This window comes from Doryrhamphus excisus, linkage group LG20, assembly GCF_037039965.1.
Source record: "Doryrhamphus excisus strain RoL-2023G ecotype Guam linkage group LG20, RoL_Dexc_Guam_v1.1, whole genome shotgun sequence".
Taxonomy (NCBI): Eukaryota; Metazoa; Chordata; class Actinopteri; order Syngnathiformes; family Syngnathidae; genus Doryrhamphus; species Doryrhamphus excisus.
This window is the reverse complement of record NC_136376.1, coordinates 1,443,427-1,504,374: the sequence shown is the minus strand read 5'-3', so window position 1 is coordinate 1,504,374 and position 60,948 is coordinate 1,443,427. Positions and strand designations below refer to the sequence as shown.

Here is a 60,948-nt window from a genome sequence, read left to right as displayed (position 1 = left end):
CTGCTTTTAATGTGTTTTTCTTACCGTTACTACTTCATTCAAACTTATTTTATGACTAAAACATAATTACTTCTGTATGTTATAGTGCCCCCTATGGCCCTGGCATGCTCTTTACAACACTAAAAATATCTTGGGACGTTGATAATCAGTTATATTTACTCATCATTTGTACTTTTTTAGGTGTTTTTTTATTATTATTATATGTACCCTTACATTCATTTAGAATGTTTTCTTTGGAGTATTGTACTGCACTATTATACTCCACTGAGGGCGTATTTTTACTATGAACTTTTTCTTACATTACACTTTTTTGGTATTTTTTTCAATTTATTTTCAACAATATTTCAACTTTCTTCTTTGTTTTCCCCCATAATTTTATGACTTTATTTTCCTAATATTTGTGCTTTATTATCATTATTTAACTTTTTACCAACCTAATTTTCCAAAGAATTGTAACATTATTTTATAGTTTGTGACTATAGACGCTTTCCAATTATTTTTCAACTTTATGCTGTTTTTTTTTCTTAATATTATTACTTTAATTTCTTAAAATTTAGTGTAGATTCTCATTAAAAAAATACTCTTTTTTTCCATTTTTGCGGTTTATTTCGTACTTTACAATGTGCTCACGGCCAATAATTGGCTCTAATTGGCCCCCGGGCCACACTTTTGACACCCTGATGTAGTGCATATAGTCATTAAAAAGGGGGATTTTTTTAAAATATGAAATTAAAAAATAAAGATATGAAAATCAGTAAAAATATGAAGGATCAGTGTGAAGTTAATTCGAATTATTTTTAAAATTAAAATAAATAATTTAATGAAAATGAAGTCGTACAAACTGTGACATTGCGTCATGAATAAATAAAGCAGCGTATGAATTTAGCAATAAGTCATTCCTGATAAATTAAAAATATTTCTTAATCGCCGTGCTTGCCTCCGCGGGTGAGATGGGGGCTGATTTCACTTCCGGGTCAACCGGGTGTCCCCAGCAGACTACGTGGGAACGAACCGCATTGTCCAACTCCAATGTCGAAGCCTCGTACCCAAACGCGACGCCAAGTTGCGTGTGCGGCAGCGTGGAGAGCGGGAGCTCCGCCTCCACTCGCACCTTTTATGCAAATGTTGCATTCGCGTAGCGTGTGCGGCTCCTGTGCGGCTCCTGTGCGGCATGTGTGACAAAACACATCCCCCAGCAACCCCAAACCCGCGTCGTGGACTTGCCGTGATAAGACGTCGAGTCCGTGGAATGAAACGTTCAGGGACGCGAGGCGAAACGTCATCGTGGTTGTGTTCAGTCTACACGCTGTGAAGTTTGAAGCGGCGAGACAGCGAGAGGACCCTGAACGCACCTTGCATCCAGCCACAGCAGCGATGGGGGGTCAGAACAGCAGGAACAGTAAGTCCAATAAATGTCAGTTAAATTCAGGGCTATTATGGCTATTATTATTGTTGCTATGATGGTTATTATTACTGTAAGACTTGATGTTTCTAGAAGTGGCGTGCTAGTAATTGTAGCAGTTAGCTAACATCCTCCAGGGCGAGTTTTGGCATCAAACATGAAAAAAAGCTATGCAAATAAACCATTCCTGAAATGCAAGTTCTTCTATTTCTTCTGAAAGATAATCAAATGTTGGCAGCTTCACTTAAGTATTTTATCAAGGCTTTTTGTCTTATTGTGAAAATAGTTTCCATGCAAACTTTGTTGTCATTTTGTCTTGTTTTTAACGTCTGAAGCTTTTCCATGTGATGCTTCACAGCCAAAGATGTTTATTTATTTATTCTTCTATCTTTAATATCTTTTCTTAAATGGCAAAATCCACTCACTTTTCTCTGTGATCATGTGGACACGCCAACATGTTCGTTGATACTATTCTTTGATGTAGAACTTGTTCTTCAAGCCATTTGTCCCCATAGAAGATCATGTAAAGTCAATTAATCTGTTCCAGGGTCAAGCTGGAGCCTTTTTTGCATGTATTTAACATATCTTAACTGTCATGTTATAATATAATTCTTAGATAAGATGAGCTACATTTAGATCGCAGTTGGTTTTCAGTTCTATGGTTATCATCACCCTTTTGCACCTTTCTTTAGTGGCATAACAAAGTAACTAGGAAATCAGTTTTACTTTCAAAGCGTTGCTTGCCTTTGTTTGGCTCATCAGAGGTACCAGGGTATTTATTTCAAGGTCTTAGTCAACAATCAGGAAACGCTGCTCACGTTTTAAAGCAGTGGATTGTTGGATCTGACCTCGAAAGCGGTTGTTTTTCCCGTATCAGCGTCTCAGTTTCACACGCTCCGCCGTGAATCAGAGCTGCTGAGCATTCCGGTCCACCAGACAAGACAGGCAGATGGATTCCATCCCTGCCAAATTTCACCTCGAGGGCGTCTTGTTGGTGTTGAGTGGCGATATTGGCGCTATGTTGGAAAATTCTCCACCGCTGAAGGAGACCCGCTCATCCTCGTGGAACTTGAGAAGCACAAAAATCAGTGAATCCCGTATCGTCTTGATCCTATTTAGCGGTATATCTCTTCAAGGGGCAATACTGTAGAAAGTAATATGCTTTAGAGTAGTCAGTGTACAGCTGTATGGCAGCATGGATTCATCATCCACTGAACGTGAACGACCACACAGACCTTATTGTCCAAATTTTTCTTATCTGGCACGGCCTTAATCCTCTTGGCCGTGGAATTGACGATTATCCATCCATCCATTTTCTATGCCGCTTATCCTCACTAAGGTCACGGGGGTATGCTGGAGCCTACCCCAGCTGACTTTGGGGGAGAGGCAAGCTACACCCTGGACTGGTCGCAGGGCAGGTTTCCTTATCATGTTGGAAAAATGGCACAAAGGCAGTGGATCATGCTCATGCTCTGCTCATGAACCGCAACTCCCCCATTAGAGACAGCACTCATGCAGACGTGGCCATCAACATGCCTGCCTGTAGGCCCGTTTACAAAACAGAGCGGATCGTGTTCTGTTGCACAAGGTCACAGTACATGTTGGAATTCATGCTTCTTGTCAATCAACCGTAGCTTCCCCAGTGCCAGCAGCACTCATGCAGACACTGCCATTTAGTACGTGCTTGACTGTAGGTTCTGTTTAAAAAAAAAAGGGGGTGGGGGGTCATGTTCTGTTGCACAAAGTCACAGTCCATGTTGGAGTTCATGTTTCTCGTCAATGAACCGTAGCTTCCCCAGTGCCAGCAGCACTCATGCAGACACTGCCATTTAGTACATGCCTGACTGTAGGCTCTGTTTAAAAAAAGGGGGGGGGTCATGTTCTGTTGCACAAGGTCACAGTACATGTTGGAATTCATGCTTCTCATCAATCAACCGTAGCTCCTCCAGTGGCAGCAGCAGTCATGCAGACACTGCCGTTTACATGCTTGAGTGTAGGCTCTGTTTTAAAAAGTTGTGGTGGGGGGGGTCATGTTCAGAGTCCATGTTGGAATTCATGTGTCTTGTCAATGAACCGCAGCTCTCCCAGGTCCGGCAGCACTTGTGCAGCCGCAGATAGCTTTTGTCTTCTTTGTTGAAATGTTGAGTTTGTGAAAATTCAGGCAATGGTTTCAGGAATCTTGTTTTAACTTGACGTGTTTTGTTAGTCAAACACAACAATTACGTTCAACAACAACCACGAGAAGCAAGACAGTCCTGTTTTGTTCTTCCGAGAAGACGTGACGTTACACGACACATCCAGCGTGGAGGAAGTGTTTATTGTTGCGAGTAGAACAATCCAGATTTGTTCTACAGCCAACAAGGGGCTCTCTCTTTGTCTTGGCTGATGGAGATGAAATGTGGACTGTCCAAATGTTGATCTGCTGCTGACACTCCATTCTCTTCCAATAGCAGCAGCCGTGATGTGTCTGAGGTGGCAGCCAATTAGATGTTGCCAATCCCGGCTGTCTCCCTGATTGATAATTCATACCCAGGCCCCAAGCCTCTTGACCTGTCAAGGTTGGAGGGGAAAAAGGTTAGCGAGGATAATAATAGTGTGGGTGTGAAAAACACAAGGAAGTTTGACGTCAAGCAATGAGGAAATATCACAGTAATTAAAACCTGAAGAACACAATTTGGCATCTTAAAGGACTTTTTTTGGAATGTTTCCCATCATCCACGATCCTTATGTAATACATGAACACACATGTCTTTCTCTTTGCTGTGCGTTATAAAGATATAGCTAAAAAGAGGCAGCTAATTAATGCACAGCTATTCCACAGTGAAGAATTGATTCCACATCGTAGCATAGAAAGGAACGCTACACCTCGCGTTAACTTTTTCAAACTCAAAAACACAGCAGCAGTGGCGGCATCTCCAACGTGTAGCGTTAGCTTCCGGTGGTGGCCCGAGGCATTGTGAGCTAGTCGCTAGCAGGCTAGTCGCTAGCTGGCCAGTAGCTAGCCGCTGTGGTGGGGCAAGGTGTGCCGGTAACTATGCCAGCAACGTAGTTCTTGGGCGTAACAACTTTAATAACAGCAATAATAAGCTCTAGCCTGGTTAATACGCAAGTCACATGATTTAAACGAAGCGTTGTTGGCACTTTTTCGAAAGGCAGAATGGGTGCGTTCCATTACGTGCATTCTTTGCGGCCTTTTTTAGCTGCTTGTGGGCTATGAACTGCCCAAGTTAATCCTAGCCGGCATGCAAGTGTAAGGGGGCGCTAACCAATAGACGAAATAAACCTTGGACGCTAACCACTCCATCGTAAGACAAAATAAACCTCGGACGCTAACTACGCCATCGTTAGACGAAATAAATCTTGGACGCTAACCACTCCATCGTAAGACAAAATAAACCTTGGACGCTAACAACTCCATCGTAAGACGAAATAAACCTCATATGCTAACCACTACATCGTAAGACAAAATAAACCTTAGACGCTAACCACTCCATCGTAAGACGAAATAAACCTTGGACGCTAACAACTCCATCGTAAGACGAAATAAACCTCGGACGCTAACCAGTCCATCGTAAGACAAAACAAACCTTGGATGATAACCACTCTATCGTAAGACAAAATAAACCTTGGACGCTAACAACTCCATCGTAAGACGAAATAAACCTCAGACGCTAACCAGTCCATCGTAAGACAAAACAAACCTTGGATGCTAACCACTCTATCATAAGACAAAATAAACCTTGGACGCTAACCACTCCATCGTAAGACTAAATAAACCATGGACGCTAACCAGTCAATCGTAAGACGAAATAAACCTTGGACGCTAACCACTCCATTGTAAGACGAAATAAACCTCGGACGCTAACCACTCCATCGTAAGTCGAAATAAACCTTGGACGCTAACAACTCCATCGTAAGACGAAATAAACCTTGGACGCTAACCAGTCCATCGTAAGACAAAACAAACCTTGGATGCTAACCACTCTATCGTAAGGCAAAATAAACCTTGGACGCTAACCACTCCATCGTAAGACGAAATAAACCTCGGACGCTAACCAGTCCATCGTAAGACAAAACAAACCTTGGATGCTAACCACTCTATCATAAGACAAAATAAACCTTGGACGCTAACCACTCCATCGTAAGACTAAATAAACCATGGACGCTAACCAGTCAATCGTAAGACGAAATAAACCTTGGACGCTAACCACTCCATTGTAAGACGAAATAAACCTCGGACGCTAACCACTCCATCGTAAGGCGAAATAAACCTTGGACGCTAACCACTCCATCGTAAGGCGAAATAAACCTTGGACGCTAACAACTCCATCGTAAGACGAAATAAACCTCGGACGCTAACCAGTCCATCGTAAGACAAAACAAACCTTGGATGCTAACCACTCTATCGTAAGGCAAAATAAACCTTGGACGCTAACCACTCCATCGTAAGACTAAATAAACCATGGACGCTAACCAGTCAATCGTAAGACGAAATAAACCTTGGATGCTAACCACTCCATCGTAAGACAAAATAAACCTTGGACGCTAACAACTCCATTGTAAGACGAAATAAACCTCGTATGCTAACCACTACATCGTAAGACGAAATAAACCTTAGACGCTAACCACTCCATCGTAAGACTAAATAAACCATGGACGCTAACCAGTCAATCATAAGACAAAATAAACCTTGGACGCTAACCACTCCATCGTAAGACGAAATCAACCTCGGACGCTAACCAGTCCATCGTAAGACAAAACAAACCTTGGATGCTAACCACTCTATCGTAAGATGAAATAAACCTTGGACGCTAACCAGTCCATCGCAAGATGAAATAAACCTTAGACGCTAACCAGCCCATCGTAAGACGAAATAAACCTTGGATGCTAACCAGATGCTAACCAGTCCATCGTAAGATGAAACATGTCTTCCATAGCATTTTGACCACAACCCATAGGGGGCGCCACAAATGTCATTTCCAGTCATGGCGTGTCAGTCATTGGTGTAATAGCATAAGGTGTTTATAGGGGAATATCCTATTACATTAATGTGATTTCTGGGCCTTCTTATTAAAAATGGAACAATATTTGTGTGTCATAGGTACCATCCAGGGACTGGCTCCCTACCATACGCACCGCCACTACGATTCCACGGTGCGCGTCTACCCGTGCCCCGAGCCATATGTAGACGCCCCCAGCAGCGCACCTCTGGTCTTCCACCCGAGGACGAAGGGCGCGCAGATCATCATGGACCCCTCACAGAAGATCGCCAGGAGGACGGCCAGCTTCTGCGACGCCATCGTCTTCAGCAACAGACCCGTCGCGGTCAATGAGGTGGTGCGACTTGAGGTGAGCATTGAAGCATTGAGAGCTTCTACGGCAACAACCGCCGTTTCTTATTGCCGCTTTAACGTCCTCCAGATCATCGACAGCCAGCCCTCCTGGCAGGGCGCGCTACGCATCGGCTTCACAACCACCGACCCGTCCAAAATGACCCCAGAAATGCTGCCCAAGTATTCGTGTCCGGATTTGGCCGCAAAGCCCGGCTTCTGGGCGAAAGCCCTGCCAGAAGCGCTGCTCCACAAGGGGAACGTCATCTCCTTCTGGGTGAACAAGAAGGGCCGTGTGTTCTACCAGGCCTACAACAGCAACCCCAAGCGACTGTTCAGTCACGTCAACGCCTGGAGTCGCCTCTGGGTTCTCGTTGACGTCTACGGACAGACCAAAGGAGTCCAGCTTCTCGGTGAGTACTTTTCACCATCTGATGCTTCAGCTGTTCTACCTTCCCCACACCCACCCAAAATAGCTCAGTGGAAAAAGATGGTGGGAGATTAGCTAGGTTGTAAACGCAACACTTGTTAGTCACAAACAAGACTTTTTTATGATTTTTTTTGGAAAGTCTAAAGGGTCACCGGATGAAAGAAGTGCGATCGTTAACAGCATCTTCTCACTGGGTCACTTCTCGTAAAATTTGGAGAAGCATTGATGAAAAAACAGCTGCGGCCCATTTTCAAAACAATGCAGGAAAAAAGGACTTTATTCTTCCAGTACGGATTAATAAGAATTTCCGAGAAGGGCTCAGCCTCTTGTGTTGGAACACTGCCCAAACTTTTTTGTATGCTTAAATTCCACGTGCAAATCCAATCTATGGAGCTTCAAATCTTCTATGCTTCCATTTCAGCCGACAAAGCGTATACAAGATGATTGAAAAGTTACTCCATATTTTAGAATACTTTTTTTAAGGCAGGGGTTTCAAACGCGGCCTGTGGGTGTATGTAACTTTAGTCACTTTTTACAAAAAAAGTGCCGCAAGGCATGCTGGGAAGCAGGAAGCACTCCAAATTTTGACTCAATAATACTTGTTGTTTATCCTCCACTAGAGCTAGTAGTTGCCCAAAGCATGTGTTCAATGAAAAAAACATTGAAAATAATGGTAATGGTAATGGTAATGGTTTTATTTCATTTAAACATGCATCAGATTACAATTGAGTGCATCCCATAATCAGTTCCCAGTTCCACATGACCAAAAGGAGTAGGAAGAAGCAAAGCTTATTAAATCCTACCCCTCCTTCTGGTACTTTTACAATCAGTAACTGGTACATTTGTTCACTTCCTGCTTTCCTAATATCATTTAAGTGTTTTCTATATTGATTTATTATTTTTTTTTGTCACTTATTAAGTCCTACCCCTCCATCTGGTACTTTTACAATCAGTAACTGTTAAATTTGTTCACTTCCTGCTTTCCATAATGCAGTTTTTTGTTTTTTTTTTAATAATGTACCTCAGAAATCAGAAATGGTTTTATTGCCAGGTATGATCAAACACATACTAGGAATTTGTTTTGGTGAAGTAGGTGCAGGCACATCTATTAAAAAATGAAAATACAAAATATACAGAATACAGTATAAATATATATACACAGTCTGTTTTTTGTTTGTTATTCCGGAAGTGTAAAGTACCTCGTACCAAAGTAATAATAAATACAAAACAAACAATAATAAATACAAAATAATAATAATAAATACAAAACAAACAAAATTAGAACAAACCAAAAATATTTTGAACAAAATGCAGCTTTATTTTGAATTTGCTACTTTTCAATCACCTCTAGTGTGTATTTTCTTCTAATAGCCAATAAAAAGAGGCTGCTAATAAAAATGGAAGAGGCTCCCGTATGGCCGACTTCACAAAGCATTTAACCTCATTTGAGGCCCTCGCTATCTGGTGTTGTGATGTCTGCTCCCCAGCGCCAGAGTGCCACTATCTGGGGGTCCGCTGGCCTGGCGGTGCTGCCCGGCACGCAGCTCTTGGTCATCCCGAGGGGACCGATGATGTCAGGTCTGCTGGAGTGTTTTTTTTTTTTATTATTGTTGTTGTTGAGGACAATGGAGCCTGTGGAATGTCTCACTCCTGGGATGACAGTCTGAACGTGACATCATGTGTCACGTGGGGGGGGCTGATACTTTGTTTGTATTTCTGGCTTATCTTCCCTCTTTTCATGCTTGTTAGTAGCCATTGTGCTTCCAGCTACATGCTAGTATAATCTGCTTTGCAAAAATATGGCACAGCGGGCTTGCACATGTGCCGTTTTGCATTTGGCATCCTGATAGTGCGCCAGCTGCAAGAGCGAACCCGATTTCCACCTGCTGTTATCTCCCAATCAGTCCACGTCTGCAGCAGTTGTTTTAGGGAGAAACAAATGGAGCGTGGAGCTGTGAGTCGGATCCATGGAGGGGAGAGAATGACCTTGGTTTTACTTGGGAGATGAATGCGGCTGATAGGACTAGTGTTAGTTTTGGGGGGGGGCTTCTTGGACCAAAGCCATCGGGGAAAAAACACTTCTTTTATCTGCTGAGCTTGACCGTTCAAAGGCATAGTACAGTCTGATATGTTTAAGCTAAAATTGCATGCATGTTCATTTATTCATTCATTTTCTACCGCTTATCCTCACAAGGGTCGTGGGGGTGCTGGAGCCTATCCCAGCAGTCTTCGAGGCGAGAGGCGAGGTCCACCCTGGACTGGTGGCCAGCCAATCACAGGGCACATATAGACAAACAACCATTCACACTCACATTCATACCTATGGACAATTTGGAGTGGCCAAATTAGCCTAGCATGTTTTTGGAATGTGGGAGGAAACCGGAATACCTGGAGATAGAACATGCAAACTCCACACAGAGATAGTCGAGAGTGGATTGAACCCTGGTCTCCTAGTTGTGAGGTCTGCGCGCTAACCACTCGACCGCCGTGCAGCCTTGCATGCATGTTAAAAAGACAAATCATATTTCTAAATCTTGTAAGATTTCTGCTAAATTGTTAGATGTCCTCAAATCTCGCACAAGTTCTGCTAAAGACGTTTGTGATCCTGCGATGAGTTTTCTACATCGGGTGGCTGGGCTCTCCCTCGGAGATAAGGGGGGCGGCACTGTCATTCGGGAGAAACTGGAAGTAGAAGTGCTGCTCCGATGCATAGAAAGGAGCCGGATGAGGTGGCTGGGCATCTGGTAAGGATAGCTCCTGAAGGCCTCCCTGGAGGTGTGTTCAGGGCACGTCTGGTCGTTCTCATCCCATACCAATCTCATCGTTTGTGTTGAATTATTACATGGCTAAATTGCAGATGTTTGATTGGTCCTATTTTATTGTCCCAAGCAAACTCATTGCTATGCTAAGAGATAAAAATAGATTTCTGTCTTAGAAATTTGACAGTGAACGTGTTTTTATTCATTTATTTGTTGTTTGCACATAACGCTTACGTGCATCGGAGGTTGCGTTCAAGAGCAGCGCTGCTACCGGGCTAGCTGGCCTCAAATCAGTAAGCCGCCCTTAAAGCTGCAATGGATGTTGCGTAAGGGCAGATGCAAAATGAAACTATTAAAATGTAATTGCTCTTGGCAATTTAGGAAACATCTCTTACATCATCACACTTGTCAATAAGGGCCGGAGCACTTTGCACAGATTTTTTTTTTTTTTTTTTATCTGAGACACACGAGCTCTTACACAAGCATCTGACAAAGAGTGTCCTCAAGTGTGGTTTATGTTGTGTTTGTCTGCTGCACTTTGGCAGAAAGAATGCCTCAGCGCTGTATGTAGCGTGTGTTTGATTACATAAAAAATACTAAATAGTTTGACGGCATGGATGAAGGTCCAGCTGTGGAATTTGCTTTGTGTAAGCTAAATCTTCTACTCCTGCAACCGCTGCACACAAAATAGTGAAAATGAGTGAAAACGTGTACTCCTATTGTGTTGCATGTGCTATTATTTTTATGATAAACAATGTGGTGCTGTTATTAAACCCCAAAGTTTCACCCTATAAGTCGGATTGACATGAAATTTCAAAAAACAAAACAAACAGTTGATGGGACTTTTTGACTATTTGTCTTATGATGATAAAACTTTGCGAATATCTGCCTTTCCTGTAAGCTAGTACGTCTGCCAAAGCATGAGCACAAATAAAAAAAAATAACATCTTGAAAATATGTTGTTTGGAAATATCTTAAAAAAAAAAAAAAAAAAAAAGTCAAGTCAAAACCGTCATTTTAAACCATAAAATAGAACACGATGAAAGTGGAACATATGTATTTATAATGGAAAATAACAAAATTATTTCTAAATAAATAAAAAATAAATAAAATGCGGTATACTGAATCCGGCAATTCAAGTATAAATATTATATTATATATTATATATATATTATTATATTTATATAAAATATAAATGCAATAAAGTGGCTCAAGAAGGCCACCATATAAATAATTTTCCAGAATTTTCCCCAAACTTGCATTTCCGGATCTTGTGATTGTTGTTAGAAACTGAGGCGTGGTTAAGTGGTTTCTGTTGCAGTTCGCTGGAGAGTAAACGCTTCATACCGGCGCACCGGCGCCGCTATGTGCTAACTAGGCAGCTAACTCCGGTGCTATATATATACCCGGACTTTGGCACCACCGCCCACGCTCGGGATTTTGATACATGGAAGCCAGGTTCCAACTGTGAGGACGTATGAGGCGCTATCTTCGTGGTTTTGGAACTTGCATGACTCTTTTATGCCGTCTTACAGTACCTTGAAACCAGTAGCCGCTAGACGGTATGTATGGTCATCATAGCACAGCTAAAACAATACTCAGTCCTATGTACAGAACAAAAACTTAAGTTTATTCCAGAATTAGGTCACATCGCTACCTGCACTTTTCCCTAAAGTGGATCACATATGGGAATTTTCTCCATTCCCGCTGTCAAAAAAAGCATGTAACACGAAGTGTTTGTCTCCCAGTCCCAGAAGACCACACTGCTTTGTTCAAGCATGATGGATTCCTGCCAACTTATATAAGCCAAACAAGTCAAAGGTGTCTTTTGATGGATGCAAGAAACTCCACCAGGGGTTTTTGTTTACTAGAAAGGGATGAGTCACTTAATCATTGACACGATGCTAGCGCTCCGCTAGGCCTGGCGTCAGCTACAATTGTCTGCAACTCGTCTGTGTGGCCTTTGGAGAGGAGAAGAATTTGAAATGTCTTAGAGGGGAGGGCCCGTCGCTCTTCGGTGATGAAGACATCAGTCATTCCTCCATATAAGATTACATTAAGACCGGAGTGGAGACAATTGTGCTGTGTTCCTTTTTTTTTTTTTTTTTTACGCTAGTACAGTAACACTCTGAGGACTTTCCACCTCAGGAGACAGATCTAGAAGTTTGACAACTGCGGCAGAAAAGTTTTCAGCTGTAAATATTCTGGCTGTACAGGAAGAGACTATGGATGGATTCGATTATACAGCGGTACCTTGAACATGTTGCTACGTTTCTGTATCAGAAGTAAAAAAAAAAATCACACAAGGCGTCCATGCCAGCCTTTTGTTAAATCACGCGAGACTTCTCAAATCGAGACCGCTGCTAAATTTTGCGAGACTTTCTAAAATCTCCCAGGACTTTCTCTAAGTTGCGCAAGAGTTCAGATAAATCACAAGACTTCACTAAATCATACACAATGCCCTCTAAATCATGTAAGATTTCCTCACATCTTAAAAGACTTCTGCTAAATCCTGCAAGAGTTTTACTCAATAATGCAAAGCTTCTTCTAAATTATGTGGGACCTCTTCAAATCTTCCACTGAATCAAGACTTGGTCAAATCTGGTAAGATTTTTGCTAAATCCCGCCAAACTCTTCTAAATCTTCCCGGACAAATCTTGCAAAATTTGTACAAAATATTACAAGACTTTTGCAAAATCGCATGAGACTTGCACTAAATCACCTGCAACCCGCTAAATCATGCAAGTCTTCCTCAAATCCGGTGAGACTGTTGCTAAATCACGTGAGATTTTCACCAAATCTTGAAAAATCTTGGGAGTCTTTCAAGACTTCACTCAATCATACACAACTCCCTCTAAATCATGTAAGATTTCCTCACATCTTAAAAGACTTCTGCTAAATCCTGCAAGAGTTTTACTCAATAATGCAAAGCTTCTTCTAAATTATGTGGGACCTCTTCAAATCTTCCACTGAATCAAGACTTGGTCAAATCTGGTAAGATTTTTGCTAAATCCCGCCAAACTCTTCTAAATCTTCCCGGACAAATCTTGCAAAATTTGCACAAAATATTACAAGACTTTTGCAAAATCGCGTGAGACTTGCACTAAATCACCTGCAACCCGCTAAATCATGCAAGTCTTCCTCAAATCCGGTGAGACTGTTGCTAAATCACGTGAGATTTTCACCAAATCTTGAAAAATCTTGGGAGTCTTTCAAGACTTCACTAAATCATACACAACGCCCTCTAAATCATGTAAGATTTCCTCACATCTTAAAAGACTTCTGCTAAATCCTGCAAGTTTTACTCAATAATGCAAAGCTTCTTCTAAATTATGTGGGACCTCTTCAAATCTTCCACTGAATAAAGACTTGGTCAAATCTGGTAAGATTTTTTCTAAATCCCGCCAAACTCTTCTAAATCTTCCCGGACAAATCTTGCAAAATTTGCACAAAATATTACAAGACTTTTGCAAAATCGCATGAGACTTGCACTAAATCACCTGCAACCCGCTAAATCATGCAAGTCTTCCTCAAATCCGGTGAGACTGTTGCTAAATCACGTGAGATTTTCACCAAATCTTGAAAAATCTTGGGAGTCTTTCAAGACTTCACTAAATCATACACAACGCCCTCTAAATCATGTAAGATTTCCTCACATTTTAAAAGACTTCTGCTAAATCCTGCAAGAGTTTTACTCAATAATGCAAAGCTTCTTCTAAATTATGTGGGACCTCTTCAAATCTTCCACTGAATAAAGACTTGGTCAAATCTGGTAAGATTTTTTCTAAATCCCGCCAAACTCTTCTAAATCTTCCCGGACAAATCTTGCAAATTTGCTCAAAATATTACAAGACTTTTGCAAAATCGTGTGAGACTTGCACTAAATCACCTGCAACCCGCTAAATCATGCAAGTCTTCCTCAAATCCGGTGAGACTGTTGCTAAATCACATGAGATTTTCACCAAATCTTGAAAAATCTTGGGAGTCTTTCAAGACTTCACTCAATCATACACAACGCCCTCTAAATCATGTAAGATTTCCTCACATCTTAAAAGACTTCTGCTAAATCCTGCAAGAGTTTTACTCAATAATGCAAAGCTTCTTCTAAATTATGTGGGACCTCTTCAAATCTTCCACTGAATAAATACTTGGTCAAATCTGGTAAGATTTTTTCTAAATCCCGCCAAACTCTTCTAAATCTTCCCAGACAAATCTCGCAAAATTTGCACAAAATATTACAAGACTCGCTAAATCACGTGAGATTTTCACCAAATCTTGAAAAATCTTGGGAGTCTTTAATTACATCACGTTAGACTTGCATTCATTCACTTCTGCTAATCTTGTGAGACATTTGTTAAGACGTTTGTCAGACTTAAATAACACTTCCTCAAATCTTGCGAGATGTCCACTAACTCACATAAGACTTCCACAAAATCCCTTTAGACCTCTGTTCAATCACGCAAGGCTTCTTCAAATTGCGCAAGACTTTTGCTAAGTAGTGTAATTTTTGCAAGTCTTGTAAGCTTTTGCCAAATCACGTTTTCTCAGATCTCACAAGACTTTCTGCTAATCACGCAAGACTTCCACACGTCTTCTGCAAAATCACTCATACGCTACTCATGAAAAATGTCTTAGTCACCCAAGAGTTCTGCAAAATCAAGGAAGACTTCCTCAAATCAAGCGAGACTTCTCGAGATGAAAGCCGTGGCCCGAGATGCGGCATTGTGAATAATTCCCGCCTCCACCTCTACCAGATCCATCACGTCGCTATCTCAGTTTTATATCAGCTCTCTGGTATGCAACTGTCATCATCTCGGTAACGCTTGGCTAATCTATGAACCGGATCTTCAAGATAGGTGAGAGTGAGACATCAGCATAGAGATGCAGTCAACAGTACCCCCCCCCCTCCTCCCCTGTTGCTTATTTTTGGAGCATTACAAAGCGCACTTGCTTATTGTTTCACGTGTCAATAAGAGATTATGTAGCCATGTTTGATTTGGGGATAAGATAGCTTTAAATAGAGAGGGGTCACTTTGTTGCCTACAAGTGATACAAGATACACACAGCAGATACAAGCATGGGTCACCTTGGTGCTTGGCAGGGAAGAATAATGCCCCCGTTTTCAGTGCACTAGCGTTTACTATTCTAGTACCATGTCCATACCATACAAAATACTGATACCATAAGGTGTTGTGCAGATAGCAGATAGAGCCGTCATTGCACCTCAGATCCCTAAATCACATGAAGAGATGTAGTCGACTCACCTGAGGCTTACACTAAAGCACGTGGAATATCTGATAAATCTCACAACACTTTTTGCAAAATCACGTGCGACTTCCTCAGGTCATGTGAGACTTCTGCTAAATCATGTCAGACAATCTGAGATCATGTGAGACTTCTGATAAATCACGTGAGACTTCCTGAGATCATGTGAGACTTCCTGAGATCATGTGAGACTTCCTGATATCATGTGAGACATCTGCTAAATCATGTGACCTGAGATAATGTGAGACTTCAGCTAAATTACATGTCATGGGAGACTTCATGAGATCATGTGAGACTTCTGATGAATCACATGAGACTTCCTGAGATCATGTGAGACTTCTGCTAAATCACGTGAGACTTTCTGAGATCATGTGAGACTTCTGATAAATCATGTGAGACTTCCTAAGGTCATGTGAGACTTCCTAAGATCATGTGAGACTTCCTAAGATCATGTGAGACTTCTGATAAATCACGTGAGACTTCTTGAGATCATGTGAGACATCTGCTAAATCATGTAAGACTTCCTGAAATAATGTGAGACTTCTGCTAAATTACATGTCATGGGAGACTTCATGAGATCATGTGAGACTTCTGATGAATCACAAGAGACTTCCTGAGATCATGTGAGACTTCTGCTAAATCACGTGAGACTTTCTGATAAATCATGTGAGACTTCCTGAGATCATGTGAGACTTCCTGAGATCATGTGAGACTTCTGCTAAATCACGTGAGACTTTCTGATAAATCATGTGAGGCTTCCTAAGATCATGTGAGACTTCCTAAGATCATGTGAGACTTCTGATAAATCATGTGAGACTTCTTGAGATCATGTGAGACTTCTGCTAAATCATGTGAGACATCCTGAGATCATGTGAGACTTCCAATAAATCACATGAGACTTCCTGAGATCATGTGAGACTTCTGATGAATCACAAGAGACTTCCTGAGATCATGTGAGACTTCTGCTAAATCACGTGAGACTTTCTGATAAATCATGTGAGACTTCCTGAGATCATGTGAGACTTCCTGAGATCATGTGAGACTTCTGCTAAATCACGTGAGACTTTCTGATAAATCATGTGAGGCTTCCTAAGATCATGTGAGACTTCCTAAGATCATGTGAGACTTCTGATAAATCATGTGAGACTTCTTGAGATCATGTGAGACTTCTGCTAAATCATGTGAGACATCCTGAGATCATGTGAGACTTCCGATAAATCACATGAGACTTCCTGAGATCATGTGAGACTTCTGATAATCACGTGAGGCTTCCTGAGATCATGTGAGACTTCATGGGATTATGTGAGACTTCTGCTAAATCATGTGAGACTTTCTGAAATGTTGCGAGACTTCTCCTAAATCACGTGAGACTTCCTGAGATCATGTGAGACTTCTGCTAAATCACGTGAGACTTCCTGAGATCATGTGAGACTTCTGCTAAATCGTGTGAGACTTCCTGAGATCATGTGAGAGTTTTGCTAAATCACATGAGACTTCCTGAGATCATGGAAGACTTCTGCTATATTACGGCAGACTTCCTGGCCGGGCTTGTATATTAGTTTTTGCAGTTGCACAAGAATTGTTTTGACCGTGTTGTGAAATTGTAAAAAATGCTCCTACTACTTCGTGGCTCTTTGACATGTAAACTTAATGTAAATGAGTCTGATTTCAAGTCAACTCAGCCTCGTACATCCCATCCGTCCAAGAACAACAGAGTGGCGTATTAATGAAATGCAAAGCCATCTATCAGCGTGTTTCCAGCCAGAGGCAAGCAGATATCAGCGAGGTGGAAAGGCAAATATGTTGTCATCATTTAGCCGTTTTCTTCTAGAATTATTACTCCAAATCACAATGAAGCAGTGTTGTTCCTTTTTGTCCTGCAAACATTCTGTGCTGATCAAAGCAATAAATCACTTGAAAGATAAACTAAGAAGGATTCTTTTCAAGCGAATGAACATTTAAACCTGATTAGTGGAATTGGAGACCATTGGAGTCCACTTTAGAAAACCACTGGAGCTTGTAACCTCTCCTCAGGTCCACACGGAGATAGGGGATGCCTTTTTTAGGTAAAAAGCATCTGGCTTGACACGACTGGTGCAAGGCCGTGCTAAACCTGTTGTTTCTAGCTAGCTGCATGGAATAGCCAATGAAGCTAATATGTTTTTGGAATGGGGCAGGAAACCGGAGTATCTGGAAAAAACCCACATAAGCAGAGAATTGAACCCAGGTCTCCTGACTGTGTGGCCTATGTGCTCACCACTCCATCACCGTGCAAAGTTTCATATCCCTCTCTGTTATTGTACCATAAGCCTCCCTTTTTAGGCCGTCTCTGGACAGATGACTTCACTTGAGAATCATCTCTTCTCCATGTTGTCCCGGATCGGCCCCTGCTTAGTGCAAATCCCCAAAATGTGCAAGGGCGCCAATGTGCGTTTCATGCAGTTTTGACCACACCACCGCTTCTTGTCCAAAAGCTCCTAATTCCGCGCTGCCACGCCAAGGAACAAAGTAAATACACGTGCAGCCAAAACTTTAGCGCTTTCGCAATATTAGGTACACCTGCACTATTTATTGAATACTGGAGAAGCCAAAACATTAGGAACAGCTCTAAGTGGGATGGGGTGCAGCTCTACTACATTTATACCAAAAAACTGAGCTGAGCTTTCTATTGTCTAGTATTTTCAAGGTAAATTTTTTAATAATATACAAATAATTATTTTTATATAAAAGTAATTTACATTTTTTATTATAATATTATTTAATAATTATTAATCAAATTCTAAATAATAATTATTCATAACAACTAACAATTTCATACTTGGATGTTCCCATTAAACCTGTTTACAACCTGTTTACCTGTTTTTAATAATATACAAATAATTATTTTTATATAATAGTAATATTACATTATTTTATTATATTATTTAATAATTATTAATAATATTATAAATAATAACTATTCATAACAAATAATTTAATACTTGGATGTTCCCATTAAAACTGTTTACAACCTGTTTTTAATAATATACAAATAATTATTTTTATATAATAGTAATATTACATTTTTATTATAATATTATTTAATAATTATTAATCAAATTCTAAATAATAATTATTCATAACAACTAACAATTTAATACTTGGATGTTCCCATTAAACCTGTTTACAACCTGTTTACCTGTTTTTAATAATATACAAATAATTATTTTTATATAATAGTAATATTACATTATTTTATTATATTATTTAATAATTATTAATAATATTATAAATAATAACTATTCATAACAAATAATTTAATACTTGGATGTTCCCATTAAAACTGTTTACAACCTGTTTTTAATAATATACAAATAATTATTTTTATATAATAGTAATATTACATTATTTTATTATATTATTTAATAATTATTAATAATATTATAAATAATAATTATTCATAACAACTAACAAATTAATACTTGGATGTTCCCATTAAACCTGTTTACAACCTGTTAACCTGTTTTTAATAATGTGCAAATAATTATTTTTATATAATAGTAATATTACATTATTTTATTATAATATTATTTAATAATTATTAATAATATTATAAATAATAATTATTCATAACAACTAACAATTTAATACTTTTATGTTTCCATTAAAACTGTTTAATAATATACAAATAATGATTTTTATATAATAGGAATATTACATTATTTTATTATAACGTTATTTAATAATTATTAATAATATTATAAATAATAACTATTCATAACAAATAACAATTTACAAAAAGGAAGAATGGGTGATTTATTTACAATAAAATGGTCAAAAACAATCTCAGAACATTTAGTCTTTATTTTCAAGGTCATAAAATGCCCTTTGGCTGTTTTATGCAGAAAATGAGTAATTTTAGTAAATTAGATCATTTGTAGGCGAAAGCAGTTTAAGCCGTAATGGGGGTTCCTGGCGTTGTGTTGCAGTCGTTGTATTGGAACTCCATGAAGTCGTTCAGGTGAGCTTCATGTGTTTATTTTTAGAACGTGAGACTAACCTTCATGCCAGGTTAGACGTTTGTGTCGCCGTCAAGCAGGATGGCATTCGTGGCTTCTTTTCAATCCGGACGAGCATCTTTTGCCTTGACGGTAATGTTTGGGTAGCAACTGGCTCTTCCAGTTTGTGGTTGAGGGTGCCAAACCTAAGGTGACGCGTCACGGCAGGTACATTTCTAGAAGTAATTGCAGTGCAATCTTTAAAGGGTGGAGCAAGTCTTGGTTATTTTTAGGGTTATGTATTGTTGTCCGATTGGTTTATCGTTGCCAGCGTACGTGTTACATCCTTGTGTCTGCAGGAAATAGTCCCACGGTCAATCTAGCGGAGCACTTAACAAAGCGGCACAACATTTTTTACAGATTTTAGAACTCACATAAGGCACACTGTTGATTTTTGAGAAAATGAAAGGCATTAAAGTGCACCTCATAGTGTGGAAATGGTAATTTTTCATGGCCTGTTGCATTTTAGTGAAAGAAGTTAGGACACCCCCAACTTAATGAGAAGGTCAGTGTTGACGTATTTCACTACTTGACTTGACATTGCTTTTCTCAGGAGATTGAAAAGCTTTTTTTTTTTTTACTTTTTGCTCCTTTAAGGACCACTTCATCCTTTCCACTTCATCCCCGCACTTAATCACGTCTTTGTTTCCCGCTTCAGACTCGCCGGCCGCCGAGCAAAACGTTTATTGAACACGTCAATGTAGGATATAATCGCCATTGTGTTGGCTACGTGCTAATCTCAACACACCGCAGCACTTTTTAAAAGACTCAATTATGGAGTCTTTAAGCTGCGGGCTTTTATGAAACCGACAGTCGTTACGAGACTCGCAGGACTCGCAGGACTCGCAGGACCAAAGTGCTGGTCTCGCGTGCTTTCACTCCATTCCTCAGCACGAAGAAGGAATAACTAAAAACTATTAAACTGTTTCAGGTTCAGAAACACAATACCGAGTCTGAATCCCAGTCCCACCCTTTAGCGCTCCCCTTGGTCTCACCCGTTTTTCCCCACTGAGGGACGAATAAAGGAATATCTTAATCTTAATCTTCCTCTTAAAAAGAAACACGACGCCGCTTGATTCCCATTACGTCGTTAGCCTTCACCGCTTGCTGGTGATGTCGGCAGGTGAGACCATTCATTCATTTTTCTACCGCTTATCCTCACAAGAGTCACAGGGGGTGCTGGAGCCTATCCCAGCTGTCTTCAGACAAAAGGCGCCAATTAACCTAGCATGTTTTGGGAATGTGGGAGGAAACCGGATAAAAAAAAAAAAACCCACGCATGCACGGGGAGAACATGCACACAGAGATTGTCAGACGGTGGAATTGAACTCAGGTCTACCGAGCTGTGAGATCGCCGTGCAGCCTTGTGAGACAATTCAATCTTCATAATGAAATAAGGTAAATAAATAAGGTAAATAAATAAGGTGAAATAATGTCTGCATTATTTTGATGTTATATAGCCCATATCACTGCACGGTGGAAGAGTGGTTAGCGTGCAGACCTCACAGCTAGGAGACCAGGGTTCAATTCCACCCTCGGCCATCTCTGTGTGGAGTTTGCATGTTCTCCCCATGTTCTCTCCGGTTTCCTCCCCCATTCCAAAAACATGCTAGGTTAATTAGCGACTCCAAATTGTCCATAGGTATGAATGTGAGTGTGAATGGTTGTTTGTCTATATGTGCCCTGTGATTGGCTGGCCCGCCTTTTGCCTGAGGACAGCTGGGATAGGCTCCAGCACCCTCCACGACCCTCGTAAGGATAAATGAATGAATGAATAGCCCATATCAACAAATGTATTAACCTTAGTAATCATTATTTAAGGTTTAAGGTACAATAGTAATAGTAATATTGCAATAACTGGATGAAAACTATATATATTTCAAATATGATTTTGTCTAGGTGTAGAATATTATATGCACACTCCACGCAGGGATTCAATGTGGAGATCCGAACCCAGTTCTTCCAGATGTCCTGACTGTGTGGCCAACATGCTAACCACTTCACCACCGTGCGGCGTCCATATAATAAGTGCAGACAGATGCAAGGCTTGGTTTAGTTGGTGGTCTGTACTTATAATACAAAGTGCTAAGCGTGTACGCGTGTGTCCTAAACGCATCGTTAAGTTGTTGATGATGCAATGATAGGAGGTCAACAATTGATCAGGTCGTTCCCATATGTTAGCATCTTTTTTATGCAGCCTCCCGGGAGAAGATGTCAACGCAGGACAGACGACATAATGGCAAGAATAGAAGCTATCTGGAGCGATAAGCGTGCTAAGAATAAGAAGCTAGTGCACACTCTTTACAGAGGAAGTAATTGAGTTGAAGGAGTTTATCAGCAACTGGCCGGAGATGTGCTCTCTCTGGGTGATAAAAGGTGAGGTTTGCCCCCCCCCCACACCCCCTCCTTCGCTGTCCCAGGGGGGGGAAACCCAAAGCTGCCGCGTCTCTCATCTCCTGTCTAACTTTAGCTTCGGTTTGAGGAACGTGCTAAACGTGGCCTCGCCACGCGGAAAGACGCGCTTTGTCGCTTCGTTTGACCCGACATGTGATCACGGCTCACGCCAAGAGGTCCTAACACGCTAACAGCCAATAAAGTCACCGCCAGGGTTTGTTATGTAAACATCTCCAATGGTGGCAAAGCGCTTACACAACACTTTTCCACCGGGCAGGATTCATAGAAAGAAACATGGCCTCATTATTTATACTTTATACAGTCTAATATACAACATGGCCGCACTGTTATGTGTTATGATTATAGTCATCTATAGGCTACCATATTTTATTGGGCTTTTCTGATGCGTTTTATAGAGGTATGATTAGTGCTCTAACGGTACACGCGTCTGCCTTTCATGGGTTTGATTCCCGGTCAGGGTTGCATCAGGAAGGGCATCCGGCATAAAAAGTAAGACATTTGTGCAATTGACTTGTTGACAGGGAGAAAGTGGGGAAGTTTTTATTTTTGAGTACTTTATTATTATTATTTAATATATTTATTTATATATTATATATATTATTTTTCATTGGTTTATTTTTTTTCTTATTTCATTTTAGTTTTTTTTCTTTTCATCTTATTTTTTTATCTTTTTTTAATCTTTGTTTTATTCCGTTATTGATAATTATTGTATTTCTTTATGATGCATTTAATGTAATTACATTTAATTTTTAATTTTTTTATTGTTATTTTCTGTGTTTGTATCATGTTGATTTTATTATTACATTTTTGATGGGAAATATTTTATTTTTTAGTTTAGTTTTATTTTATTACGCATTTTATATTATATTATTTATTACATATTCTATTATATTATTTTACATATTATATATTATTTTTTATTATATTTATATTATATATTATTATTTATTTATTTATTATATAGGTTTAGCTTTGAATGTTATCATATTTACGAGGTTATTGCGCATTTTATTTGTTTACATGTAGTTTTATATTATGATTATTTTTAATTGAATTGAATTGAATTTAATTAGTTATTTTTCAGGTCTACCTAACGAGCTTATGAGTATTTATTTGAGTATTTATACGTAAGACGTGCTCCTGTGTTTCCACAGACAGCGAGGTGGTACCACAGGACTTGGGGACTCTCAGCATCAGACGCAAAACGACCCAGCAAAGGAAGCGCGGCGCCCCCCTCCCCCTCAGCATGTTTGGTTTGCACATGGACGAATGCTGCGAGGAACATGGCGGCCATCATCATCATCATCATCATCAACAACAACGTGATCATCTTCATCACTCCATTGACGACATCCACTGGCGCCAACACTCTCAAGGCGAGCGACGGCGCTCACGGCTCCCCGAGAACCTGGACACCGGCCTGCACGTGCACCCGGTCCACGGCGTGCACGTGCGCCTGCCGGACCCTCACACGGCCGTGCAAGTGCCGCACGCCGGCGAAGACAGGACCATGGTCTTCACTAGCCGGCCCCTGGAATGCTTGGAGAGCGTGCACGTGACGGTGCGCACCGGCGGCCGATGCTCTCTGTCCTACGGCGTGACGTCCTGCGACCCCGCCACGCTCAGGCCCAGCGACCTGCCGTCCAGCCTGGACTCTCTGGTGGACCGCAAGGAGTTCTGGGCGGTGGACAAAGTGGCGGTGCGGCTGCACAACAACGACGTCCTGAGCTTCGTTGTCAACGAGGACGGGGAAGTCATGATGAGCCACAATGGCGTCGGCGTGGGGATGCAGCTGTGCGTGGACAACTCCAAGCCGCTGTGGATGTTTTTTGGTCTCCATAGCAACGTCTCACAACTCAACATCTTAGGTGAGTTGGCCTCGCTGCAGAGTTCTTCGTGATCATGCATGATTGAACGTAATTGCACTGAGCTTGAAGATGCTGGGCGTCCACCCACTGAGCGTTCCCTTGGCATCCGTCCTCCATCCTTCCTCCTCCTCTCCTTCACTTGGAAATCTTCTCCAGACGTTTCCCACTCAAGCTGCGGGAGAACACAGGGGAGAGGGGAAGGAGGGAGGCGCGTCTCCACCCGCCCACTCGCTGCCCGGTTGCCATGGAGACGTGTAGCCAGCCAGCCGATTGACGGTCGTGTCGCGGCCGAGTTTGGTCAAGTGGAACAGACGGGACTGTGTTGCTTCCGTCTGAGCCGAAGGCGCCTCTGGCTCCCTCTGGTGGACAAAGGCAGCTGAAGGAATCGGTTTAGAATGAAACGCTAGGCATTGTGGGATATATATAAAATAATCATTTTTCATTTTAAACTCATATATTTCTTAGCTACCTTGTGTGAGTGTTAAGTTGCTGCGTGATGAGTTTTGTGTTTCTTGTAAGATGACAGTGAGTCAGTTTGTTAGACAGTGTTCCCTCCTTTATGCCGTTTATAGGTTCCCAAAATAGCCAGCAATAAGTGAAATCTGCAAAGTTTTGAGTGTTAAGTTGCTGCGTGATGAGTTTTGTGTTTCTTGTAAGATGACAGTGAGTCAGTTTGTTAGACAGTGTTCCCTCCTTTATGCCGTTGATAGGTTCCCAAAATAGCCAGCAATAAGTGAAATCTGCAAAGTTTTGAGTGTTAAGTTGCTGCGTGATGAGTTTTGTGTTTCTTGTAAGATGACAGTGAGTCAGTTTGTTAGACAGTGTTCCCTCCTTTATGCCGTTGATAGGTTCCCAAAATAGCCAGCAATAAGTGAAATCTGCAAAGTTTTGAGTGTTAAGTTGCTGTGTGATGAGTTTTGTGTTTCTTGTAAGATGACACAGTGAGTCAGTCTGTCAGACAGTGTTTCCTCCTTTATGCCGTTGATGGTTCCCAAAATAGCCTGCAATAAGTGAAATCTGCAAAGTTTTGAGTGTTAAGTTGCTGCGTGATGAGTTTTGTGTTTCTTGTAAGATGACAGTGAGTCAGTTTGTTAGACAGTGTTCCCTCCTTTATGCCGTTGATAGGTTCCCAAAATAGCCAGCAATAAGTGAAATCTGCAAAGTTTTGAGTGTTAAGTTGCTGCGTGATGAGTTTTGTGTTTCTTGTAAGATGACAGTGAGTCAGTTTGTTAGACAGTGTTCCCTCCTTTATGCCGTTGATAGGTTCCCAAAATAGCCAGCAATAAGTGAAATCTGCAAAGTTTTGAGTGTTAAGTTGCTGCGTGATGAGTTTTGTGTTTCTTGTAAGATGACACAGTGAGTCAGTCTGTCAGACAGTGTTCCCTCCTTTATGCCGTTGATGGTTCCCAAAATAGCCTGCAATAAGTGAAATCTGCAAAGTTTTGAGTGTTAAGTTGCTGCGTGATGAGTTTTGTGTTTCTTGTAAGATGACACAGTGAGTCAGTCTGTCAGACAGTGTTCCCTCCTTTATGCCGTTGATGGTTCCCAAAATAGCCAGCAATAAGTGAAATCTGCAAAGTTTTGAGTGTTAAGTTGCTGCGTGATGAGTTTTGTGTTTCTTGTAAGATGACAGTGAGTCAGTTTGTTAGACAGTGTTCCCTCCTTCATGCCGTTGATAGGTTCCCAAAATAGCCAGCAATAAGTGAAATCTGCAAAGTTTTGAGTGTTAAGTTGCTGTGTGATGACTTTTGTGTTTCTTATAAGATGACACAGTGAGTCAGTCTGTCAGACAGTGTTCCCTCCTTTATGCCGTTGATGGTTCCCAAAATAGCCTGCAATAAGTGAAATCGGCAAAGTAGCCAACTTAACTTTTCATAATTTCTATTCTTAACTTTCTATTTTTTCTATTCTTAACTTTTTCATTTTTTCACATTTCTTTCTTGTTTAAACGCAACCAAAGTTTAAATGTTATTAGAATTGTAATCAATAAGCGTATTTTACTCCTCTGACCGTGCCTCGGCTGTAGTGTTTTTGTATCCTTGTTAAAAGACATTTCTCCTGTTGTCATGTCACTTCCATGTCCATGTCTGTGACACATTGCCGTCCATTTTAGGCTCATCTCTAGACTCAGATGTCCAACATGGAGGCAACACTTTCCCGCCCAAACTCAATACGGTCCAAGAGACGCCCCTCGATTCCCACCCCAACCTTCCTTCGCCCACAGGTATACGCCAAAAACTCATACTTTGTCTTTTTTATGTTTTTTTTTACTTCAGCTTGTTTTTGATATTGTTTTTCATGATCACACATCATCCAAGTGTAAAAAGAAGTATGTCAAAGGACTAAACAAGTACCGTACACGATAAAAGAGTACTTCTTGATGTGTTGTTGTCGATGTTCAGGCTCATCTCTCCAAAGTTCGCCGCCGTTGTCGTCACGCAGCAGTGTGGCTTCCAGCAACGACTCCGAGTTCAACCTCACCACCGTCTACGACAACCTGCTCAATTCCCGCTCGTCCCAGCCTTCAGCGTCCACAGGTGCGCCCTTTTTTTAAAAATTATTTTTGATGTTTTTCAAATTCTTACCATACTCATTGAAAATTTTAAAATGTTAAAACTATTTTTACAACTATATTTCTCAAATATTATGAGCATAAAAACTCAATATTAGAGGAAAAAATGTCACTGTCATATTATGTATCATATATTATATGAAAAACAAGCAAAACTTTTATTAGCATCACATTTTAATATTTTTATATTTAAAAATTTTCAATACAGCAATTTTTACATGCATTTTAATATGTGGAAAAAACTATAATTTTAGAAGCAAAGTCAAAATATAAAAATAAATAATTTAGTAAATCATAATTTCCAAAACTGTTGGTTAAAAAAATATTAAACTAAATAATAACATTTTAATATTGTGAGAAACATTTATTAACATTTAAAAGTGTTGTATTATGTGAAAAATTAACATAATTTTAGAAGCAAAGTTGAACTATTAAAGGAAATTATTGTTAAAATAAAAAATATTAAAAAATGATTTTCTTGACAAAATAATAGTTTTAATATTACTAGAATTAAGTCCAAATATTATGGTAATAAAGTTGTAATATTATAAGAAAAAGAAAGCTCATGTGAAGAACGTTTTATTTCCTTTTTTTACTTTAAGTTTTAGTTTTATTAAATTTGCAGTACTGCATATTTTTATGCCATATAGTTTATTAAGACGGATCCTGACTGATTTTGTGTCTCCAACTTTTTCTGAACATTTCCTATTCTTCCCTTCTTGTCAGACACGGAGCTGATGTCTCCCGCCTACATCGTGGAGGCTCCGCCCTCGGTGCCGGCGTCGGAGGAGTGCGCCATTTGCTACGACAACATGGTGGACACGGTGCTGTACGCCTGTGGTCACATGTGTCTGTGCTACAAGTGCGCATTCAAACTGAAGAATGACAATTCGCCGTGTCCCATCTGCCGCAAGAAGATCAAGGACATTATCAAGGCCTACCGCGGTTCCTGAAGGAGCTTTTGGTCGCCATCTGCTGGACGAGCGAGCACAGTGGTACGGTACCTTAAACGGGTGAAGCTGCAAGACCGTGTCGGCCATTCTTGGATGTCTTTTAGCGAATCAAACATCAGGGATTGTTATTTTATGTCAAAGCAAAAAAGAAAGAAATGTAAATATGATGTTTATATCATCAAAGATGCTTGAGGGAGACAGTCACTTATTTTTTTAAGGCTTTTTAACTCGATTTTATCGGAGCGACCAGGAGAGGCCGCAATTATCATAAGGGGAGTTGATGCCGTGTCGACGCCCACAGGCTTGTTTGCGCTAGCAGGCTAAGTAGCGGAGCTCAAACTTAATGGTGCTGCCGCTACTTGCTTCAACACACTTAAGTGCATTAATACCACAGAGCATCACCGATGTTAAAAAAATTGTCCAATTTATGAATTTATCCTCAAAATTTTTTTCATTACTTTTTTTAAATTTAAGAGAAAAAAGTAAAAAAAAAAATTCTGAAAAAAATGCTCAGAAAAGTTAGACTTAATGAATTTTTTTAATTTTACAAGAAAAAAGTCATAAATTTATCACCAAAAAGTTGTACATTTATGAGAAAAAAGTAAAAAAAAAACAAAACAGTAAAACAGGCCAAGGGTCACGTAAGTCCCCCCTTTTCATAGCCGTCTCAGGCGATGCCTGTTACGATAAAATCATTTTTGAGAATAGTCATAAATTTCTTACAAAATTTATGAGAAAAAAGTCATACATTTAAGAGAAAGGTTATATTATGACTTTTTTTTTACGATTTTCTTTTAAATTTGCGACGTTATTTTTGAAATATCCGACGATTAAAATACTGCGTCATAACAGGCATTGCCTGAGACAGCTGTGAAAAGGCAGTGAACTTGTAAATTTACAACGTTTTTTTGAAAAAAAAATTCTTGTCAGAGTTGACTTTTTCATAGTAAAAATTTGACGACTGTTTTTTTCTTGTTGGATAACTGCAACTGGTTGGATAACTCATAATATTAAATTGGCTCGCTCATAATATTACAACCATTTTTCAAATATTGTCATGTGATTTTTTTTTCCTCACAATGATAAAAATGTATAAATAAGAATCCCTGTTCATGGTGGAGGTGCTGCTGCAATAATAATAATAATAATAGTAATGCCAATAATAATGATAATGTGCATAGAAACGGGCCTGGGGGGGACGAGAATGTCCTTGTTTACATGACCTACACCACAAGTATGCTCTCCACGTGCTGTGCAGCGTCCCCACAGCAGAAGAAGATGATGCGTTGAAGAACAAGCATTAAAAAGGTGAAAGTGGCTGCAATTGGATAAAAGCGATGCAAATAAAAAGCGCGCTGAGGTGACAAATAGCGCCAGGTGGCTTTGTTTACTTCGCTCAAGTGGAACGTTTGCTTGCGTCGAGCGACAAGGATGCGTTGCTTTTTTCCTTGCTTCTCATTTGCATATCCGCGGCAGAGTGCTGAAAGCTATTTTCAGCCTTTTTTTTCTCGTTATTATCGTCACTTTGTAGACACGTCACACGAGTTAATACGCTTGTTTTGAAGCACGCTTGAATTCATGGAAGCGTTGGATTGCCTTCATCGGGTCACCGCACTGCTGCTTCGCTCCTCAATTTCATCATCGGAATGAACAAATTTGGAATGGAGCAGGGGTGTCCAACATGCGGCCCATTGGCATCAATATTGCTTTGTAGACCCTCAGCACATGTAAAAAATACATGACTAAACAAGAAAACAAACCAAAACAACAATATTTCACAAGGGTAGTCATTTTACGAAAAGGCATAATACCGTAGGAGAAAAAAAATATTTTGGAAAATTAAGTTGTGAAAAAATTGTAGTACGAAAATTTTCAAAAGGACAAGGAAAAAGTAGTTTTATAAGCATAAAGATATAATACTATGGGGAAAATCGATTTTTGAAGTCTAAATATTACTGGGACCCTCGTCACGGAAAAGATATTAAGAGAAAATGTTTTTTGACAATCATAAAGGCATAATACTGTAACAAAAAATACAGTTTTGAAGTTAATTTGAGTGAAACTTTTAAGTGAAATTTTTGGAAAATTACTATTATTACAAAAATAATCAAAATATTGGTATATGGGCATAAAGTCAATAAGCTATGCTAACATAAGATAAGCTAAAACAAGTTAATGTTTGCTAATTGTTGCCATACTGACTGTAAATGTGGCGCTGAAAATTTTATAAAACATTAAATAAAACAATAATAATGTTGAACAATAATATTTCGCACAAATTTTTTATTTCATGTGACCAAATATTTGTTGTCAAATTGCAAGATCATTTATTAAATAGGGCATTTATCTTCTTTCTTTTTTTAATGTTTGTGAAGAATGATACGGTTTAAAAAATATGATCTTTCCTTTTTGGTGAAAATAGCTAACAATGCATAATTTGTTCAATAAAGTTTGTTCAAACAACGTGCATTATTTGGTCTTTGACGTTCAGAAAAACAGATGCTACTTTCCTGGCTGAGATCTTATCTCCAGGATGAGACACTTTGTGTAGTTTATGATGATATGACGTCTGAGAACCGTGGTGTCACTTGCAGAGTTCCACAAGGATCTGAGCTTGGCACCTTCCTATTTGGTTGACCTCGTTGTACCCGGTGCTCTGTCCAGAAACCTACGCTGGTTTTTTGATAATCCAGAGCGCCAGAAATCACTAGAAGTTTGACAACGATCATTTTGAAAAAAAACGTAAGGGGTTAGTATGTCCTTTTTTTCATTTTTTTTCAACTTTAACGACTTTTTCAACTTTAACATACTTGTATGTATGTATGTATATGAGTTTATATGTATGTAGGTATGTATGTATGTATGTGTGTATTTATTTATTCATGTATGTATGTATGTATGTATGTATGTATGTATATATGTATGTATGTATTTATTTGTGTGTTTGTATGTATGTTTGTATGTATGTATGTATGTATGTATGTATGTATGTGTGTATTTATTCATGTATGTTTCTATTCATGTATGTATGTATGTATGTATGAAATCATGTATGTATGTATGTATGTATGTATTTATTTGTGTGTTTATGTATGTATGTATGTATGTATGTATGTATGTATGTATGTATGTATGTATGTATGTATGTATGTATGTATGTATGTATGTATGTATGTATATGAGTTTATCTGTATGCATGTATATATGTATGAATGTATGAATGAATTTGTATGTATGTATGTATGTATGTATGTATGGGTGTATTTATATGAGTATGTATGTATGTGAGTTTATCTGTATGCATGTATATATGTATGTATGTATGTAGGTAGGTATGTATGAATGTATGAATGAATGTATGTATGTATGTATTTATGTATGTATGTATGTGTGTATTTATTCATGTATGTTTCTATTCATGTATGTATGTATGTATGAAATCATGTATGTATGTATGTATTTATTTGTGTGTTTATGTATGTATGTACGTATGTTTGTATGTATGTACGTATGTTTGTATGTATGTACGTATGTTTGTATGTATGTATGTATGTATGTAATCATGTATGTATGTATGTATATGAGTTTATCTGTATGCATGTATATATGTATGTAGGTATGTATGAATGTATGAATGAATTTGTATGTATGTATGTATGTATTTATGTATGTATGTATGGGTGTATTTATATGAGTATGTATGTATGTGAGTTTATCTGTATGCATGTATATATGTATGTATGTATGTTTGTAGGTATGTATGAATGTATGAATGAATGTTTGTATGTATGTATGTATTTATGTATGTATGTATGTGTGTATTTATATGAGTATGTATGTTTGTATGTATTTGTGTATGTTTGTATTCATGTATGTATGTATGTAATCATGCATGTATGTATGTATGTATAAATGTTTGTATGTAAGTATGCATGTATGTATGTAATCATGAATGTATGTGTTTGTATGTATGTATGCATGCATGCATGTATGAATGTATGTATGTATGTATATATGTATGTTATCACTCATGTATTTTTGTATGTCTGTAATCATACATGTATGTATGTTTGCATTTATGTAATCATACATGTATGTATGTATGTATGCATGTATGTATGAATGTATGTATGTTTGTATGCATGTTTGTATGTATATGAGTTTTTATGTATGCATGTATATACATATGTATGTATTTATCCAATCATGCATACATACATACATACATACATACATACATACATACATACATACATAGGTTTAGGGTTAGAGTTAGGGTTAAGGTTAGGTCAGCCAAACACCAGACCAGATCGGCGGATTTTATTAAGATCCAAAAAGCAAAGATTTCTACAAGGGCTACTGTCGCGTCCGTAACGCACGCAACTTACACCAACATGGGGTTTCCTCCGTCACTTCCTGTCCGTCACCACCTTTTCCTTCCCAACCCCGGAACATATCTCTCCATGGCGACACATGCACAAATACAACAAATGACACATACCACCTCTAAGGGTCATTACAATACATACATACATAGTACATACATAGTGTATGTACACTATGTACATACATACATACAACTATGTGTACTTACAGACAATACATATGTACACATAAACATATATAAACACATACATACATACATATGATGAGAACGGGACAAAGGCCGCAATTGAAATTTCAGTGCAAACTCCCTGCGGGATGCAGTTATCGTCACCTGCTGAGCTGTGCTGCCCTCCAGTGGCCACAAAGAGAAGCGCAAGAAAAACACACGGCTCAACAGTAGTTTATAGCGGGCAATAGGTTCCAGACAAGGTCCGTGATATTGGATTCAGTGTTATTACATTGAATATTTTAGTAGTTATAGACTAGAAAATATGTTTCTGACTTTCTAAATTGAATTTATTTTTTCTTTCATGAAGAAGTCCGAAAGGTACCACTGCCACACAGAATGGGAGAAATGTGTCTCTACCATGTGGGAGATGCCATGGCTCGGTGTTAAGGTAATGGCATGTAAGCTAATGTCTCAATGTTTTGTGTCATTACTGCTGCCAAGTGACCACAATACTATCGCTTGTATTTACATACGTTTTGACTAACAATAGACTAGTCTACCACAAAACTGCCATCTTTGATTAACTTCTGGGGAAAAAAACTGATATAGTGCACTAAAATCTACGCATTTAAAGAAGTAACTAATCAGAAATTGTACTCAAGTACAAGTCACGATGCAGGTATAGAAATCCAGAAAGCAGCAAGAAGCCATAAATCAGACGTGATGAATCCATCTTGAGAAGCAATGGAAGATGATGGAAGTTCATGCAGGTGAGTTGCTTTCCACGCGTCTCACTCCTTTTCCAAAAGACGTGAAGCAGACGGGTTCCAGACTGGTCCGCACAGGAACTGAAGCTTGTTGGTGCTGTGACAACGAATCTGCATTGGACTGTTATTGCCCATACGAGCCTGAATACGAGCCTAACAAATAGCATACTATAAAAGAGCTATCTAACTATCCACTATCCAAGTATAAATACAACACAAAGGTGACTGGAATATAAGATAAGTTTTATTACTTAGCAAGTTCGTGTAGACGTCATGTGTCACTGTGTCGGTCCAATCACGTTGTCCGGTTCAGCACAGACGGAAAACACGATGAAGGTGTGGGACATGCTGTTGCCACGGTGATGTTTGGTTTACCGTCACTGCAATGTTTGCTTTGCGTCTCTTTGTCTCCGACACCCCCCACAGACGCTGGTTTCGTTGTTTGACCTGAAGGGGAGGGAGGTCAGAGGTGACAGTCTGGATGTGATGTGATGTGATGTGTGCCCCCCACCCCGCACCCCTTTGGTTACCTTCCAGGCTCGTCGTTGTGTCTCCCGCCTGGCTTTGCTCATCACCACGGCGTCCATCAGCTTCATGTGGCGGTTCCGCTTCTTCCTGGCTCAAGCCGCCGTCGCTGGAGGACGACTCTCCATCAGAGTCGGACTCGGAATCTGAGTCGGAGTCAGAGATGGAATCCGAGTCATCGGTGGAGGAGCTGCTGTTTTGCCGAGGCATGGAGTGTTTGTGCTGGTTGTAACAGCCGGCACAGCGAGACTGGCCCAAGAACTCTGCACAGGACCTGGGCTGGACACGGGACACAAGGGGGGGGGTCACATGACACCAGCTACTTTGGCTTCAGAGGTCAGCACTGGGTGTAACATGCTCAGGCACTCGTTAGTAAGTCTGTGGGCAAATATTTTCATAAATATGATATATATTTTTCATATCATACAGCATCCCCATGGCACAAACCTTTCCCAGTGGAAGCTGAATGTAAACAAGATTAAAGGATGTGGGGGTCCACTAAAAGCAATCCTAAATCTATATGTGTCCTATGGAGGAAGACTACAGTAAATATGAAGAAATGTAACAAAATGTTATACGTCTCACCTTTAGATGTTGCAGACCTTCTTCTGTCATTTGATCATTGGCAGCATCTATGGAGTCCATCCGTCCTGCAGGCCAACACCTCCACAAAAGCTGAGAGATTTTAAGATTTCAAGACGGAAAAAAAAAAAAACAATACATCTGTCCAAACCGACTAACGCCAACTATCTCTAGACACCAGCAGGGCCGCGTTCAAATACGCTTTTTAAACAAGTAGCTCTGTCTCTCCGGTGGCTTACATCACGACTGTTGGGACTATCGACAAGGTGAGCCTCTTTGTGCTTTTCAGCTCATTTAACATCTGATATTTACACTTCCTGCGGTCGTGACTTACTGTCACTGGAGTCTGCGTCATCGTTAACGAAGCCGTGAATGTCATACACTCGGTAAATGACAACGCAGAAGAAAATGAACGTGATAGTTTACTAAAAGTGGACTTACCTGCGTGAGAGCAGTTGTGTTCAGGATGTGCACGGGAACAGGTGAGCGCTACATCCTGCACCAAATGCATTGTGGGCCACCTTTGAGGTCAAATAGAAAAACAACACAATCTAACCACAAATACACACACCCTCTGCAAACACACACCCTCGTGCTTGACTTGCCCTTCTATTTCGTCACGTTAGCCGACTTAAAGATGCGGAAAAGCTGAATGATGCAATTATTATTTTTATTTAGGGGTCAAAAACATTTACATCTGCATATTTTTTTTAAGTTTAATAATTAAATTGTTGACGTAAGATGAGTGCTTTTAGGTGCTAAAGGGTGACAGTTACCATGGCAACAGATGCCACACTGTCCCCCAAAAAATTGTTTTAAAGTGCACAACAAGCGGCGTTGACTTTTAAAGCTGAAGCCCGCTAAGGATTGCGACATGACTTCCTGCAAGTCCCGGCAGTCGCAATAACGCATGAAAAACACCCCCCCCCCCCCCCGCCAACCGACGCAGGGGCGTGAGTGGGGAGGCGGAGCCAAAGATGGACGCTTGATCCCAGCGGAGCGTGACTGATCAAAGCTGTCGTGTTTGCTGCACATTCACAGTCGTGGCCATCACAACAAAATGGCGGCACTCGTTCACATTGTGGAAAGGGGCGGGGGCGTAAAAGTCCAAAGTGCACATTTGACAAAGCTCTCACTCGATAAGTTACATTCACGGCCTCGGCGGGGACAGGTCAGTGTCAGTGGGCGTGGTCTTCGGGCTCACGCCGTTAGCGCGCTCCTCTGGGATGGAGGACGAGTCGCTGCCGAGACTCGAACGGAAACCTGAAAAAAAAACAAACCCGGGAAGTTAAGCTAAGCATGCGACTCCATGTTGCGCCTTCTTTACCTTTATACGTGGGCTCGGCGTCGTACATGGAACTGTCTGAGCTCGCCCGGTTACGCCGTTGCTTCCATCGTGGACCTCCACTCCAGCTCTCTTTCAGGATCCCCGACCTGAGGAACACACCGAGAAGACCAAGTCAAACATCTGACTAGGGTGTCTTCTTTAGCCGGCAACATGCAGAGGCGAGGGAGGAACACAGATACAGTATGAAGTATGATTCTGTTACGTATGAGAGTACATAAAGATATACTACATCTAACGGCCATGTGGAAAACGCTGTACATGTTCTGGTACGTGTACGTCTACTGCAGGGGTGTCCAAGGTGCAGCCCACCTTTCTTTTATTGTTTATTAAAATCTTTTATTGAGACAAATAGAGCAGTAATTTGATGATAAAGGCAAAATATTGACAAAATAAATATTAAAAGAAAACTTTAAATATTAAAGACTAAAAGCATAATTTCTTTAAACCAGTCATTATATTATGACAAATAAATAAAAAGTACAATTTTTTTTTTAATCAGGTTGGGCGAATATTACGAGAAAATCCAAATTTTCGTGAGAACAAAGCCATAATAAGAGAAAATATAGGATAAAGTTGAATTATTAAACACTGAAAATTTATTTTTTAAAACGGTCATACAATAAACAAAGAATAAAGTTGCAATTTTAGGAAAAATAGGTGGGGTAAAGGATAGTATTGTACGACAACAACAAAATATGATAATGAAGACATAATATTGAGACACAAAATAGCACAAGGTTGAAATACTAAAGACTACAAATAATTATAAAATAGTCATAACATGTCTACAAACCAAACTGAGCATAAAGTTGAAATTATAGAAATTTAGGTTAGGTAAAAGATAGAATTTTACAATTAAAAAGTCAAAATATTACAAGAATAAATACGTAACGCTATATGGAGAAAAACAAAAAAATAAAAATAAATACAATAAAAAATAAATAAAATAAATATTAAAAAGGAGCAAAAAAAAAGTATTAAAGTGATTGGTGTACTTTTGGTTTAGCAGCTGATCTGTTTGCATGTTGACAGACTACAGATGAAAATTAGCCCCTGGCTAGAATCTGATGCGTTTGTGTTTCAATGCACGACGCAAACAAACATTCATTAACAAGCCCCTCCCTCGCCCCAAAAACCATAAAGATAATCAAGATGGAAGATTCTTGTGTTGCAGGGCCACATGCAGGTGTTTGCACTCACCTGTCCAAAGTGGACATCCCGGGGTGACTGACTGACCTCCTCAACTGGACAGGAGACATTTCAGCATCAACAGTGATATTTTTTGAGCGTACTTAAAGTTTTTCTGCGCTAAAGGGGCTGACCCTTTCAGGAGGTTGAAGGTCAGGCGCGACGTTATGCCGCGCCAAGGTGATGCACTCCTCCAGCGTCCTGATGAAGGTGGCACAGGTGGCACTGAGGAGGGACGCCTGACGATGGAAACTGCGGTCAAACTTAGCTTGGATGGCCAAAAAAAAAAAAAAAAAGCAGACGATAGCTGGATGTTTTTACCTCAGATGTGGGTGTGGTGTCTGGGTCTGTGGTGGACTGTGACTGGATGGTTTGGACCTGCTGGACAAGGAGGTCACAGTAGAGACGCAGCTCTGACATTTTTGTTTTGAGACAATCGGGACCTGGACACACACACACACGTTAGCATAGATGAGTAACGAAGCTGTCAGTCAACTTTTTTGACCGCGACAACCGTTAAAGTGAAGACCTCTGTGTCTGTGAGAGTCCAGCGTCCCTGCTTTGGACGATCCCAGCGCCACCAGCCACCTCTGTCTCTCTGCTGCGTTCACTGCCCGCACGTAAAAGTGCTGCTCGCCTGGAATGATCAACTCCAGACGTGTGGCGTCCGTTGGGTGAACTGAAACACAAGACATCAACACATAAGGTTTTGTTTATTGTTATGATTATGTGTGAGGGACAAACCTTTAATTTCACACACGGACATCTTGATGGAGCCTTTACTTCCTTTGCCAACGTCGTCCTCGCTGTCGTAGTAGGAGATGACCCCCTTGTCTAAGACGAACCACCGCGGCTGCCAGCCTGACACACAAACACAAACACACCGATTTAAGTGCATTCTACTTAAACAGAAGCGACAATTTATGAAAAGGACTTGATGCAGCTAGCTTTTTCAACCAAAATGCCACAGACACTTGTTGATGAGGCTTGCATTGCTGTACAGATCTTAAATGAATAAAATGCTACATTAACCGTTGGACAGCATATTCTTCTGGAAAACTGATCTCGCCGAGTCAACTAAAACGTCACCTGCGTATAATGTTAGCTTGTTACGGCTGAGTTAGCATCAGAAGCTAGCATGTAGCTATTGTGACGGCGCACTTGACCAAGCTGCCTGTAATTAGCCATAAATTAATAAACTGTTTGTGTTAATAAACATAAAGAGACTAAAAGAGAAAGAGAAAAGAAACCAGTAGTCTCGCCTGTCATGTAGTTGGTCCATTTGTACAGAACACCCTCCATGTCAGCAGCTAACAGGCTAAAGCTAGCTCGCTAGCGCTCGCCTCGCAGCGGGAGACAGTCGGTGAAGTCACACAAATGTCATGTTGAGATTATTTCTTCTACGAGTGAACAAGACAAACTAATAGTGAACGTAGCACCGTCATGGTGTCCGTTTGGGTGGTTTGTTGCTCAAGCCAGACCAGGTCAGCTGGCTGATTAAAAAAAAAAAAGTCAACAAACGCCACACCACGCTTGCTACGGAAGCCTACGAGGCTCATTAAAAAAAAAGTCGTACAGCACGTCAATAAATGCTACTAAATGTGTTTATATAACATTAGTTAGGTATATACACCAGTATATGAGCGCTACATTATTTTGAACTGTTTCACAAACTGTTGAACAATGAAAACAACATACAAGTGTTGTTGTTATAATTCCACTTTATTGCATTGGAACATACATTTGTCATATATATTTATCTCTCTCTATATATACTTTATAAATGTGAATTTGTACACTACAATCTTGTATTGTAATATGTTAGAAAATACTGCAAAAACATAGCACTAAAAACAGTTACCAAACACTGATTATTACACTTCTCTTGTTTTTGGCCACCATGAACTTCAAACAAAAAACGAAAGAAGTTGGCAGAGATGGAGCTGTCCATGTTGTGTGTTGTTTTTAAGGGGACAAGCGGTACAGAACAAGCATCCAGCAAAAGACACATTTCAATGTTGTTACACATACATCTGACAAATTAAATTACTCATTTTCTTGGCGACTTAACTGTTTCAGTGCTTCACATGGTTTGTTTTTATGCTTTAAATACACATCTACTGTCTTTCATTTTGCACTATTTTTTTTTTAAAGAGGTGATATGTCGGTGTTCTGTGGTTGATAGTGTGGCACCAAATACTGATAACGACGCATTTGCTGATCACTTGTGCTTCTCTAAAAATGCCATGAAATATGAACGTTAACGTGTCATATTTGACGTTCAGCGATAGACACATTTGAAAGCGGCTCCAAAACAACGTCACATGACTCAAGGGGGCGGGGTCAGGAGAAAAAGCACACAAGGCGCACACACGCACAGCAAGGCTAGCTAGAGTCGATGAAACTATAAGCGGACACAAGGGGGCACCAGCGAGGTCGCCTCGAAGAGCGTGTGTGATGTCACGATTGTCCACTTGAACAGCGGGTCAAACTCTTATTCTCTTATTCCTTTAGGACCGTGGACAATTTGAACATGTTCACATATAAACAACACAAAGCTGTTATTTTTTTTTTCCCCCTTCACCGTCTCTCACATACATAAACCCTGTGACCATTCATGAATAGAAACACACACCCGCTCAAAAGACAACATTTGGACCGATTAACATGGCTGCCTGCTTCATTGGCAGGTAGCTAAGACACTGTAGATAAGATAGAAGCTCATATGCGTACAGTACGATACGTGAGATGTTTACATGATGGCTGACTAGTCACCACACCTACCAGCACAAAGTTAGCACAACGCTTGAAAATCAACATGAGAATGGAAAACATAAGAAGCTAAAACTATGGGCCTCGGATGGATCCAAATGCACTGATATCAAGAGTCATTATCGATATTTTTTTTTTTAGATCTCTTCTATGCTTTTTTTCCACAGATATCACTTTTCGCAGTGTTGTCGTGTTATTGTTACATTGTTGATATAGTTAAATGCATATGTTATATATAAGTTGGCCTTTGAAGGATTTAAATAAAAGCCAATATTAGTTTCAAAGCATACACTATAAAATAAAAAAAAAACAACGTAATCAGTCATAATTATGAGCTAAAAAGTTGATATGATGAAAAGTCCAAATAACAGGATAAACTTACATAATCATTATGATTAAAAAGTCATATGAGATACAAACTCTTGGCACTCTGCACATTGGCAGTTTGATTTTATTTTTACCTCACAATTTTAACTTTCTAATTTTTACGTTGTATCTCATAATTATGACCTTTTATATCATCATTTTGACTTTTTGTCTCAATTATGACTTTTATCTTGTAATTTCAACTTCTCATAATAATGATGTTCTATCTCATAATTTTAACTTTAACACATAATTTCAACTTTTGAACTATGGCTAAGCATTTTTTCTTTCAGTGGTACAAAAATGAAAGGGCAACACATTATTATTATTATTTTTTTACATTGTTCTGCCTCTTGTTTTAGAGTTTGAAATGGCTGAAATGCATGTTGTGAAAATGATAACATTGAAACAATGATGTTATTTTACCTTCTATCATTCAAGGCAAGCCTGTCTGAACGCTTAATGCAGGGGTGTCCAAAGTGCGGCCCATTTGCAGCCCACAGCATGCCTTATTCTGTCCCTATTGTTTAAAAAATCTAATCATTACAAAGAAGGCTTACGGCCAGGCTGAAAAAAAAAAAACGTTAGCAGAGCACAGCATTGTATCGTTTGTGTAAGCACTTCAACCATAATTGTATTTTGTAACATTTTTTTCTGTGAATTTATTATTTTTTTTTAAATTTGGACACCCCCGACTTAAAGGGTTCCTGTTTAAATGCATCGTCTGCTTTTGGGAAGACAACTTGGAATGTTTCACGAGAGCTAGCCGCTAGCCAGTGTTGACATCGAGACATTTACAAGACGAGTACTACTCCAGCTACTTTTATGACATTATTGCATGATGTAATTAGTACTTCAATTGCCCCACATCAGCTCTTATTAGCTTGAAGTGGTTGATAGACTAATTGTGTCATCCAAACCACAACAGTTTTGTCCATTCAATGTAAAAGTAACTAAGGTAGTAAGTGAAGCATCCCAAAACTACTCTGCTACTTACATGTATGCCATTGTGCAGATGTTCTGTGTGTGTGTGTGTGTGTGTGTGTGTGTGTGGTAGCACACAAAGTTCAGTAGACTGTTGTCATCAGCTATCATACAGATGGTCCGATACAGTTATAGTACAACATCTATACATCAACTATACATTGTGCGTATTTTTTGTCATTTTTTTTGGGTGTGAGGGAAGGGGTGTTTGGGGGCTTGGTCACCATTACATCACTGCTGACAGACGGGGGCTGAGTCAACGTGGGGGAGGGGGAATGGGCGGAGCCAGAGATACACAGTTGCTGTGTCTCAATCGGTGTACTTGCGTACTTCCACTTTTCAATCATTTTGAGTGCATGACTACTGATAAATAGCCATGCCTCATTTGAAGCAGGGGTGCAAACTAAAAAGGGGCGATCCAAATGTTGGCGATAGTACTCTGTCGAGTGGTTGCAATTGAACATAAAAGGACACTTTTAAAGAAAGGACATTATACTGTCCAAATTCACACACTGAGGAACTAAGTACAGAGTGCTTAGGTACGTGTGCTGACGCACGTATTCCATTTGAGACACAGCCAGTGTTGGCGCTGCTAGCAGGCGTACAGGACAAGACGACAACGAGGGCCATCGGCGTACACGACGTGATGCGAGTGACTCAAAGTGGAGCACAAAGTGTTGTGTGGTAGATTTGTTGTGCTTACAGGCGGCACACAACCTTAGTGGAGCCGCTGCGGGGGACGACTCTTCCTGTCCATCTGAGGCTCTGCGTGGAGACGGCGGGGCGATGTGTTACAAAATGACCTTTACAGTGGTGAAGGCTGGCGATCGTTACGATATGACGGTGGCCTCCGTCACGATGGCGGGGTCTTCTATGTCCGCTTTGCTCTGAACCATCCTCAGCTCCAGCTGGGGCGGACTGGGCCTACGACCAGGACCGGCTAGTTCTGATAGGAGACAAAGTGGGTGTTAAGAAGCCAATCACCACTCTGTTAAAAACTAAGTTGATAAGATGCCACCGAAAGGCCAGGATGTTTTTTCCTTACCGTGAGCGTATGATATGGTCCTCTGGATCACGTGATGCATCACCGAAAATGTTTTCTCACAAGCCGTCTGATTGGAGGGGAGCAGTCAGAAGTATATCATCATTTATACTCCCTCAGTACACATTTTTTGCTGTTGTTTTCTTGTTTCATTGTATCCTGACATTGTGCTGTGGGCCAACAGAAAAATAGCTTTGGCCCACAAGTTGGTCATGTAGCCGTACTTTGGACACCCCTGCTCTAACTACAAACGCTCTCGGTCTGACTACTGTGCTGGTGTAGTCAGACCTGACTGACTGATGAGGAGTTGTATCCGTACTTGGCAGTGCAGCGAGTGTGTGTTCCCACCTTGAGGTCGTTGGGGTAGTGGTGCGTCCAAGCTAGCAGCATGGCAGCAAACAAGTCACCAGTTCCGACAAACACGGCGTCCACTTTGGGAACTTCTATCCGAACCCTCTGCGTCGTCCTGCTGCCGTCTGGACGAACTGAACAGCACAGCAGTTGGTTTATTGTGGTGAATGCGGTGTCACAATGTACACTGTCACATGACACCCACCGTGGCGCTGGCTCCCCAGCGACACCAGGAAGCGGTCTCCCAGCCTGGAGGGCAGGTCCGAGGACGTGATGACCACAGTGTCTGGGCCCATGGTGTGCAGGAGGTCCATCACCTACAGACAAATTGTCGTTTGTTCAGGGGGAAGGACATGATGCCAAACGAGGGATATGCTGTGTCTCAAATGGAATACTTGCATCAGTACACTTCAGGAAGTATACTATCTACACTGTGTACTTAGCTCATGAGTGGGTCATGTTTCCTCACCTCTATAGCATCTTTCTCTGTGCTGATGTTTTTTCCTGTCAGCAATCTGAAACAAGTCAACAATAAAGCGACAAGAAAGTCACATCACTCTCCAAAATGACTGTTTTGACTTGGCTTTGTTGTCGCTTTTTAATAAAGATATTTAAAAAAAAACACACACAATTACAATACCTTGAAACTGATATTTTTGCCCCAGGATATTCTGTCAGAATCTCTTATCAGCCCACACCCATACTTATAAAATCTTCCTCGTGTTACGACTTATCGTGGTGACATACACGCTCCCATAAATTATTAATACTGTATTTAAAAAAAAACGTTGCACGTAGCGTAAGCCTACATAGCCAGGATAACGTGACTTTTGTTCTTCTCAGTTAATTTTTCCCCCTCGTCCTCATGGCTCCAAAGTGTGAGTCAAGTGCTTGTTCGGGCCTTCAACCATCATGAAGGATCAAGACGGTATCTTTAAAAATATAAAAAGATCTGCTCCTGTGAAATGGACAATGATAATTAGAAAGTGTAGTGCTCTCATCATTGATGGTCAACCTAATAAATCCGTTTCTCAATCACAGAAAAGTAAGGAATTGTTGTCTTTTCATTATTCTTTCATTTCATTCTAGTATTCCATATTTTTATTACATTATTTTACAGTATTTTTGTATTCTTCAAGTGTTCTGCGTACAGTGTGAGTGGCTTGGGCACAAGTTTCCTCTTACATCGCCATCACAGAAACGGAACTTATACATAGACTGAGGACCTCCTGAGAATAGTTTTGCAGTCATACCAATTCGACACTAGGGGGTGCGGTTTGACAGGATATTGTATGACTGCAGCTCCCAATGTGATTTTGGTTATGAATTCAAAGAATTACAGCATACTAGTGACTACTGAAAACTACTCGGTGGAGGTAAAAACTTTCACTCACTCTGCCTCAAATTGGTTGGGAGTGATGATGTCAGCGACAGGAACCACCTTGTTCTTATAGACGGGATAAAGGTTCTGCGGGACGTACTGTAAAAAGACACACATGGTCAAATGTGAAACAAACACACACACACACACACACACACGTGCGTGCATAACCCACCATGGAGCCATGGTCACCAAGCACCGGGTCACACACTGAAATGACAAAATCACATCCATATGGATCTACATGGATTTTGTGCAATACAAATAAATTTGTGGATTAAAGCGAGCATCTCACCATACACCAAATTTGGGTTGGCTCTCTTTAGCTCCTGGACAATGTCCACCACCATCTCCAGGAAGGACGTGTCTCTGGTGTATCCTGAACACAACACACATGTGCTTAGTGTACATCTGGACGTGGAACACATATATGGAACACACGTGTTGCACAGTGAGCACGCGCACCTGTTAGGACGTAATCATACTGGTGAACGTTGTTCAGCTTGATGCCCTCATAGAGGACGTGCAGCTCGTCGGCTGTCAACACTTGCCCCTTCCAGTGGGAGTATCCTGCAGAGAGGGACAGCCCTCATTAGACGCTCTCACTACATCCCGTAAATACACTCCCTGATTGATTGATTGATTGACAGATGACTCATCTGTAACTTGGATAATTTGTTCATCTGATTATATGCATGCCACACACACACACACACACACACACGACAGCAAAAGACACACCAATGAGGACAATGATGTGTGACTTTGAATGCGTCCATTGATTTCCATTTTATGTGCACGGCTGTCTGCTTCAGGCCGCTGTCGCAGCTCCAGGTGAGTCACATGCAGGTCACGTGGTGGCAATGTGGGGGGGGGGATACTGGTTGCTAAGCAACAAGCCAGTAAAAAGCCAGAGGGGCTGAGAAGGGATGTGAGCATCTGTGTGTGTGTGTGTGTGTTAAAGAGATGAAGGCTGCTTGAGACGTCATCATTCCCTGCCGTCACAATTCACGTCTGCTGGGTCCTCCCGCCCCCGTTCTCATTTCATCACTTTTTTGTCCTCCGCCGCTGTCCTCTTCACTGCACGTGCACATATAGTACATGTGCACGTGCACACGCCAAGCAGGGTACATGAAAAGGTTGTACGTGCGTATGCAGCCACATCATTGTAACGCTGATATTGATATTATGCTGCAGATGCTGAATTCTGCATTTGGTAACATTGCCACGCACGCTTCTTGCTACACGCAAATGGAAGCCCTCGCCACATGATGTTCCTTGATGTCACTTCATAAGCATGTCTGAAAGTCAGCGGTGTCCAAAGTGTGTCTGCAACCTGTGGCTAGTTTTTTTTTTCCTTTAATTGGCACCCAGCACATAAATTAAAATTAAACCAAAAAAGCCCCTGTAAATATTGTAAAAACACCGGCCACCACAGGAAGATCTGTACAGAAGCTAGAATTTCAAAAAGAACAAGGAACTTTACAAATTCCAACATGTGTGAGTCTATATTATTTATGTCTTATTTTGTCTTATTATGGCCACTATTTTGGGAAATACGAGTGTAAAGGTGACTATAGGGGTGTTATTTCATGTCTTGAGGGCTCTAACAATATGACAAACTGTATTTATAGAAGGTCATAAACAGCTTTTCTATGCAACTACCTACCAAAATATTATATGTATGATCATGATATGTAGTATTCTACACTTGGTGTCAGTAATGTTACTGTAATGTTGGTTGGTTGAGGTGAATATAGGGGTGTTATTTTATGTCTAGATGGCTCTAATATAAATCAGGAATCCTACTTGGTAGAAATTCACATATCACAGTCAGTTCCGGACCCAATTAAACAAGGGATTGCCACATCTAAGAAGGTAAACATAACGTTTTGGGGTTTGTTTGTTTTTTTTTAGCCTTTTTACTGATTTTTAAAAGTGGCCCCAGGCATATTTCCTCAACGTTTGAACACCCCTGAGTGCCCAAAGTCCAGAAGTCCAAAATGTAACAAAGTAAACTGAATGGGAAGGTCATAGTCAGCATTCATATCAAATGCAAGGTGTGTTACAAAGAAACAAAGTGATCCCTGGAGGAGGTAAAAAACAAAAAACCATGCAATAAGTTAGACCAGCTGTGATTGGACTGTGTTTGTTTTGACAGCTGATTCTTTGCTCACATTCAAAGTCACTTTGAACTCAGACAACCCTGCAACAAGATGAGGACATTCCCCGCATCATCCATCCAATGCACAAGTGGCTCATGATTGGTTATGATCCAAGTTTCATGTCAATGTCCTGGATGAAGTGGAAGCACTGAACACACACACACACACACACACACACACACACTACAGGTTAATGGTTGTCATTTACTAGCATTACCTGTGTGGTTGGAGAACTGCACAGAGTTGATGGAGTCCACCTCGAAGCCTAAAACCTGCCAGAAGACACACAGTGAGAAGGTTACATGCATTCTGCAGATGAAAAGCGGTAATTGTCCTTCACGTGCACAGCAGATTTTTATCTGAATGACTTGATGAAATGGTACAAAAAAAGATGACTTGTTTGTTTTCTGGTTTGTGTCCTCGGTGTGCATCTCCACAGTGTGCTATAAATACACACCACTCTCCATTTGAACACAAAAAGCAGTCTTTTCAATGCATTGAAGACAGGATGGCCGCCCGCACACAATGACAAACTCACTGTTACTTAGGTCATTATACACACTGGCAAATACTACGATTACAAGAAGAGATTTAGCACTCCTGCGTCACGTCCACACAGACGTCGGTCTGGGACAGAGCTCTGTTTGCTTGCATGGTGTTCCCAAAATGGAGCGGCCAAACAAGGAACCCCACGCGTTGCTGACTCAGTCTGGTAGTGTTATCAATTCACTGCGTGGGTCCAAATGTGTTGGTAACAGGTCTTTAATAGAAAACGTGCTCTCGGCTCCCACCCCGTCCCTGACCCCCAGCTCTGGTGCCCATCGGTGATGTCATCAGCAGCTGACTCTGCAACAGTTACACAAGTCTTGAATACAGCTGCAAAATAACAGTGCCAGCACTTTGATAAAGACGGTGAGAAACACTATTGACTTCCTCCTCTCAACCACTACATCTTCCTGTTTTGACATGTGACTTTGATAATGTTTCTCACCTCAATAACTCAAAATGGAGCCAAAGTTGCAAGTGGTAGCATTTTGTTAAAGAAGGTAACACTGTGACAACTCGTGACAAAACAGGAAGACATGCAGAAAGAGTTCACTCTGGGCATTGCTTTCAGCATCTTGGTGTGTCTGTTCCACGGAACGACGACATGAACTCAGTGAGGCCTTTTGTCAGTCATACAGTCTGTTTATCCGTGGGTGGAGGCTGCTAGCATACAGTGTTCAGAAGAACTAGCAGCATTGTGAGGAACAACGCAAGTTAATGTACAGTAATAGAAATTAAATTAGTAGATTGCAATATACTGCTGTAGATTTTTGATATTTTTTAATTGCACTTTTCTTAAAAGTAATGTTTAAATCTTGTATTGTAAATTGAGGCAAAACTATGAGAGAAACGTTGTACATTAACCAAAAAACACACTCATCTGAGATATGTGCATCACTCATCACTAGACTTTGTTTGGCCAACATGAAAGCCACATACCGTATATTGTGTATATAATAAAAATTAACAATTTCTTGTTGGATAATATGACTTGAACTTGAATGACACTAGCATTTGTTGAATAATCACGACTCGTTAAGGGCCACACTGATGAGTTTTTATTTTTAACAGCGTAGTGGTGCCAACACCTGCAGAAAACATTCAAGCAGAAATGACTTCATTACTGCCGCTGATCATTTGCTTATTATATAAATAATTACTGACGCTCACGCGGCAGATAAGTACAACAACATGCTCATGTCTTATCTTCCACGCTATCATTTGCTCATTTTTGACTGCTGATTACATCTAGCAATGCAACTGTTGCATATAAAATGCCACGAGCTGGAGGACAGCGAGATGACCGCACAGCGCAGCGACGTCAGAGGCCGCCGATCTGGATGTGCTTCTGTCCTGACAGGAAGTGACAGGGATGCCCCGCGTGCTCGCCGTCATCCGCTAAACTGACAGCGGTTGATAAACTATCAACTACTACATGCTAAAGACAGGAAGTGAAGAAGTGAAACTATCGGTAATTGCTGAGACACGGACAAGCTCTACAATGTGTTATTTGGAATTATCGAAATATTGAGAAACTTGTTCTGTTGAATTGTCACGTTTAAAGCATATAATAGAAAACGATGAAAGTGCAGTTCTTAATACAGTCGACACGTGTACCATCAAGTACTACAAGTGCATATACAAGGAATGGTAAATGGAGTAAATCTTCTAAATGTGCATCCCTTTGAAGTAAATTTGACAATCCAAACACAATCTAATTCTAAGTTGTTTACATGCATGTTTAAAGCTAGTTTTATGCCAATTCATGTACTTTTTTTTTTCTTTTAGTGCATATAAGCGTACTGACTTGTCTGGTGGGGACACGCGTCACTGCCCAGCAGCCATTAAGGACTGCCACACAACTTGGCATCCTGAGGCGTGGCAGGAGCCAAAAATAGATTCAGCACTTCTCGCCACGAGTGACTGTCTCTCAGCATGGAGGTCCATCCCGCATCATCATCATCATCATCATCATGAAAGCGAGCGCCGTTACAGTCGCACTGTCAACACCCGAAATCCCACAGGCCAATGATGCAAACATCTGGTGTCATTCATGCAACTGTTTGACTTTGCTCGCAACTCAAACATTAGCTATTCCAAAATAAAGATGATGGCGTGTTAGATACGTGTTAAAAGAAAAACAATACAGACAGGAAGTTACGGAAGCAGGAAGACTCAAGCATAGAGATGCACAAAATGACGGTGCTTAAGTGATAGGGGTGTCACCAGACACTCCCCCCACGAGACGATACAATGCATGGGATTGTACGAGATTTTAACATCATTTCTTAAAAAAGCACTTGACAATATATTGCAATCCATTAATTTAAATTCTATTACGTTACACTCTTCTGCACTCTGTGTGTATGTGACTGGCCCCGCCTCCACCCACCGTAATATCCCAGGCCTGGTGTAAACCAGACATTTTTTTCTGAATGAGAACTCTTGTCATATTTTAATCTTGCAACATCTTTTGACACCCCATTTGCCCCAAACAATGGCAAAACTGGTACTTAAAAAAAAAAAATCATTTATCACAGTTAATTGGTTCCAGACCTGACTGTGATAAGTGAATTTCTGCCAAGCATAATTCCTTATTTATAAATTGAATATTTTCATAGTTAAAGCATGGCTTCCAACCTCCTAAATACATATTTTAACATTACCTATAGTCACATATGTACGAACACATATAGGACACCTACAGTACAAACAGTTTCTACTATACAATGAACCTAACATACATGTTAAGAGGGCATTCAAACTCCTCACAGACAACAACCAGTCCTTCATGCTGCTGTGTCAACAGACATGCTATCTTAGAATCAAGATGTTGAATTTGATGCGATAATTCTGCATATTGAGGTTGGCATGATGGACTGGAAGACACCTGGCTCACCGGTAGCCAATGACCTGTGTCAATGTCACATAAACAAGGTGTGTGAATGTCCAATAAAGGTGAGTGTGGGGCAGCTGTAGAATGGACCATCAAGCCTGTCAATCAGAGCATTTCATCCCGAGTGTTTGCGTCATATAAAAACAAACAACAGAGAAAAGACATGAAGTGAACATGGAGACAATTGACGTCACGACTGGTGTGCTGTCAGTCATGCTGAACTTGGCTTCTTCATTCATTAACAGCACGTCACGACGCACAAATAATGGAGACGTGTACTCGGGAGATGATCTTAGTTCAAGCAGCAAACATCTCGAAAATACGCTAGAAGGCGTCTTGTCCGTATTATTCTTCTGATTCTCATCATCACCATCATGCTTACCTGCAGCGGGAAAGAGGCGCTCTTGTTGCCCACATACCCCCGGACGACGTGGCTCTGGATGGACAGGACACGGCACTCCATGGCGGCTCCGGTAAGCCGAGGACGGATCCTTTTCAGCACATCACAACACTGACGAGACCACCAGAGAGTTAGCTCAATGGCTAACACCACCTATGATGGCGGCCGACGCGCGCGTGCCTGTGTGTGTATGTGTATAGTAGAGGTCGATTCAAATACCGATAGTATCGATACCAAGAAGAAGTGACTTTATGAAAATCGAATCGATACTATTGTGATCAGATTGCTGTTTTGTTCTATTTTCATTAATGTTATAAAGACATATGTGTAGTACCTTGTATATAGTGTAGACGGTATTGATTGTAATGTATAATTATTATAATCTAACTTAATATTTCAATATATTATAGATAAAACATATTTTTTATTACATTTTCTTTATGAAGTCAGGCCAGAAAGATTTGAGTTTTCTGAAGACGTTAATTTTTACATTTATTTTGCTTAATCAAACAATTCTAAAAATAATCTATTGCAATAATTAGTTTTGTGTATTAGGTGTGTCTTATTCAGATTTTATTGCAATTATAATGGTATTATCAGCAAATTAAAAGCAACATGGCAATCATTCCACGAGTTTGAAACATTTCTCGAGTAAAAGATTATCACCCATGGCTCACTGTAGTACTTGGTATCGAATCGTTATCAGCATTTGCAGTATCAGCCAACCGTAATGTGGAGGGGGCGGTGACCCGAGGAAGCGAGCAAACACTAAAAAAGCCTGTTTTTAGTGTTACTCATTAGCCAGGTGTATTTTTGTGAACAAGTCGCTAGCCGAGTAGACGAGGTCAGAGACGTGTATTGACACACACGCCCCGCCATTTTGACCAGGCGAAATCACTGGCCACCTCAATCCTAAGACGTCACCGGAAGGGTCCTTCTTGGTCTTCCTGGTCAACATGGGTGCAGTTCAATGGTATAAAAGTGCCTCCAGTTTCAAGTACTTGTAATTATAAAGTATTTTGACACAAACAAATGAGTTCTGATACCGACTGTTTAAAGACAATCGCAGACGAACACGTCAATTCTGCGTCCATTTTTTTCGTGGATGGTTGTGACTCACTCCTCCACCAGAGTCGTGACTGGGGGAGGATTGGGCATGAAGCCGCATCAGGTCGGCCGCTTGATTTTGGTTTTAATGCAGATCCAGTAGCTCTGGCGTTGGTAACCCATAACAAGACTGTGTTTGGAGCTGGTACGGGATCATGTCTACCAAGATTGAAGTGCAAACGAAACACTCGTGTTGCAGTTAGGATTCGTTTGGTTTGATTAACGTTTCCACAATGAAAGCTCCATACTCACCAGTCCAATTCATGGCAGCAACTGAAAAAGAAACCAAAAACAACGACATTATATGAAAAAAAATGCATTTTATGTACTGTTAGAAAATAAAAACACTTTTTTCTTTACTTTGCCTTTTATTTAACTTACAAGTGTGTCAGATCATTTTGCCTGACCGTCTAGAATACAAATGCAGCAGAGTCGTGACGAGAAGGGAAATTAGGTGAACGTCATGAAAAGCGCCACCTGCCGTTCATTTGCTAAACAACAACTCAAGTCCCGCTTGGAATGAACAAATGCTCCCTTTATTGAAGCAGCAGAACCAGTAGAATATGCAAATCGATATATTTTTAAGTTTTAATATCAGAAAGCATGACTCAAGGGATGTTCATGTTTTTCAATCTTCTCCAGTAGAATATGGAGAATATTATGTAACAAGGCTTCTTCTGAGCTATATTTTTGTTAACATGATTATATTTGTTCAAGCAAATGTATCTTTAGTATTGAAATGGGCAAAAAAGTGAAGAAACAAGGCTGCTCTCAAAACTGTACCTTTGCGTCACTACCACACTCCAGCAGAGGGCGCCAATGCATAATGGAACCATGACCACTTTCACACTTCCTGGCAAAAGTTTAAACATACCTCATTTATGGCAGTGAATAAGTACTTTACCAGAACTACTTTCTCATCACCCAAATGACGGGACCCCATGGGGTAAGTCACCGTTGATGTACTACACTGCTGTTGGGGGATGCCATACAACTTCAAGTCAAAATATCAGAAGTATGCACTTAAGCACTGCATGGCAGTTATCCTCCCATTCCATGTGGAAGTGGTAAGTTATTTGCTTCTTAAATGTTTTGCCGTGAAGTTGTATGTATACATCAGCAATGTAGTGTATGTCATGACTACTGCAACACTAGTTTTGCCCAACCCCCCATTGGCTCTTTACTAAAATGGCCCCAGAAACTACGCGGAATTATGCTCCTCATCACAGATCTCCAACCAGAACTGGACACACGGGACCAATTGGGAGAGAAGTCACAGCTGATGTACTACGCTGCAGATGGTGGATGTCATACAACTGAACAATTAAGTTTAGAAAAAATACATTCAAGGTTAACTGGTTAGCTCGCTAGCTTGCAAGTTAGCGGCCGTCTCGAGCTGAGAGTTTTTCTCAATCATCACAAAGATGTATTCAAATGGTAAACAGAGTACAAGGATGCGGAGGGCCCCGATGATTGGGTTTGAGTCCGGCTCCCAAATGAGTAAATACTATTATATAATACTAATCATGTATTCTGGTAAAGGCCATTATACTGGTAATGTTTCAAATATATCAATTTCTGTTAAATGTAACTCTGTTTAAAAGCCTGTTTCCGCCACTGAAAAAAAATACCAATGGTAAATCAGAACTACGAGATAAAAGTCGAAATTTTGAGATAATAAAGTCGAAATTATGAGATACCAACTGCGCATGTGCTCCAGGTGTTGTCTTTTTTACTGTCGTCTTCGTCACTTGGCAAAATGTTTAGACAGGCTTCCGTAGAAAAAGTGACCCAAAGTAGAAAAAAGTCTATTTGACAGACAGAAGGGGGGCGGGGCAAGTCTCCGGTGTGTGGACACGTGACCTCACCACACGCACGGAGAGGTGTGACGTCATCGGTCCGTTCAGCTGAATGCTCATCGGCGGCGTGCTTTCGGACTGCGCGCAAAATCAGACGGAGGACAAGAAAAAGTAGCAAACGTCTCACTTTTAGACGCTTTAGTGAGGGAAACTTTGAGGAGAACTTTTTCATCTGATGCGAGCTGGTTAACGCTCAATTTTGAGAAGGTTAAAAAAAAAGATCTTCTGGTTTGGTCTCCTTCTCGCTTCTCCTGTGGTGGACACAATGAGGCAGTGTGTCCTTGCCGGAGACAATGCAGCGAGATGCTCCGTGGACGACGTTTCCCCCACCATCACGCCGCTCGGCCACGACGACAGGCAGACAGAGCAACGTAATGGTTGGTATAATAATATTTATACAAATTATTACTTTAATATAAAAATAAGCCCCCCCTGAATGAATTGAATGTAGTTATTCAGTTGCATTGAACCATTAGTCATGTTTTCCATCATAGAAGATGATAAATTGTCCTTTAATAACATATATCCAGATGTGTTTCATATGTTGCACAACTGGTTAGCATGCAGCAATATTCATGATGTGATGTATTCATTCACTGGAGGTGGTGATGTGTGAAATGCTTCCATTCAACGCCCCCTCCCCCTATATGGCATGGAATTAATCCGCTACTACAGTCAATTCCTGCAACCATGCATTACGTTCTAAAAAGAACCTTTTATACTACTTTTATACTTCCTTTACTTCCAAACAGGAAGCGATGTATGAAAAGAAGCCAAAGTTCCAGTGATGGACGTATTACAAAAGCATCCGCATGTCAATGAGCGTCCAGCTGTCATCTCATTTCTATACAGGATGTACTGGATGCTGTTTGAATCCCACATCCGCCTTATCTCTGCAACATTCACTTCTATTTATTAATGCCAAGGCGGGGGGGGCACGAGATTGTTGCTTCTCAGCGCCGTGTATCTTAGATTCAGACGGATTTTTAATATTTTAAACCATTTTCGGGGGATCTGCAACGTAAAATGTCAAAACCACAAAAAGTCTCGAGTCTCAAAGTGATGCCTATATTATCGGTACGTATACCGATAGTATATAATATAATATCAATAATATCGGTACGTGACAAAAATAAAATTAAAAAAATATATATTAAGAAAGCAGGAAGTGAACAAATGTACCAGTTACTGATTGTAAAAGTACCAGATGGAGGGGTAGGGTTCCCAGGCCAACTGTGGGTGTACTCTGTCTTCCCCGCGGCCCCCTTCCCCTGACTGGGCATGCCCAGAAGATAGCCGTACGAGACGCCCGAGCCACCTCAACTGGCTCCTGTTGATTTGAAGGATCAGTATCCCAAGACCCGAAGCTGAGGGTGGGAACATCGATCGATCGGCTCAGCGATCGAATTACTGCAGATGCTTCGCCACCTGTCGACCTCACAACATCTACAGCTTGTGTCAGAGTTGTTTCTTTTTGTACTTCCTGCTTCTGTGTGGTACTTCCTGTGGTAGCTTTAGTCTCATGCACCAATGTAACATTACTGACACCTAGTGGTCAGTGTAGAATACTACATGTCATTGCAACGTCTGAATGCCTTCCTGTATTTGTATTGAAATCATTTTATGCTCAATTTTAATTTATACAAAATACATAAACCTTTTGGGCTTAACCATTAAATAATAATTTAAAAGCTGTAAAATTCGTACTGGGGTTCTTTTTATACAAAAGTATTTAGAATATAAGAAAGACCATGCAGCCAATGGAGGCTTAGCTATGCAATGAAGCGCACTAACGGCCCTGCTGATAACATCTTAAAGGTGGGGGTGGTTGTGGTCGTTTGTGAATTAATTTCTTTAGGTCGCACTAAGCCTTAATAACAATAGCTCATTGTCTCACTCCGAGACAGCAACTGAGTAAAAGCTGATTTATTCCAAAGGCAGTTGTCATAACAACCAAGGGCGTAGCACATACTTGCAAGAAGATACGATAAGAAACTAAATTCTGAGCCTTGGTGTCCTTCAGAGTTACGAGACAACACGAAAAAAGGAGTTTTAAATTGAGGCTTCACATGAATGATGGTGGTTGGGGAGGTAGTTGTTGTCAACCTACCTACAGATGTACCTCACCACCACTACCATTTACAGATTTCACTGTTATCCCTTTTGGGAAGCTACACTCAACAAAAATATAAATACAGCACGTTTGTTTAGCACCCATTTTTCATGAGCTGAACTCAAATATCTAAATCGTTTTCTATGTACCCTTAATAGGATTTTTGGCTTAAATTAAGATGATTGTCAGTGATATTAACAATTAATAAGCAAGCTCTAATGCGTCGTTAAAATCAGATCTTTTTAAGTTGTCGTTCACAAAGTGAATTTTTTTGTGCTGTATTTACTGTACGAAATACAAAGTGCAAACAAACTATGTATAACCTAATAATATAGGTCATAATATAACCTAATGAATTATCCTGATCAATAATCGTGATATGAATATTGATAAAAAAAAATAATAATTGTGCAGCCCTAACACATACATCCACGTTTTTGGGCTGGTCTGTGTTGAAATCAAACAGATGACTTGACTGTTTGCATTACCCCCCCCCCCTCGCCCATCCATCTAAATGGCCTTTTTCTGAGGGCCCCAGAAGGATACAAAAGCTGCTTGGTGTGAAAAATCCTTGCACATTCCTGAGGTTTCGCATCAGGTAAACCCATCTGCTAACTAAATCAGGAGGGTCGTGTCACTAACATGTTTGCATTTTTGCTTCTTTGACAACTTGTCAATATTTTAGTTTACAACTAAACAGCATTTTTATCATCACATGTCTAGTTTAAATCTTGCTAACCGGGGCAAGGCCCACAAAATGAATGTTGACATATAGAAATAAGTTTATTAAATTACAGCGAGACTGAGGATCGAACCAGCAACCATCAAGATGGGAAACAGCCACTCCACCTCCTGAACCGTATCACCCCGGAGAGTAAGCAGAATGTTACAGTAATGGAACATGATTAAATGATTTCCCACCAGAAGGGGCACCAAATAAATTGCCCATTAATTTTCAATGGGGAAATATGAAAATACAGTAAACATGGGAATTCACACAATACGAATCAACGGACCGGTTTAGTGGATCCGCTGTACATTGATGTAACTGGATGTTTACCATTTTTTTTGCTTTTGTTGTGCCGTTCTTGAACATTCCTATTGTCTTCTTTGGTGCCGAATGAAGCCGCACACTGATCCTCTAGAACTCGAGTTGCCACGGCAGGACTCAAACAATGAAGATCAAATATGCCATCGTCTTCATCTTTATCGTGGCTCTGGTCATCATCGAAAAGGAAAGCAACATTATATCAAGGTACACTCTTACACCTATGCATTTCATTTAGCTGATAATAAAACACTCAAGAAATTTTAGTGCTTGTCCGCTGCCTCCTTTGCTAATGTTTTTTTCATCTAATTCAGTTGGTTTCTCACCAGGGTGTCTGATAAGATGATGCAGAGGCAAACACCGCAGCAGACGCCGCAATCTCCGCTGGATTATGGCAACACGACACAAAACAGTCTGACCGCATTCTCCGAAGTCAATGCTACGAAAAAGAGTAACGCCAACCAAACAGAGGAGGAGCAGCATGAGGAAGAACTGGAAAATCCGAATGGTGGTCGCAAGCACATCCTACTCATGGCCACCACGAGATCAGGTTCTTCATTCGTGGGTGAATTCTTCAACCAGCACGGAGACAATATGTTCTACCTCTTTGAGCCTTTGTGGCACGTAGAACGCATGTTGACCACCATGACAGACAACAACAACAATGGCAGCCAGTTGCCAGGAATTTACCATGACGTACTTCGCGGCCTCTTCCTGTGCGATTACTCTCCCCTGGAGAAGTACATCTCACCGCCTCCCCAGAACCACGTGACGCCATCGCTGTTCCGTCGAGAGTCCAGTTCATCGCTGTGCGAGGAAAATGTCTGCACTCCCGTCGTCAAGGACGTTTTTGAGAGGTATGGTCGACTCAGCGAAGATTTGTGTCACAGATGTTTTTGTTTTTTCATCGGAAATCCTTTCATTATCATCTAAATATCTGGCAACACAAGTGAGTACCAGGTCGTCTCCAACTCTGATGGAGTTTGAACTTCAGTTATCGAAAACACATTAATTCCTGCATTTACACGCAATTGTCACTGGAACTGCTTCATTAGTGTTTCTATAGTATATAGTACTATAGTACTGGCTTATACTGCGTCTCTCTACTCTTGTTTTAGGTATGCCTGCAAAAATCGGCGCTGCGGCCCGCTCAACTTGACCCTGGCTTCCCAGTCCTGCCTCACCAAACAACACCACGCCATCAAGACCGTCCGTGTCCATCAGTGGGAAACCCTGCGGCCTCTGGTGGAGGACCCACGCCTGAACATTAAAATTATTCAGCTAGTCCGCGACCCACGTGCAATATTGGCGTCACGCATGGTGGCGTTCTCCTCAAATTACCAAACATGGAAGGCGCTGGTGCAGACCGGCCGGGTGCCCGAGAACAACGACGAGGTTAAGAAGCTCCAGGGAAACTGTGACAACATCAGATGGTCTGCCGAGTTAGGGCTGAGTCAACCTCGCTGGTTGAGGAAACGCTACATGTTGGTGCGTTACGAGGACATCGCTCGCGACCCCATGCAGAAAGCAGAGGAGATATACAGATTCGCCGGGATCCCCTTCAGTCCCCAAACTCGGGAGTGGATTCTGAGGAACACCCAGGCCTTGCAGGGAGCCAGCGGGATCTACTCCACGCAGAAGAACTCATCGGAGCAGGCAGAGAAATGGAGATTCAGCGTTCCTTTCACACTGGCTCAGATGGTGCAGCAACTCTGCGGACCAACCATGAAGCTGTTTGGCTACAAGTTTGTAGACGATGCAAAGATGCTCCTCAATAAGTCCATCAGTTTGGTGGAGGACAAGACCTTTCTGTAAAATGTGAGGGTGTGTGTGTGTATGAATTTGAGCCGGAGAAGCCTTCACTGCACAGACCAAAATGCCTACGCTGCCTACAAGGTGCCTCCTCGGAACACTGAATGTTTAAACCACCTATTTATGTTCTTCTATGGCCATTGAGAAGACATATTTACACCTCATTAATGAAAAGAGATTTTACCGATATCTTATTATATTTCAATTGTCCGGGATTGACTCCTGTTGTTGTGTGGGTTTGTCTATGTGTGTACTGCATGTCAATATTTATGATAAGGCTGTGATTGCTCCACAAAACAAATAGATGTAGAATAACTGTTGGCTTGGTACTCAGGTAAAGCAAATGTAGCAATGCCACAGAAGAATCCAACCAAATGCCGTTGAATGGAATGCTGATGTGACCTACAGTTTGAAGTCTTTAGCAAGATTTATAATCCAAGTATTTTAATGTGTGAAGTATTGTTGGAGTCTAAAGTTATTATAGATTCTAGATCCAGTATAAACATGAGAAAGATCAAATGATGGCTTTTGTTGTCATGACACCGTAAAGAAAGTGAACAATAACACCTCCCATACCTGACCTGCGATATGATTTTAGTGAGGCCCCTGCACCTCCCTTTGACGCGCCTGGTTGGCGCCATGATTCCATAGACGTGACAGTCGTCAAAGCTACACGAGTCTTGACCTTGTAAGGAAAAGAGCCCAACTTCGAGACAACAGGTTGACGTAACGCTTTGCAAATCTTTAAGTCTGACTGCTCGCTGAGCTCTCCAGGCTGACCTAGCCTTCGCTCAGGCAGGCTTGGAATAAAGTTCTTTGTTCAACTGGTTTGCCTCATCGGATATGCTTCTTCATCAGATCATCATCATGACCAGGAGGACCCCGGGACCCTAACTTGCAGAATTTCCAGACCTCTTGGTGACATTTATTCAAATGTCATTCATTTATTCAATTCATTTATTGACTGGTGACAAACCTTCTGGTATTTGGGGGCTTAAAAGTGAAAGCACGTATTGTTCTGCGGTTTCTATTCCCACTGCCTCCAAAGCAGTCGTGAGTGGACAGTGCGCAGTCAGATCCCATGGCACACTGAGAGCATCACTTTCTAAATAGATTTTTAACATTATTAAAGCTCTGCAGACATGAAATAACACCCCTACAGTGGCCTTTACACTCCTATTAGTCAATGTTTACAACACTGGCTAACTAGCTAAGTATAAAATCATTTAAACTTAAAAAGCCAAGAATGTACCACTTCCACATGGAATAGAATAACTTTTTTCCACTCAATCATGTCGGACATGCCATGGCTGACTTCTTGCAAGGTAATGTTTTGTGTCATTACTGCCGCCTATTGACCAGAATATTACATATTATTTATTTTGTCATGAATTAATTTCTGGAAAAAACGCAATATCGAGAGGGAGCAATAATTGAATCGCAGTATCGTTTTTTTTTTTATCATAAAGCCAAACAAACAAAGTAGCACCTTCCCAATAGGGCTTACTAAAAGTATTTTTAATCTGTTTAAATTCCAGCACCAAAAACAACTTTTCCGCACTTTTACACTGAGCAGCCTAACCCTGATGCAACACACTCCATGCCTTTGTGGGTCTCTGCACGGTTGTGGGGAGTCAGAGGGCAGGATTTGAGCGTAAAAGGTCTTAGTGTAGTAGCCTCGGTCTTGAAGTAAAACCCAGGTGCTGTAGCGTGAAGTGTCCCTCTTGATGCTTTATAAAAGGTATCCACTGTGACTCGGCATCAATCGCTGCATTGTGTTCACTTTGGCTCGGGCGCAGCTCAAATTGCCGTTTGGCTGATGAAAAGGGATATGCATCGGGGGTGCATATACGTGTGGGCCTCTACCATCCTCGGCTTTAAAACATCAACATGAAAGCATTGCAACAAGTGTCTAAGGATAAGTACAGTATTTAAGTAAGTATGGAGGTAGTCATACAGTTGACTCTTTCACACCCACTCTGTTGGGAAATTACTATTTTCCATGAAAGTATGTTCGTGGAAGTATAAGCGTCCCTTGTTGTTGAAAGGTCACATCTGAACTCTGCATTCTGAGGCGTCACACAACTTTCAGGGCAAGTTGGAACTTAAAGGTTTGTTCAAGATTTGTTTCTATTGCAATACTTTATTCACTACTTTATTCAATACTTTATTCACTTTCTGTATTCCAGATGTGATTTTTTAACTCAAAGTATAAGGTCATGTAGCAATGTAGTATGGGGATTTCTCACAACCATAATAAATAATGATCATAAAATCTAACTGGAATTTACATTGCAATTATTTTGGTAATGGTTTTATTTCATTTGAACATGCATCAGATTACAATTGATGCATCCCATAATCAGTTCCCAGTTCCACATGTCCAAAAGGAGTAGGAAGAAGTAAAGCTTATTAAATCCTACCCCTCCATCTGGTACTTTTACAATCAGTAACTGTTACATTTGTTCACTTCCTGCTTTCCATAATATAGTTTAAGGTTGTTGTTTTTTTAATAATGTACCTTGTACCGAAGTACGAGGTGATATGAGCATCCAATGACATAATGGGTACCATTGTATTATTGTACTGTTTCTTGAATGGGCTCATCGTTGTGCATTGTTTGATTTCCTTACGCAATCCATTCCATAGTTTGATTCCACATACTGAAATGCTATGGCTTTTTAACGTAGTCCTAGCATAGAAGTGTTTCAAATGTAGTTCTTCCCTGAGATCATATTTCTCCTCTCTTGTAGAGAAGTATTGGATGACATTTTTAGCTAATTGGTTATTTTTAGCCTTATGCATTATTTTAGCTGTTCAAAGATTAACTATATCAGCAAGTTGAAGTATTTGTGATTTTAGAAATAAGGAGTTAGTATGTTCTCTATAGGCGGCATTATGAATTATCCTTACTGACCTTTTTTGCAGTACATTTAGCGAGTGAAGATTGCTTTTATAGTTATTAGCCCATTTTTTTTTTTTCCTGCAAGACTAGCTCACTTTCGTCGGTCGGATAATTGACTAATAATTTGGCACCGCTAGCATGGTGGGGAGACGCTGGCTTACTATAGCAGATGAACACGGCGTGCTCGTATGCAACAGCACGTTCAATGAAAGTGTCTGTGCACGTGAGGGCAAGGGAGAGGGGGCAAAGGAAACAGGAAACGTTCACCCCCACTTCGTGCATCTCTGAAACATCCTCTGGTACACTACATACATACATCTTTATCAGGTAAGATTTTCTTTCACCCCAAAGGATATTTTTGCATGTATTTTAAGTGTTTATAAGGGCTCAATTTTCGAGAGCACAATATCGTAAATAAAAGTAAAGCATAGCATGTAGTAGTACACCAGGCCTCAGTGCTACACATCTGGTAAACACACACACTGTATGGATACACACATACCCGTGCTTAAGCATCCTCCATCTTCTTGGCTGCCCCTGCATGGAAGGTAAATAAATCCTGAGGTTGGACGGGAACACTGAGTGGCCTCATATGCCTCCATCCGGCTGGGCCTGCCCCGGCCGACAGAGAGGGCTTGTGTTTGCCGGAGCCCTTTGCCAGTATTGCACAGATAGCCCGGCTCTCTGGAATACCTGCAGGGAAAAAACATGAAACCATCATAATTCATCAAATCATTGAATCCATTGATGCTTATGAAGTTATACAAGACTGACTACCAGTTATGACTTGCTCTTGCGTGTTCGTCCTGCAGAGGGCAGCAGACCCCACAGGATGACAGTGTGTTCTATAAGAACGCAGCCGTATCACATGTACGTGAAGGCATCTTTTGAGTGAGTGCTCATATGTGCAAGGTTCATTTATAGCATGATGCATTTCTATTAATACGTGTTGTGTCGTAGGTCAGGCGGTTTTTACCCCTCCGTGACGCTCTAGAGGGCGGAAGTGTAAAACATGTCCACATCAAAGAGGGTGAAGGCCAGCAGCACTAATCCCCAAATAATGACTAGTAACTACTAATTAGCCCCAGTTAGAAAACATTTTAAGTTGTAACACCACAAGATGGCAGTAGATGTATTTAAAAGTATCACGCCTGGTCAGCATCCAGATGCCAAAGAGTGGCATTTACGTTCCCAAATGTGCTCAT

General features: G+C 40.7%; 4 protein-coding genes across 5 annotated transcripts; 2 read left to right on the top strand and 2 right to left on the bottom strand.

Annotated features, from left to right (window-relative positions):
• The first annotated feature begins 1,044 nt into the window (after positions 1–1,044).
• On the top strand, positions 1,045–27,649 carry LOC131108158 (E3 ubiquitin-protein ligase NEURL1-like). The gene is made up of 7 exons (XM_058058980.2): positions 1,045–1,399; positions 6,504–6,751; positions 6,824–7,145; positions 22,793–23,506; positions 25,620–25,730; positions 25,909–26,043; positions 26,805–27,649. Exons 1-7 carry the CDS (start codon positions 1,375–1,377, stop codon positions 27,029–27,031), a joined length of 1,782 nt encoding a protein of 593 aa, XP_057914963.2. The 5' UTR covers positions 1,045–1,374; the 3' UTR covers positions 27,032–27,649.
• A 4,914-nt stretch (positions 27,650–32,563) lies between these two features.
• plekha3 (pleckstrin homology domain containing, family A (phosphoinositide binding specific) member 3) lies at positions 32,564–37,526 on the bottom strand. Its single transcript, XM_058058572.2, has 11 exons — positions 37,259–37,526; positions 36,741–36,857; positions 36,526–36,675; positions 36,318–36,439; positions 36,131–36,235; positions 36,009–36,052; positions 34,788–34,894; positions 33,902–34,723; positions 33,464–33,553; positions 32,884–33,157; positions 32,564–32,800 (listed from the first exon to the last, which is right to left on the bottom strand). Exons 1-8 carry the CDS (start codon positions 37,296–37,298, stop codon positions 34,611–34,613), a joined length of 798 nt encoding a protein of 265 aa, XP_057914555.2. The 5' UTR covers positions 37,299–37,526; the 3' UTR covers positions 32,564–32,800; positions 32,884–33,157; positions 33,464–33,553; positions 33,902–34,610.
• A 2,291-nt stretch (positions 37,527–39,817) lies between these two features.
• LOC131107996 (pyridoxal kinase-like) lies at positions 39,818–49,180 on the bottom strand. The gene is made up of 11 exons (XM_058058571.2): positions 48,882–49,180; positions 45,275–45,329; positions 43,358–43,462; positions 43,188–43,271; positions 43,068–43,102; positions 42,906–42,991; positions 41,981–42,026; positions 41,717–41,828; positions 41,509–41,645; positions 41,164–41,230; positions 39,818–41,064 (listed from the first exon to the last, which is right to left on the bottom strand). The coding sequence occupies exons 1-11, from the start codon at positions 48,960–48,962 to the stop codon at positions 40,949–40,951; spliced, it is 924 nt and encodes a 307-aa protein (XP_057914554.1). The 5' UTR covers positions 48,963–49,180; the 3' UTR covers positions 39,818–40,948.
• Positions 49,181–51,904: 2,724 nt separating this feature from the next.
• chst3a (carbohydrate (chondroitin 6) sulfotransferase 3a) lies at positions 51,905–57,638 on the top strand. 2 transcript variants are annotated; one of them, XM_058058570.2, is made up of 4 exons: positions 51,905–52,242; positions 55,105–55,233; positions 55,356–55,883; positions 56,145–57,638. In XM_058058570.2, the coding sequence occupies exons 2-4, from the start codon at positions 55,154–55,156 to the stop codon at positions 56,839–56,841; spliced, it is 1,305 nt and encodes a 434-aa protein (XP_057914553.2). In that variant the 5' UTR covers positions 51,905–52,242; positions 55,105–55,153; the 3' UTR covers positions 56,842–57,638. The 2 variants fall into 2 exon arrangements, with proteins under 2 accessions (XP_057914553.2, XP_057914552.2); XM_058058569.2 differs by having other exon boundaries at positions 55,341–55,883.
• Positions 57,639–60,948: the final 3,310 nt, after the last annotated feature.

Bases quoted from the DNA above. Each gene is read 5' to 3' on its own strand.
- plekha3 (XM_058058572.2), bottom strand. From the start codon at position 37,298: ATGGAGGGTGTTCTGTACAAATGGACCAACTACATGACAG. The intron at 36,440-36,525 runs GTCTTCACTTTA...GTGTGTGTCCAG, and splicing joins GGACTCTCACAGACACAGAG to GTCCCGATTGTCTCAAAACA. The intron at 34,895-36,008 runs GTGAGTGCAAAC...TGTGTTCCTCAG, and splicing joins GGGATGTCCACTTTGGACAG to GTCGGGGATCCTGAAAGAGA.
- LOC131108158 (XM_058058980.2), top strand. From the start codon at position 1,375: ATGGGGGGTCAGAACAGCAGGAACA. The intron at 6,752-6,823 runs GTGAGCATTGAA...AACGTCCTCCAG, and splicing joins ATGAGGTGGTGCGACTTGAG to ATCATCGACAGCCAGCCCTC. The intron at 25,731-25,908 runs GTATACGCCAAA...GTCGATGTTCAG, and splicing joins CAACCTTCCTTCGCCCACAG to GCTCATCTCTCCAAAGTTCG.
- LOC131107996 (XM_058058571.2), bottom strand. From the start codon at position 48,962: ATGGAGTGCCGTGTCCTGTCCATCCAGAGCCACGTCGTCCGGGGGTAT. The intron at 43,103-43,187 runs GTGAGATGCTCG...TTGTCATTTCAG, and splicing joins CAACCCAAATTTGGTGTATG to TGTGTGACCCGGTGCTTGGT. The intron at 41,231-41,508 runs GTGGGAACACAC...CCCTCCAATCAG, and splicing joins ACTACCCCAACGACCTCAAG to ACGGCTTGTGAGAAAACATT.
- chst3a (XM_058058569.2), top strand. From the start codon at position 55,154: ATGAAGATCAAATATGCCATCGTCTTCATCTTTATCGTGGCTCTGGTC. The intron at 55,234-55,340 runs GTACACTCTTAC...CATCTAATTCAG, and splicing joins GAAAGCAACATTATATCAAG to TTGGTTTCTCACCAGGGTGT. The intron at 55,884-56,144 runs GTATGGTCGACT...CTCTTGTTTTAG, and splicing joins GTCAAGGACGTTTTTGAGAG to GTATGCCTGCAAAAATCGGC.